Here is a 72089-nt window from a genome sequence, read left to right on the forward strand (position 1 = left end):
TATGACAATAATTATTTCTACATTTACAATAAACTACTAGGTGTCAGCTTTCAAATGAGATCATACTTGTGCTTTTAGTGCAAAGGGTTCATGAACTGTATCTAGGGATGGGCATGATTAATCGACGATCGATTATTGATCATTAAAAATTTCGTCGATCACGTTAATTTGTTATCGATTATCATTAAACTTATGCTGCTACGTTGCGTAGTGTGAGTGGAAAGTGAACGTGCTCCCCGGGCTGGTCAAGTTAGCGCGGAGGTACCTGTGCATCCGGCAACGTCAGTCCCCTCAGAGCGGGGGTTTTCAGCGGCTGGACTGAAGCCTTGTTTACACTCGACGCGTCCGCACGAGCGCGAAGGTGAGCGCGGCAAAAATGACGTCATTGCGGTATTCGGTGTTTCACAGGCGAGCGCGTCGAGTATAAACGCCTCGTCTGTTTGGGGAGGTGCGTGCGCAATCTGTGGAGACTCGCGCTGCAGAGCCAGTCGAAAGTGTAAACGAGGCTTGACGGTCAGGTTGCGGTCGCGTCTGACCTCAGATCATGTCATCAACATGCTTATCTTTCTCAACAAAAATCAGTAGACTGGTGTAGAAGTTGTATGTGAGTTACTAGTTATTTTTTATGAGGCTTTGTTAAGTAGCCTAGCCTAATTGATTGTTACAGTAGGTAGGCTAATCTCTGTCACCCTCTTTCTCGACTCCGTTCTTGGATAGTTTTGAGTTACATTTTGACAAAACCTGTCAGATCTAAGTATTATTATGTTTTTGGTTAAGTTATTGTTTAACATGATTTTTTTTATTATTTATTATTTTGGAACAAACGAGGGTCTCTGTTTAAGAACGCCAACTCGCAGCTGCAGGTTCCGTTGCTTTCGAGCACCGCAGCGCATATATATCTTCAAGTTTAGCCTAACCGAACGTCCAGTTTTACTGCCACAAGTTGATCATCTTGTAATAAAGATCTAATCGAGGAAAAACGCGCTGTATTTTTGTATTTTCATTGCATTTTTAATTTATAAAAAGTATATAATATAAAAATAAATAATGAATTTGAATATAAAAATATTAATGATTAATCGATAGTCGATCGTTAATTCTCCCGACGATCGACTAAGAAAATTTAATCGAATTCCCATCCCTAACTGTATCTGTTTAAGTTTGGGTATGCCATTTCTGGGGATTTTTCAAAAGTGGCCTTGAAGGTTAACAGGTTAAAGTGACAGAGAAATAATAATATATGTCAAACATCTCAGATCAAACTAGAGACCAACAGTGATATATAATGAACACATTATTTAGATTTTTAGAATAGCTGATCAGAGGTAAACCCACTGAGTCGAAACAAATGACTCGTAAAGATTTCGAATCTTCATGCAGTGTTTTGAAATCGCCCATCACTCCTTTGTTAATTTATTCTGTTCAGTCTGTGTAGGTCAGACGTCTGCGAGTGAAAGGGTGATTCTCTGAATTGGGTGCCTTTCAAGTCCCCCAAACTTACTTCAAAGATCTTCAATTGAAGGAAATCAAAATCTTAAAGCTGTCAATTAATAGAACCAGGTGCCTTTGCATTATAATGCAACACTATTGCTTTTTAAAAAATTTAATTTAAAGATAATGGGTTGCCTAAGTAGTAGACAACAAGCATGTTTGCATGTCCTCACTAACCATCATTACATTTTCATTGAATATCAAAACAAATAAAAAGTGCAATTAATACCAAAATGTAGCTGCTAATATAATCATATGTTGGTCTTTAAATAAAATATACACACATATATATATATATATATATATATATATATAATGCATTAATTAAATATGAAATTGCAATATTCATACACATCCTCCAGTTTGTTTTCAACCCGTCACGCCAAACTATTCACCCCCCTCTAAAAATAATGGATCGATCCCTGTGGCATCACATCCAGGAAGTGACATCACACAAGTCTCTTGAAGAACATGCTGCAAAGAAAGGCGTGACAGTATCTTTTCTTACCTATATTTCATGTTTTTCACTGTCAGATTAAGATTGTCAGGCTCAACATTTCAACTCTGTTGTATTACTAAATGATAGCAAACAATGGTTTAAGAATAATTAAATAATAGTTTTGCAAAACATTACAATTTTATGATGTCCTAAATGCCATGTGGTCCTGCTGTCTTAGCTAAGTATGGAGTTACAGCTACTGTTAGCCAAAAACTTCAACCCCATCACATTTTTTATTATAACAGGGTTAAATCGTTGTGACAGGGTTCAATGTTCAAACCCTCATTAGTAGATTACTCAATTGTAGACTTCTTGTTTTGTGATGTGAAATGTCAGAAATAATTGATAATGCTATTTTATGCTCAATATTTTCAGACATCCCAATGCCAAAAACAGCAGCAGACAGGCAGGCAAAGACCGTACAGAGCAAGAAGGGATGCAGACGCCGAGAGAAGGGTAAAATATCTCAGGAGGGAGCGTGAAAGGTGGAAAAGGGACACAAAGAAAAAAATAAGCAATCTGGGTGACAGAGCTAAACGACATAAGCGAAAGATGTGGAGGTATGCTAAAAAAAGACAGAAGAAGAGGGAAGCTTTGAGGAATATCAACACCCCTCCACAAAGTCCTGATAATCAAAATGCACAGCAACCTAGATCTGGGTCCTTGAGGTCAGTGTAAGGAGTTCATTTAGATTAGATGAAGTTGAGTTTAAGTTAGTGTGTGTTAGAAAGAGTAAGTGTATACTGTATCTGTAAGTGAATATAGGGATTTGTCCATGTGAGAAGAGTAAGTGTATACTGTATCTGTAAGTGTATATAGGGATTTGTCCATGTGAGATTTTAAATGTTGGCTGCAGTTTTGGTAATTATTTATTATAATAAATAATATTTTTTTTGTTTTTTGTTTCAGGCAACATTTGGAGGGAAAGAAACAATCCCGAAGAGCAAGATACAAACTGCACAAAGAGATAGCACATCTCCTACATGCACTCACAAAGGGTGAGGAAACTAAAAGAAAAGTACAAAAAGAGGCTCCAGCGATCAGCAAAACATAATGAATCTCAAAGATCCAAAGTCTGTGAACTGGTGAAGAACTGTCCTGTGAACAGCAGAATCAGAAAAACTTTACTACTTCATGAAGCACTCATTTCTGACATCAAGAGAAAATACCAGAATGCCAGAAATGAAAGAGATAAGCAAATCTTTGCCGAGGTTACTGTGGGAAAGATTGTCAAAAAGTATAGGCTGCAGAGATGATCAGAACAGGCATTGGGTTTTCAAAGAAACGCAGAAACCTTTTGAAGAGCAAAAGCCTGACCAGTTTTACCAGAAAGACTGTATGTAACCCTCGTTCCCTGAGTACAGGGAACGGAGACGTGTCGTCGGGGGAGTTCCCCTGACGAATTGGGATCACGCTAGGGAGACCAATTGCCTTCGAGTGAATTAAAACGAGCCAATGAAAATTGGCATGCAAGATTTGCATTCCGCTAGTGTTAATTTCGTCAGACGAGACGAGACTAAATATGTTCGTCAACGACCTTTTTTTCCATGACTAAGACGAGACGATGACGAGACTGCACCAATGTCCAAAAACGATGACTAAGACTAATGCATTATTGTTGACCAAAAAAAGACGAGACTAAAATGTTTTGCATAAAATAAAAAATAATATAAAATCTCTCTTCATTTTCGTCTACAATCGTCTCTACTTTTTCATCATGAGATATAATATTCAGCGGTTACTAGGGATGAGTCACGATTTTCGAATATTCTTAGTTGATTTTATTATAGAATATCGAATAGGTTGCGCAATTGTTGTATATAAAAAATCCCCATCTTTTCGGTTCTGATGCGGTGACACGTTCATGTAACCAGAGGGTGGCGATGCCAATAATGCATCTAAAAGCTGTAAATCAACTCTCAGACAACAGAAGATACACATTGTCTCACACCAGAGCATGTGCGCGGAGTGGTAATATTTCCTCCAGAGCGAGAGCGCATTTCTGAAGATTATGCGCAGCTCGCTCAGAACGCCCGCAGCTGGTTAGAAAATATGTGAAATAAGGGCTGTCCATGCACGACTTAAGTTTTTTTTTCTAGTCAACTAGTAGTAGCCTAGTTAATTTAAGCCATTAGTCTAATCACATACTTATGATTTAATTACTTAAATATATATATGGGAGAGAATGATAAACCATAATGAACGTTTTCGTTAGGTTATATATTGCCTATTCCGCATCTCAACGCACGCATAAAGCTTGCCACAAAAAACGCCAAAAGTAATGATTATGCATTAAACATTTGAATTGTTTATTAATAAACTAGTGTTTTCTGTCAGTGTCGACTGCAAAGATAACGTTGACGATGCTGACTCGCCATCTTCGCAGTAGTGAACGCGCCTATAGAGAGAAATGCACACTTCATAGGGATTAGCCTACATAAGCAGAGAGCAGCCCATTTCTTTTCGTTTTGAATTGTTTTGTTTAAAAGTACACATTTCAGGCTTTCTATAGATATTCTTCTCAGGTCTGTGAGGTAAGTATCTTATACGCTGAGTTTCGGCTCATTTATGAGACGCGCTCCAGTTCACGCGCCCGCGCCTTCGTGTCCGGATTATATTGTGTACTTTATTTGCTTCTCGTTTATTAATCCAGGCAATTTGTTGATGAACATTGATTAAAATGAAGATACAATTTATAAAAAACGAAATTCACTTTAAAGAAAGGCTTTCTACAAAACAAAACTTAATAAGTGGTCAAAATATGTGTCATTATAACTGACGGGAAGCACTGCGGACAAAAAATATCGGGGAAAATCTTCTACGCTGTAAATCAACCAGTTACCTAGCAGAAATGTGAATTGTTAAGCCTTGTAAAATCTAATTTGTTTGTTATTTCTCAAGACCAACCTAGAATGTAAATAGGCTGTATTTTAGGCCTACAGGACAGTAGGCCTATAATCTTTTCAGTTTTCCTGGGTACATACTTATTTTATATCTGCTCTGAACAGAAAAATGAGACACAAGGCATCCAAAAACAGTTTTAAAAACCTTTGTAACTTGTCAGTCGGAGTCTGTTGGGCCCCAGCTTTTGAATTGTGTTAGTTCAAAATAAAATACTTTTCAGAATAACTTCAGAAAACCAGACACGTTTAACAAAGTTGCATTCAACAAAAATCATTCAACAAGTGTATTTTGTCAGGTAATTATGACATTTAACCAATATTTGAGAAGCGTGAAAAACTATTTGACTGAAATGGTTATCAGAAATAATCTCAGAAATAATTTATTTAAATAAAAGACTAAAATGTTTTGACTAAAACTTGACTAAGATATATTGAGTTTTCTATTGACTAAAACTAGACTAAAATGACGAGACTTTTAGTCGACTAAAACTTGACTAACAAAAAAAGATATGTGAATGACTAAATATGACTAAAACTAACAAGGACATTTTGCACAAGACTAAGACTAAATTAAAAATAGGTGACAAAATTAACACTACATTCCGCGACCCGCCTACCAGTGCGGGTATAAAAGGCGGAAGTACACATTGCGCAATGCTTTTCGCTGAGGAGCCGAACGGTGTCCAGTCCTCCGCGAAGGTACAGCAACATGGCGAAGGGACGACATGTCTCCGTTCCCTGTACTCAGGGAACGAGGGTTACATACGTAACCGAGACGTTCCCTTTCGTTCTGGGAACTCCGACGTGTCGTCGGGGGAGTTCCCCTGACGAATTGGGATCCCTAATAACACGCCATGGTGCTGGCCCCTTCCAGCGCCCAGCTAAGCTACCCTGCAGCAGTTTCCAGAAATTTTGCGGGAGCTAGCTAGGGAATCACACTGCTGTTCCGCAAGACCCAATCAGTGGATATGGATAACACTGGGAAGCGTGCCCTAACCCGTAAAAAAAAAAGGGAAGGGAACGCTGCGGAAGCCCAGCCTACCTGAGGAAGGCCTGGAATACACATATGTACTAGCCCAGTGGGACAGTGAACATATGGCAGTCCCTGAGGTAGTCCCAATATGAAGGAAGTGGGAGCGTACTCAACAGGGACGACAGAATTTGTCTGTCAAGGGGAAGACACGGCCGAACTGCACGTGGTATCATGGGTCATCGTAGAGACCACTGGAAAACACCCAGTCTACTAGCAACTCCTAATAGAGGTAGCAGACCTGGCGCCGGGCGGTCCGCCACGCCTGGCACCGGAGGGGTGATGGAGGAACTCACGAGGCTCACCGATGTAGGGCACCAACGGAGAAAAAGACGCACGTATCTGGCCGAGGCACGGAGTGGCATAGCAAGCCAACACAACGAAGGGAGTGGTAGGAACATTGGGCACATATTCGAGCCGGGGTCTCAACACAACGTGAGAAAGGCCCGGCCCGAACTCTAGGCACGATTCGTCGACTGAAAAAGCCTGCAGATCCCCGACCCTCTTGAAAGAGGCCAATGCTAACAGGAGCACTGTCTTAATGGACAGGATATTAAGCTGTACTGTCAACAAAGGCTCAAAGGGGGACTTTGAAGAGCTTCATCCAGAGCTAAGTCCCAAGAGGGTACAGAGTGTAAAACACGAGGTGGATTTAACCTCCTAGCACCCTTAAGGAATCTGATGATCAGGTCGTGCTTCCCCAAGGACTTACCTTCTACCACATCGTGATGCGCGGCTATTGGAGCGACATACACTTTGAGGGTGGAGGGAGATAGCCTTCGCTCCAACCCATCTTGCAGGAAGGAAAGCACGGCTCTGATCGGGCAAGTTCGGGGGTCCTCCTGACAGGAGGAACACCAATCGACGAATAGGTTCCACTTCAACGCATAGAGGCGCCTCGTAGAGGGGGCTCTAGCGGAAGTGATGGTGTCTACCACTGCCTGTGGTAGATCACCTAGAACCTCCGCGTCCCGTCCAGGGACCAGACATGGAGTTTCCAGAGGTCTGGACGCAGGTGCCATAGAGTGCCCCGTCTCTGAGAAAGGAGGTCCTCCCTCAGAGGAATCGGCCAAGGAGGGGCTGTCGTGAGGAGCATGAGTTCCCTGAACCAAGTCCTGGTGGGCCAATACAGCGCCACTAGAAGGACCTGCTCCTCGTCCTCCCTGACCTTGGACAGGGACTGTGCAAGAAGGCTCACTGGGGGAAACGCATACTTGCGCAGGTCCCGGGGCCAGCTGTGAGCCAGGGCGTCCGTGCCGAGGGTACCCTCGGTCAGGGACTAAAACCACTGGCAATGGGTCGTGTCTGGAGAGGCAAACAGGTTTACCTGTGCAACTCCGAAGACACTCCAAATCAGCTGAACCGCCTGGGGATGAAGTCGCCATTCTCCAGGCAGGGGAGGCAGCCGTGAGCTTGTCTGCCACATGGTTGAGCTCCCCTGGGACATGAGTGGCACGAAGCGACCTCAGATGCTTCTGACTCCATAGGAGGAGGTGGGAGAGGTGTCGCAATATACGACGGGAGTGTAGACCACCTTGTCGGTTGATGTATGCAACGGTCGCAGTGTTGTCCCTACGGACCAGTACGTGCTTGTGTTTGAGAAGCCCCTTGAGGCGACACAAGGCTAAGCGTACTGCTTGCAACTCTAGCCAGTTGATGTGCCAATGAAGCTGGGGCCCCGTTCACAGACCCGAGAATGCATGCCCTTTGTACGTGGCCCCCCACCCCATGGCAGAAGCATCTGTAAAAACCAGAGCATGCCTGGAAACCTGGACTAAGGGCACTCCAGCCCGAAGAAATGCAGGATCCGACCATGGGGAGAAGGTTTGGCGACAGTGCGGGGTCACTTTGACCCGGAATGTGCCGCTCTGCCACGGCCACCTCGGGACTCGATCTTGAAGCCAGTGCTGAAGCTGTCTCATATGTAACAGGCCGAGCGGCGTTACTGTGGCTGCGGCTGCCATATGCCCCAGGAGCCTCTGAAACTGTTTCAGTGGAACCGCTGTCCTGCCTCGAAAGGACCTGAGGCAGGTGAGCACTGACTGGACGCGTTCCTCCGTGCAGCGCAGCCCAGTCGACCGAGTCCAGTTCCATACCGAGATAAGAGATCCTCTGCACGGGGCAGAGTTTGCTCTTGTCCCAGTTGACCTGAAGTCCCAACTGGCTGAGGTGCCGAAGCACCATGTCCCTGTGATCGCACAACACATCTCGCGAGCGAGCTAGAATGAGCCAGTCGTCGAGATAGTTGAGAATGCGAACGCCTTGTTCTCTCATGGGAACAATGGCCGCCTCCGCGACTTTCATGAAGACGTGGGGCGACAGGGCCAGCCCGAAGGGTAGGACTTTGTACTGACTTGCTCGACCCTCAAACGCAAACATTAGAAACGGTCTGTGTCGAGACGTGAAAGTACGCGTCCTTCAGGTCAATCGCTGCAAACCAATCCTGGGGACGGATGCATTCGAAAATGCGCTTCTGCGTGAGCATTTTGAACGGGAGTGTGTGCAGGGCCCGATTCAAAACTCGCAGGTCCGTAACCCACCACCTTTGTTGGGTACAATGAAGTAGGGGCTGTAAAACCCGGACCTCATCTCGGCAGGAGGGACCAGCTCGATCGCGTCCTTCGCCAACAGGACGCAGATCTTTCCGCAAAACAGGGGCATCCACTGACCGCACACGGATGAAGTGGACGCCCCTGAACTTGGGAGGCCGGCGTGCAAACTAAATTGTATTGGCCGAACCGAATGGTGCGGATGATCCATCGGGACGGACCCGGAAGCGTTTTTTTTATTATTATTATTGTTTTTTTGCCAGGCTTCCAGATACGGTCTCAACAAACCCACCCGAGCCACCGGCGTACCCGGGGAGGGGCAGCGAGGTGGAAGGCAGGGACCTGGCTCTGGTGGCATTGTAGCGACCAAGAGCGGGGTCTGGGCGTTTTAACTTGACACCAACCTGCTTCCACCTGTGGGCAGACGACAGAGAAGGTCCGTGGGCATTCTGCTGCGGGCTGCCCGGTGGCGAAGGGAGGTGGAGAGACGAAGAACGAGGCCCTGACTCCTCGTTTCCTGGTCTCTGCGCCTCCGGGCCCAGCTGCAGACCACTGCTATCTGCAAGCTGGGGAGAGGGGAATGGGAGTGGTGCAGCTCGTGGGCGGCACGCACTGCCATTCTGACCCTCTCGGACGGAGGAAACTGGTCTTATTATACTGCCAGTCTCGAACGTGAGGGGAAACGAGGGACGAGGCCCGGGGGCATCGAGTCCTGGTTTCCCCTCACCCAGCGAGAGACGAGAGTGACAAGGCCGTAGCCCTCACTGCCATCTGAGCGCTGGGGCCCGTGAACGACTCAGAGGAAGTGGACTGCTCAAACTTTGGGTACCGCTGATTACTGGATAACCAGCGGCGGAACAGAAACGAAATTCTCCACCCGGCCCTCCCCCGGGGGAAGGAGTGGTGATGACACGCACTCCCAAAGAACAGATTGTCACATACTCTGGGTCGCTCCTCTCAGGGTTGCTTCCCTTCCCTTTGCTGGGGGAAAACAAACTCAGAGCGGGCTGGTTTTGAGGTGCTTCTGGACCACCAGTGTGGACATCGTCTAACCGAGGGCCAGCGCTGTGACTAATCACGGTCAGTCACTAAGCACAGCTCAACCCCGAGTTAGAACTACGCACGTGCAGTGGTAGTGAGAGAGGAAAAACTTCTGCAGATTTAGGCATGTTTGGCTTGCCATATTGGCACCAAAATGCTTCCATACCGCCAAAATTCTTGACACAACTCCAGGCACTTTGGAACAGCCCAGGAAAGTGTGGCTGTTAAGTCTGAATCTTCAGCATGAGATTACACCATTATAGTAGGAACTCAGCATCATTTTCAGAGTATAACAGCCCTCTCTCCGATGTAGCGATCGACATCTGTCCTCCCTGGGGCCCCGAATGAAATGCTTGGTCCCTCATGAGAAGGACCAGAATCCCATCCGAAAGCCTCGACGGCACACGGAACGCTGAGCGGATCAAGCCTTTACGAGAAAGGGATCTTGACCGCGCATCTTGAGCACCGAATGACGCGCGCTGGGTTGCCGTGACAACCCGCGCTGTCAGCCGGTGCTCGACGGCACACGGCATGCTGAGCGGCTCAAGCCTTTACGAGAAAGGGGAGACGAACAACGTGCCGAGGTGGTCATGCACTCCTGAGAGAACATGAATCACCCACGAACGTAGTCTCACACACTGATTAGGCATGTGAAACAACGAACGTGGCCGTCAAATAAGGACAGGAAACGATCGCATCCAGAAACACATGAGTGAAACGTCATCCTGGAGAGGACGCGATCTTCACTCGTGTTGCTCTTTCAGGAAGAAAGTACTCTCTCTATCGTGCTGAAGCACACAGGGACCCAACGCGGCAACACAGCGGGGAAACTGCAAGCCCGCTGTGCGCACTCAACCGTTTACCAGCTGTGAAAACAGCTTTTGAATTAACAGCATATAGACGCAGCCGGCAGACAGGAAACCGCGCGGTCGCTGAAACCGCATCTCACCAACACAGAGAGATCCCCTCCCGAAACAGCAGACTCGTAGCCGTAAGAAAAATACAATCTTAAAGCTCACTCACACAGAGAGGACACAATTGGTCGGCTCCGAAGCTAAAAGCATTGCGCAATGTTTACTTCCGCCTTTTATACCCGCGCTGGTAGGCGGGTCGCGGAATGCAAATCTAGCATGCCAATTTTCATTGGCTCGTTTTAATTCACTCGAAGGCAATTGGTCTCCATAGCGTGATCCCAATTCGTCAGGGGAACTCCCCCGACGACACGTCGGAGTTCCCTGGACGAAAGGGAACATAAAGAGCTTCTTTACAGAGATGATGTCGGCATGGTAACTACAGGAAGAAAACAAACCATTTCTCGAAACAAAGTAAAGATGCAAAAAAGGTTTCTTGTAGACACAATGAGAAACCACAGAAAATTTCTAGCAGAGAATAATGTGAGGATCTTATACTCTTAATTTTGCCGCCTACGTCCCTTTTAGGTTGTGCACCCTTCTTTGTCTGATCGTGAGACATGCCAGTGCAAACTGCATGAAAATTTAAGCTTTCTAGCAGAAAAGCTTAATCATCTGAAGTTGATCGAGACCTCAGATCTTGAGAGATTTACTAAAACTGTGTCCTGTGATACCACTCGCAAGGATTGTACGTATGGGGAGTGTGAGAACTGTAAAGATAAAACAGTTCCCCTCTCCAGTATGTACGACAGTGTAAAAAAAGTGTCCTATACTCAGTGGGGGACAGAAGAGAAGGCACAAACGGATGATCAGGAGGGACCAAAAGTAAAGATATCTGTTAAGCAAATTGTTTAGGGAACCCAGGAGGTACTTGCTGAGCAGTTCCACACACCTGAGCAAGTTCAAGAAGCATTCATTCAATATTAGTCAACAGTATGCCTACTACTGTGAGCTGAGAAAGACCATGGCCACTGATGAATGTCTAATTCACATAGATTTTTCGGAGAACTTCACCTGCAAGTACAGTTCTGAAATCCAAGCAGTGCACTTTGGATCATCTCATCAACAGGCAACACTACATAAAGGGATTCTTTGTGTAGGCGCTAGCCAAGAACCAACCTGCTTCAACACAATATCTTCATCGAAGCACAAAAGCCCAGCAGCTATTTGGGAGATTCTGAACCCTGTATTGGATTATGTGCAGGCACACACCCAGAGGTTTCTCTGATACACTTTTTTAAGTGATGGGCCTTGTACCCAGTACAAGCAGAAGGGCAATTTTTTCCTTTTTAGTACTGAGCTGGAGAAAAGAGGCATTAAGGCAAGGACATGGATTTTTTTTTAGGCCAGCCATGGCAAAGGAGCACCAGATGGTGTTGGAGCAGCCTTGAAGAGGACTCCTGACATGCTAATAAGCATGGCTGGGACATCCAAGATGCACATGTGCTCTTCGAGGCCCTTTTGGAGACCAAAACATCGATCAAGTTGTTCTTTGTCAGTGGTGATACTGTTGAGCAGGCAATTGAGAGGATGTCATCAAACCTACCAGTAGTCCCAGCAACCATGAGAATACATCAGGTGGTAACTCTTGCTCCAGGAGCGATACTGTCTCTTGATGTCAGCTGTATGTGCTCGACCTAGAAGCAGTTACAATGCGAGTGTTGGAACACAAATCATTTCAGCTTTGTTAAGAAGGTGCCAGGTGCTGTGTCACAGAGGCAGACACGAATCCATTGGGAAGACCCAGAGGTGCTAGGGCAGTGGTGTGTGCTGCTCACATAAAGATTTGTTCCCAGGAATAATGCTTGCGATGGATGAAACGTTAAGTTTTGGCCTGCTCGTGAGGATGTGCTTTGGTATGTTTTTGATGATGTGCTTGAGCTCATCCCACCTCCTAAGCCAGTGACATCACGGCACATGGAAATTCAAAAAGATGTTTGGGCCAGGCTTTCTTAATAAAGAATGAATTAATGGACATCTTACAGTCCTGTTTTTAAAGTTCAATGTTAAGCAGTAAAAACAAGTTCTAATCAAAATGCGATCCCAGCAAGGTAGTTTTCCATAGCCTATGCTGTTTTTTATAATGGATTTTTTGGACCAAATGGAAAGATCGATTGATTCTTGTGTTTATGTTTAATGCTTTTGATTTAATGTTAAATACTTACTAAAATGTTTGTTTGTTTTTGCAAACTTTAATAAAAAACTGTTATTGAATGTGATATCATTAATTTTACAGGTAAGAAATCCATACTATATTGAAATAATGATCATCACTTCAACCCTTTTATCATTTTCAACCCCGTTATGCTGAGTTCAACCCCGTTATTTGATAGTTTTTATTAATATTTTCGTGATAAGAAGACAAATTAGGTAAATGTTTGTTTTGCTGTGTGTAGAATTTACAGGACAATCGGAAAAAACATATTTCAGTGTGCTAGATCACCTCTTATTTAACAAACGAACTGCATGCATGCTCTGCAAGTTAACTGGAGATATTTTATTTATTTGTATTGGTACATCTGTTATAGGTACCGGCCGGCACCATGTAAACGGCTTATTTGCTCTATCTGGAAACTGGAAACAGGAGAAATAAGTGAGACAGGGAAAACTCTGCGTCCGTTTATTTTATCTCGTTCAGCAGAAAGAGAGACAAGGATTTATTAAACATCCACAATTTAAATCCTTCTCTATGAAATAAACACAACTTCAAAATACAATTCAAGTTGTCTTTTCTTCATCTTTCAGCAAATACTGAGTTACAAGTTTTGTTTGATTGAATAAATCAAAATGACAATAACCACTGTTACCCTGTTTTCAGCTTAAAATAAAACATAGCTTATGTTACCACTTACAAATGGTTATTAAATGTATTTTCCATTTCACTAAAATAATTTCACAATGCTTGAGCTGGCAGATTTTAAATTTGTTTTTCTCTTACCACTTTTACATACAGGTCCTTCTCAAAAAATTAGCATATTGTGATAAAGTTCATTATTTTCCATAATGTAATGATAAAAATTTAACTTTCATATATTTTAGATTCATTGCACACCAACTGAAATATTTCAGGTCTTTTTGTTTTAATACTGATGATTTTGGCATATAGCTCAGGAAAACCCAAAATTCCTCTCTAAAAAAATTAGCATATCATGAAAAGGGTCTCTAAACGAGCTATTAACCTAATCATCTGAATCAACTAATTAACTCTAAACACCTGCAATAGATTCCTGAGGCTTTTAAAAACTCCCAGCCTGTTTCATTACTCAAAACCGCAATCATGGGTAAGACTGCCGACCGGACTGCTGTCCAGAAGGCCATCATTGACACCCTCAAGCAAGAGGGTAAGACACAGAAAGAAATTTCTGAACAAATAGGCTGTTCCCAGAGTGCTGTATCAAGGCACCTAAGTGGGAAGTCTGTGGGAAGGAAAAAGTGTGGCAAAAAACGCTGCACAACGAGAAGAGGTGACCGGACCCTGAGGAAGATTGTGGAGAAGGACCGATTCCAGACCTTGGGAGACCTGCGGAAGCAGTGGACAGGAAATGGGCTACAGGTGTCGCATTCCCCTGGTCAAGCCACAAGTCACAAAACATCGGGACTAATGGTGCGTTCTATTATTTATCCATGTCGGAGTTCTGACTAGGAAGACTGACGTTGCCTAGCAACACGCACCAACCCAACCCTTTCCTCGGATTTCCCAGCTCGGAAGACGGACAACAGTGAGAACACCGAGCAAGAATTCAGATCCAGAATCCAAGACGGCTGCGCCCTATGTGACTTGTAACTTGTTTTCATTGTTTTTGGACCACTTTGGTTGTTTAAATGACGATTTTAATCACTGCGTCCGTATCACTGCCTGTGGGTATGGGAATCGGTCGTGTTGTGAGTGCAATATTGAATGAAGCCTTGTTTCAAACGGGTGTTACTAACAGTACTAACTATTTCCTTCTGCGTCTTGTGTCCTCTTCCAGGAGTTCTTCCTCTGTGTTGTGTAGGTGAAGCACAGTGCTACCATAGCAACAGCTTTCCGGCTGGCGTCCATGTTTTTTCTCCGACTCGGACGCGCAAAACATACCAGAACGCTTGAAGTGTGGAAGTGACGTCATATCCGAGGGCCGAGTCGGTTCGTTGACAATAATAGAACGCACCATAATGTCCCGGTAAGTTGGAAATAGGAAGTCTCGTGAGAAGCACAAATTGATTCACGGCAATTCAACATAAACACACACGCCCCCTTCAATGTGTATGATGTATTACCCACTTCGGTAGACATAGCTCCACATGATAAAGTTGTCCAACTCCGATAATAACAAATGCACATGAGCAGTGGTAGAAAGGGGGAGGAGGGTGCCGCAAGTGAGTTTTTTTTACGACTATCAAGGCCTTTTGCAGCGCAAGCGCCGATCTCAACGGTGTCTAGCATGCCGTATTTCTGTGCAAAAGCTGGTGTAAGCATGGCAGGACAGAGTTCTGTCAGCGCAGACCACCAAGCTGCCCGGTCTTCCGCAAGGTGATGCCATCGGTCAGGGTTCATGTTAAAGACATTCAAGTCCCGCTTGACGACATCCTTAAAGCAGAGCTTGGGTCGGCCACGAGGGCGGTGTCCCACAGCTAACTCCCCATGGAAGATGGACTTTGGGAGACGTTCATCTGGCATACGACGTACATGGCCGATCCATCTGAGACGCCTCCTCCGGAACGCGGTGTACATGTCACTGCTGTTAGTGAGCTTCATCACGGTGGTATTCGGGACCCGATCCTGCCATGACATGCCAAGGATCTGTCGTAGCCAACGGAATGGAAAAGCATTAAGTTTGTGCTCCTGCCGCTGGTATGTTGGCCACGTTTCACTTGCATATAGCAGAACGGAGAGCACACAGGACTCATATACGTGCACCTTTACTTTGAGAGAAAGGTGGCTATTGTTCCAGAAGCGAGACTGAAGCCGCCCAAAGGTTGTTGAGGCACAACCGATCCTGGTATTCAGTTCAGCATCAAGACTGTCGTTTGCTTTCAAGGTTGAGCCGGGGTAGATTAATTTCACGACAGCCGACAGCACTGTGCCATTGATGGTGACATGAGGGGAAGCAGGAACGTTCTGAGCCATCACCATTGTCTTCTTAAAGGTATTGTAGGTAGAAATCCACAAAAATACTTTTTGTCAAAATTTGTTTAAACTGTCTTTATATATCAATGCATAATTAAAATGTAAGTACTCTGGAAAAGAAATTATAAAAATCGAGTGTCTGTAGTCCTCTCAGGACTGCAATAAAGACAGCTCATTATTCCATTAACTCCCACCCCCTCCCTTCTCGGCTCCTTCCAAAGCCACGCCCCCAAAACAAATGAACGCGCGATCCCGGCCATTCGCTCAGCTGGAAGAGTCGGACGCGTTTACCAGCTTTACCAGATGTAGTGACATCATGTCAGAATCACAAGTAATAAAATAACTAACTTTATCAGTATGAATATAAACAATTAACATGGCTGTTAGTACTCACTATCCAGCTCGCATATCGATACTGGTAAAGTTTAAAATATTTTACTAGCTCGTAACGGAATCAAACTCAATATAAGGCAAAGCTATAAATAGCTTCATTGATACACGTTTACCGTTACTATCAGTTACACTGTGATGAAGGTGAATTTGTAAGATTCATAACATAAGATTGTTTACAGATAAACTGAATTACATACACTCAAACACCTTCTCACAACTGCATTGCAGACCCAAGATAATATAACACACACACACAACATATATTGTATAGCACATACAGATACAACATAAAGACATATGTAAACATATGTAGAGCATATAACAACAAACCAAACGTGAAGAAACGGAGTAGGTAGAGTTCACGGTGAAAATAGGAACACAGTTTAGGCAGAGGGTAAAGCTAGGTATAAAAATAGATCCCCTAAACTTTTTAACCTAAAGTTAGATTTGGCGAAATTAAATAAAACAGCTTTCGACTGCAGATAGGCCTATTGCTTATTTATCGTCTCAACCCTGGCTCACTAACAGTAACGTTATACTAGTCGACACCAAAGTTACACTGTCATAGCTAAGCCAGTACCGTTAGTTATGCTACGTAACGTTAGGTAGCTAATATTAGGTAGTTAGGTGTGCTAGTGATACATGCTTCATGAAAAATAAATGCCATCAAAATGAAAACAGCAAGATTACCTGTCCGGCAGAAATAAAGCCATCATGGAGTCACTTTTCAGCCCCTTGAGATCACTCAGTAGTAGCCGACGCTGGAAAGCCACGCCGACTCTCTTATGATTTCTTTATTTATCCAAAGACTTTTTGTTCATAGCCTTTTCAAATACTGTCTTCCTTTTTTTAACTCGTTTGACTTCGCTGCCTCTATATGCAGGTAACGTTACTGAGAATTGTGACTGTTCTTTCTCTGCCATAATTGTTTGTTATTACTAGCTTCCGTTCCTTTTCAAACGGGTGCGCGCATTTGGGCTCCTCCTGTATCAGCAGAGGTGGTATCCATGGTAGCGAGGGAGAGTGACAGTCGCCCCAGCCAATCATTTCTTTCGTCCCGAATGGAATAATGAGCTGTGTTTATTACAGTCCTGAGAGAACTACAGACACTCGATTTTTATAATTTATTTTCCAGAGTACTTACATTTTAATTATGCATTGATATATAAAGACCGTTTGAAAAAAATTGGAAAAAAGTATTTTTGGGGATTTCTACCTACAATACCTTTAAGGCTTATGGTAAGTCCGAACTCTGTGCAGGGAGCGGCAAAAGAATTGCACATCTCCTGAATTTCTTGTTCAGTGTGAGCCACAAAGGCAGCGTCATCTGCATAAAGTAACTCACACACAAGGACAAGAAAATATGCGACAACAAAAGTGAAAATCAGCGAAGAAATGGCTAGAGTTGCCGAGTTCCACTTTAAAATGGCAGATGACATTGCAGAGAAGTTCCCTGAGGTCCAGAAAAATCCACCACTGTTTGACAAGTCAAGCCCCTTTTCAAGAAAATTGATATGAAAAACAATCATACACTCTGAATAACTGGTGAGAAGTATTACCTCAGGTATCCAGCGCTCATTTCGACAACATTGTCTTGCTTCCTTTGAAGTTGCGGTGAAAAAGACCAGTCTTGTTTTTATTCCACTATATAGACTACGTCAGCTAAATTCACTGTTAGATTATTAGATCATTGCACTGCTTCACTCAAAACATAGCATGCTGAGGACATCTGCTGGTTTCCTGGTATTCGTGTAAATGCAACAAGAACAGCAAAAACATGTCAATGACGTTGTACACACTTTGAAACCGCAGACCGCGAGGTTAGAATAAACATCGGTTATCGTTCGTTGGTGTGGATGAAAATATAATTATCGTTCTTGTTGTGAATGGGCCTTAATTGCTGCCGGACCACCTCCCAAGATGCCTTGCGTCTGCCTCCCAACCCCCAGTTCCACGCGTGGGGGACATTGTGTTTTGTTGCTAATGCAAGCGGTTTTACCCTATTCATAATTTTAAAAAGGTATAGGCTAATTTAGAATAAACAATCTAAATGTGTTGTATCTCAGCATAGTGTAGAACATTTATGCTGTGTAATATTACAGTTTTTTTCGATTGCTAAACGACAGTGAACTGGAGCTACATGTGCAAAACTCTAACTACAGTCTGCACTACCAACAGTCACCTGAGCCAAACAGTTCACATCACCTGCAAAACTCATTCCAAGCAGCACAACTCTTAACACATGCTCAACACAGGCTCAGTGCAGCCAAACACTACACAACCCTCACTGAGATAACACACACTGTCACTCAGAACACACTGAGAGGAAAAACACTACAGAACCCTCACTGAGATAACACACACTGTCACTCAGAACACACTGAGAGTAAAAACACTAGCATCAAACACCAATACAGAAAATACAAACTTTTCATCGTTACAGTTTAAACAATTTCAGTTATATTTTCTTCACAGAAAAGAGTGACATTCTTTCACATGATTTATTTAAAATTTTAGAACATAACAATTCTTTAAGGTAAATGAAAATTAGCAGTTTGCTTCAATAGTCTGTGGTAATTTACGGAATTGACCTATGGCTAAGCCACGCCCCCTCCACTCACTCGGACAAACAGTCAACATTCGGTGACAGGTGCTATATTTAGTTATGTTGAAGAGGAGTTAAAAGACTACATGTTTTGCTAAAAAAAAAAAAACAAAGTTCCCCAGTTGTTTAGGTAAAAAGTTGTCTAAAATGTTATGCTTTAATATGTAATTAATGGTTCATGATCAAATTAAATATGTATAGGTCTAAGTTGCATACGTTTCCAGGACAAGCCTTTTACCAGGGCTGCCAACTCTCACGCATTGGCCGTGAGACACACGCATTTGATTGGTTTCACACGCTCACACGCCACACCCCCGATTTCTCACGCTTAAGTGTCAACCCGGTCGGTCAAATGCCTGTAAGATGAGTTTATCTATTGATCTACCTGTTGAGCCACTCGTGATCGAGTTATGCTTTCGGGAGGGCTTTCAAGAGCGCCCCGCCCCGCCCTGTCTGTGGAATTTGCGACATTTTCTCACATGCGATCGATCGCTACTTCAGTTCACAACACTTCACAAGCCATCCCAGGCGCATTTTCCCTCGCATTTCCCCCCGGCTGCAGGTAAGTATTTATTTTTATATTTATTTATGTTTATTAAGTATATGCTTGAGTATTTATGCTCTTAAACTTTATAACGTTTGCTTATTCGTTTTATGTGAGTTCAGTTGTTATATTAAAGGCATTTTCGAGAGCTTTGTGAACATAATTGTGACCCTGCACAAAACCAGACTAACGTTGCACGTGTATGAACTTGATTTACCAAAAATCGCCTTTAAAGTTGTTCATTTTATGTTCGCGATTGTGCTGCATTCACTTACAAAAATAAATGTTTTATATATTTACGGTAGGAAATTTACTAAATATCTTCATCACATGTATAACTTGATTTACCAAAAATTGCCTTTACATTTGTTCATTTATGTTGGCAATTGTGCTGCATTCACTTACAAAAATAAATGTTTCATATATTTACAGTTGGAATTTTACAAAATATCTTCGTGGAACATGATCTTTACTTAATATCCTAATGATTTTTGGCATAAAAGAAAAATCTATAATTTTTACGCATATGATGTTGGCTATTTCCACAAATACCCGTGCGGCTCATGACTGGTTTTGTGGTCCAGGCCAGGGTCACATTTTAGTAAGGGCTATATACATGCTTTAAATGATACATTAGTGTATGTATTAAACATGATCATTTAAATTCCTGAAGGTTTCAAGTATGCCCCGCAATAAGGCAAGGCCAGGAGAAAAGAGGAGTAAAGACATTTTGTTTTTCTTACTGAAAGATCAGCCACAGCAAAAAAGAGCCACACAACAGACAGAAGAGCAACAGACAGGACAGACAGAACAGCGACAGACAGAACAAACCGAACGACAGACAGAACAGCAACAGACAGAACAAACCGAACGACAGACAGAACAGCAACAGACAGAACAAACCCTGCAACAGACAGAACAGCAACAGACAGAACAGCAACAGACAGAACAGCAACAGACAGAACAGCAACAGATAGATTTGCTTGTTGCCGATTCTGATTTAGAACAAAGACAGACAGAACGACAGGCAGAAAACCACCAACAGCAGCAGCCCGAGCAGAGGTCGAAGATTAGAGCCTTGTGTGGAGCTGCAACATATAGATGCACATTCAAGAATGAGTGGACCACAAAATGGCCATTCATCACTAAAGGTAGCCTCAGCACACATTACTGGTGTTCTGTATGTCGTGTGGAAAACACATGTTGCCACCAGGGTGTTACAGATATTTTGCGACATGTTAAGACCAAGGGCCACCAGGAAAAAGAAAGGGCCATTGAATCCACCACTAAAATTGACAGATTTTCAATGTCCGCTCCCTCAGTTGGTTGGATGTCAGACCAAGAGGCTAAGGTATGCTATGTGTCATGGATGGTCCTGTCAAGGTTCAAGAGTTTTGTGTAATATACTGTTCTGTCATGGTTTATAGTTTTGACTAATTTACCATCTTGTTTAGGTTTTGTATTTCTGTGTTCTATTTCACAGTCAGGTTTTCTTAGTTTTATCTCCATCTCCATCTTAATTGCCCATTGTGTTCACCTGTGCCCTGTTGGCTCTGGTGTCTATTTAAACTCACATTTTTTCTTACAGACAAGAAGGGCTGAGGTTAAAATGACAGCAACATTAGTTCAGCACAATGTGCCACTTGCGTTGACTGACCACCTGGGCCCTCTTCTAAAGGAGTGTTTCAAGGATTCCAAAACAGCCCAGGAGTACAAGTGTGCCAGAACCAAGAGTTCATGTATAGTTAACGAAGCACTGGCACCACATTTCATGAGTGAGTTGGTGGTACAAATGAGGGAAGGGCCATACACCCTCATTACAGATGGATCCAATGACACAGGTATTTCCCAAACTATTGGACATGATGATGTTTTTCTCCTTTTCCATAATAATCAGGCATGATATAGTTTTTTAAACATGTATATAAGAAGATGGAAGGCTTTAAATGCTTACATGCTGTCATTGCAGGAGTAGAGAAGATGAACCCCCTGACTGTCCGGATGTTTATGAAAGATAAGGTTGTCCACCGCTTCCTGGGGATGTGTACTACTAGCGGAACAAGGTGTGGGACAGCAGACATCATCTTCAGCAAGATAAATGCCACCTTAGCAGAAAAGGCTATCCCATGGCAAAACTGTGTTGGTCTGTCTGTGGACAATGCTGCTGTGAACATAGGTTCAAAGAATTCCATCGCCTCCAGAATCCTGAAAGAACACTCCAGTATTTACGTTCATGGTTGCCCATGTCATATAGTCCACAACACCGCTAAAAGAGCTGGGATGGGATTTTTGGATGTGAGTATAGGCCTAATTGTACTTTACATACAACTTTATTTTTGTCAACTAATTACATGCATTAACTGAATGTTTACGGTCTGATTCATATATTGCAGGTGTCCAAATTTGATCTGGAGGACTTGGTAGTTGATGTTGGCTACTGGTTCAAGGGTAGCACAAACCGAAAGGGGTACTTGACAGGTATGCACTTTTGACAGTACCAATTATAATATTGAAATGTTTTTGAATACATATGATTTATAATGAAATGTCTGTGACAGAATTTTGTGAGCTCCATGAGGCGGAATATATGGAGATCCTCATGCATGTCTCCGTTCGTTGGTTAAGTCTGGAATGCTGTCTGACCCGGATTCTGAGGCTATATGAACCTCTGGCCAGCTACTTCAAATCTGCTAGTATGATCCCTCATACTATTTTCATTATGCAGCTACTACAAGTATCACAGAATTGTTAACTGTACACTTGTGATATTGACAACCTTGTGATTTTTATTTTTTATTATTCAAGATGATAGTCAGGCGAGGTTCAGGAGACTTCAGAAGGCGTTCTCTGACCCCATGACGGAGGTGTACTTACTTTTCTTCCAGGCCACCCTACCAGTATTCACCTCATTCAACCTTCTGCTCCAGAGAGAACGGTCCTTAATATTTTTGTTACACGATGAGGTACAATGGGAGGGTGGGATATGCTTCTGCTGTTGTGTTTTTTGTTTTTTTTGCTGCTTCTGGAAGCTTATGCAAATTTCACCCACTGTTTTATACCTGTAAATGTCTGTGTTGTAGATGATGAACTTCATTCGCAAGTTGTGCGCCAAGTTCATGGTGCCTACAGCGCTGCAGGAAGACAAACAATTCTTGCTTTTTAAAGAAAGGGCAAACCATTTGCCAGGTCAGTGTTTGATCATTAACTATCATTATTTTTAATTCTTCTAATTTTACAAGTGATGAGATCAGACTACAGGGGAACCCCATGTCATGCTTTGCCTTGTACCTAGCCTTAGCCTGGTAAAGTTGTCCTAGTTTTTTGGGCTAACCAGAAGCTCAGTGTTAAAGGATCCATCCATTGATCCACATCTTCCATTAACACTGACCTTCTGGTTAGCCCAAAAACATTGGACTTCATGCCTAGTGTCATGCTGTTGTATGATCAGCATGACACAGCATTTCTGTTAACATGATTTGTTGTATCTGTGACAGGAAGAAAGCTGAATATTGGATTCACCACCAGGGTGAAGCTCAACAAGCTACTGGATGATGGAGACATCACGCCAGAGCAGATGGAGCAATTCCATGAAGCTGCCTTGGCATTTCTGACCTATGCTGTGGACTATGCTCTAAAAAAGCTGCCCCTACAAGAGCCACTGCTCAAGCACGCAAAGTTTGTTGATTTTCGGCAGAGGTTGGAATGCGGTGTAGAAGATGCCCTTTACTTTGTTGAGAGGTTAGGTTATTTTTTCAGCAATTTATGCTTTATCTGACATTAAATACCCTGAATTTAATACAAAGGCATTAACACCAGAATTTCGACTCTAAGAACACATGAGCCATTCCTAAGTGGCTTCTTTTTTTTAAAAAGATCTTATTTGCTCCTTTTGGTTGATGACCATATATATATATATATCGCTTTCTTTAGGTTTCCCAACCTGCTCCCCTACCATGGGCCTCAGGAGTATAACCAACTCAGTGACGAGTTCCTGGAATACCAGACTATGCCAATACCACACCTGCAGGTCCCAGAGGAAATTGAGATGGAGAGCTTCTGGGCTGAAATGGCTAGCCTAAAACATAAGGTAAGAATTATTCTTTACCAAAAACACAGTGGAAATAGTTTTTTTTTTGTTTTTTTGTAAAAGTATGCTGTAGGTTGATGTTAATCAATTTGTTCTATTTAGATAAAATCATGCCTCTATAGTGCTTTAAAATTATGTGTGTGTGTGTCTATAGGATATACTGTATATACAAAGGATCATATAGATGCATGCATTTTGTCTTAATAGACAGAATTAATTATGTATCAACCTATACTTATCTATCAACGGCAACAAAGAAATAAAACAAAAACAATACTACTTGAGAGCTTATTTCCACTGTGTTCTTGGCTCATTCTTCACAGGTGACAGGTGTAGGCCTGTTCCCGAGGCTTGCCACCATAGCAAAGATTGTCCTGGTGCTACCCCATTCAAATGCTGATGCAGAGAGAGTGTTTTCTGTGGTGGGACTCAACAAGACAAAGACCAGGAACAGCCTTGCCCTGGATGGCACCCTGTCATCAATAATGACAATAAAAATGGCTGGCCTGGAGCCCTGCTTCAAGTGGGAGCCCCCCCCAGCAATCATCAAGGCCTCTAAGAAGGCCACAGTTCAGTACAACAAGGCACACAGATCTTAAATACAATGTTCACACAGTGGTTAAACTTATTGTATTTAAGTTGTTATTAGCTGCATGTATAGTTTGTGAATGTTAAAATAACATGACCTTTATTCCAAAGTAAACAAGAGCCATGCTGTGTCTTTTGTTTTGCTGGTGGTATTTTTCTGCTGGACCTTGCGGTGGGGAAAGGCCTTGATTGAAGAATGAATTTCCCTCACTGCCTAATCTAATGAGGTTTGGTCTTTGGCCACCACCCCCCTGGTGTCCATAAATGGTTATTTCTATTTATTTAGTTTTGAAGGATTAGAATTTATGTAAATCAGTGGTTCTCATTCTTTAGAATTTCAGTGGTCCTAGTAGATCCCTTTGGTAGACCAATGTTAATTTAAGTTTGGGACCCTGGTTCCTACACTTAGAACCTGTGTGTTTGTGTGTTTTTTTTATTATAATTTATTTTATTTTTTGCTGTACGGTCATGATGCTGAATGAGCCAAACAAATTGCTTTGTATGCGGCAAAATTTTGGTTGGCCCACCAAATCTCACTCCAAGGTTTTTTGAAAAGTTGGCAGCCCTGCTACAGTACAGTATTGTAAAGACTATCGATACAGTATTTGTATTCAACATATAATTGTCAGATATAGTAACTTGACAAGTAAATTGATAATGTGTCTATAATTTGTTTAAAAAGATACTCCTTACATTTAACCTTTACTCACTTTCGTTGCTCATTGTGCTCAATGTCATGCAATAATAATGGAATTTCTATCGCTTCCAGCTCGTCTGCGATAAAGAAAGCAAACACCACGTGATCTGCTGACTGACGTAATTGCAGCAAACTACGGCAGCCACAACGTGTCCGGCTTTATATCTCCGTTTGCAGCTCCTCCCCGCCTGCACGCGGCTACTCTCGCCGATCGCTTACATCCAGCCGCAGCCGATGTCGAACACACCTAATATCAATATAGGCCTACGATACCTCGCAACTGAACTTTTAAATTTGAAAATTTCTTAATTTATTGAATTACTAAGATTAAAATGGATAATGATACCCACTTAACATTATATTTGAAAGGCATTTTAACATTCAATACGCCTTAATTGGAATTTATGAGATTATATTTTTATTTACACGTGGTTAAAATGTTTACTTGTAGTGGTAACCATGGAAATCTACAAAATATTATAGGCCTATTTGAACTCTGGTCACTGTAATGTGCATTTTCATAAGGGACAGCAAGTGACAGGCTGTTGCACCAATAAAATTAATTCTGACAGTGTATGATTTATATTAAAATTAGTTACAGAATAGAACATCAGTAGCCTATTAACCTTTAACATTCAATTTAAAACAATCTAATTTCACAAACTATGTAGGCTACACATTTTTTTTATTGTGAAATAGCTCAAACATATTTTTTTTCTGTTAAGCATTGTTCTGGGAAACGCAGCCCTGTTTGAATGCATTGTCGGCAGTGTGTGACTGTAAATGCTCTCTGTGATTGATTGGTTCTGACTTGTAGCATTTGCGTGTGTCAATTTATATAAGCAGGGAAGTGGTTCTACAATTATTCACTTAACAGGCTATTCATCCAATTCAATTCATATTGTACTCATTAGATTTCTTGTTTAATAAACAAAATCATAGGTAAAAATAATAAACTTTAGTATCGATATTTTTATTTGAGTATCGATACTTTCGATACTCGACGTCAGTATCGATATATCAATACTTCGCATCGATACGCACATCCCTATTGGATATCTGAGGTAATACTTCTAAAAAGGGGCTTGACTTGTCAAACAGTGGTGGATTTTTCTGGACCTCAGGGAACTTTTCTGCAATGTCGTCTGCACTTTTAAATGCGTGAGCCCTTAAATTAGAATAGATTCTGATTGGCTGTCAGTGTTTTATCGTTCAACAGCTGGGAAAAAAATCGTTCTGAAAGTGATCCCAATGATATCGTTTGATGTTATCGTTATAGCTATTTTGTGAACTCTGCTATTCTTTAAAATTGATAAAGATTTTTAGAACTATATATTTATCGTTATCATCCTGGGTGAGAACGGGCCTTTAGCCTTCTCCTCTTTAAGCCTGACACATCAGGACTGCTTCAGCTGTGGCCCAGGATCCAACGCTATCTTCAGGGAGACCTGGCAGTTAGGCCCCGTTAACTTTTGGTACGATTACGCCTGTCATTTACTCGGGCTTTTTTGACCCTGAAAACTGACTGAGAGTGCCCGTGAATTTACTCACAAAGGTCACGTGTACCTTGTAATACCTGAGTGACGAGGGAGCCCTCTGAAAAACTGCAAATGCATTTGGACTATGTGCTGATATATGTTTACAGTCCTAACATGAAGGATGTTTAAAGGCTCCCTTTTGTTATTTATGCTTGTTTTGTACTTACACTCCACGAACATGTAAACGAACAATGCTTAAATGCCGCTCTACAGAACGAAAGGGACTTTCAGCCACCCACCAGAGCAGACAACAAAACCGAGGGGAAATGGGTTTCTTTAGCCATCAGCCATTTAAGCAGCCTGCATTTAAAAAAAGCATATCCCATATCGCTTTATACATAATGAGTGTTTGACTATACTTATGTGACCGATGCATCTGTTTTTAACATGATGTATTGTTTATGTTTCTACTGCAATGTTCTAGTTTACAAATAGATTTGATTATTTGAAGTGAGTTGCGTTGAGTTTGATTAAATGCATAAAAGTGTACATGCTATAGAAAATACACAAACAATCACTACACAAACAGATTTTAATGTGCAGATATAAATATGAGTAGCGCAACACAAAGGAAACCAAAAATTTTCTTTTGTACGTTAGGCTACAAATGTGTGTAGTCACCAGTGAAGGTGAGGTGCTGTGTGCTGGTAGATTTTACTCCCCATAGGTCTTCTTGTGAGTGTGTGTGCATATGAATACTGGTTTTGGTGAGGACACGAATAAGTTTGGCATTCAAACCAGGCCTGACATCACGCAGGATTTAGGCCGACGTGAGCAAACTCGGACCCTCGACTCTGCTCGTTCTTCTACTGAGGCTCCTGAGAGGAAGAAAATCAATCAATCAATCACTTTCTTTATAAAGCACAATTAAACACAACTTCCGTTGACCAATGTGATGTACAGACTAAAAAAATTTAAATGAATAAAAGCAATAACAAGATAAAAGACAAGGACAAACAGGACAACTGCATCAACATTCATATTTCAGATCATATTAAGACAGATCAAATTAAAATGTTTTAAACCTAACTTTAAAAAAAGGAAGTCTTGGGGCAGCAATGGAAAATGCTCAATCTCCACTAGTCTTAAGCATTGATCTAGCCCACTAAACACAATGATGTCCAAAAGACGTCTTTTCAACGTCTTTGTCACAAAAGTGAGGAGGACTGAATGAAGAAGGTTCCACTGACTCCACTGAGGAGCAAGAATTAAAGTTTTTATGACATCTTTTTTTTTTACATATTCTGCACGTCTGATATAGACGTTCATGGACCCTCTTCATACAAGGTTAAAAACTAGTTCAAATGTGGCCATTATGTGGACATATTTTCAACATCATTTATAGTCTCATTTAGATATCATTTATACTGTTTCTAGACCAAAACACTCAGGATGCATTAAATTAAAACTCATGTTTATTTCAATGGAATTGCAAAGCAACTCAAAGTCAGTTTGTGTTTGTCCAAAAATCATGAACATAAAATACACGTGTAAATACCACATCTTTGGATCATGAGAGAAACCAGATCTGAAGGAAAGACTTTCTCGCTCAGACACTTGGATGTCTCAGTGGATTTCTTTTCAACGTCCGACTTTTGTGACAAAGATGTTGAAAAGACGTCTTTTGGACATCATTGTGTTTAGTGGGAGGAACCACGAAGAGACATTAGTTTGCAGACCGAAGAACTCTTGCAGGTTGAACCATTTAAAGACTTAAAAACTAATAGCAGATCTTTAAAATGAATCCTATAACGCACCGGCAGCCAGTGAAGTGACTGGAGGACAGGAGTTATATGTTCCTGTTTACAAACTCCTGTCAAAGCTATAGCAGCAGCATTCTGGACTGTCTGAAGGCGGTTTATGGATGATTAGCTGATAAAAGCTTGACTTCACAACTTGATTGACCTGTCTATCAAGCTTTAGAGCACTATCTAACACCAGACCCAAGTTTTTGACATGAGGCTTAACATAAGGTGCCAGAGCAGCAAGATTTACATTTGTTGTGTAAGACTGGAAGAACTGTAAGAGAGGGTTATCCTCTGAGAACAAAGGAAATTACCATTTGACTCCCCCTCATGCACCACTGAGACAAAGGTCTCACTTCCCTATCTAATCTACATTTCTCCCCCTCATTCTTCTTGCAGTGATTACCCAAACTCACACAAGAATCTAAATGGTTTAATGTAAATGAATATCATCGAGTTTTATACATGTTTAGTATTATTTGAAATGTCTCAGTGCGACTGTACAAATGTCTCATTCCCAAAGAAGTAAATCAAAAGGTAATAAAGTTCTTAAGAGTTTAGAAATATCTTGCACACTGGAGGGTGTGTCTTTGAGTTAACACCTTCTGACCATTTATCTGAATGCAAATTTCAACGGCTAGCAAATGGTTACCCACAGGTAAATTTCCACTGTGAACCCATGTTTAGATTTGAAATGAGGTCTGGGTATACAGGTCCTTCTCAAAAAATTAGCATATTGTGATAAACTGGCGCGGATTAATGCACAGGCTTACATAGGCTGCAGCCTAGGGGCCACACGTGTTCAGGGGGCCTCGGATTGACCAGACATTTTTTTTTTTATTACTTAAGCGCGAACCAGGCACGGCACGGCGCCGGGATTCCAGTTTGGATGGGCCAGATGCCCAGACCAATCGTGAACGTTAAATTAAAAACGTTATCTAATCACTGTTTAACCTAATAAAAATGACAGACTAATATACTGTTAAATTATCTGTGACTAATACTAACACAAAGAGCAGCCTAGGGGCCCCTGACAACCTTAATCCGCCCCTGGTGATAGAGTTCATTATTTTCCATAATGTAATGATAAAAAATTAAACTTTCATATTTTAGATTCATTGCACACCAACTGAAATATTTCAGGTCTTTTATTGTTTTAATACTGATGATTTTGGCATACAGCTCATGAAAACCCAAAATTCCTATCTCAAAAAATTTGCATATCATGAAAAGGTTCTCTAAACGAGCTATTAACCTAATCATCTGAATCAACTAATCAACTCTAAACACCTGCAAAAGATTCCTGAGGCTTTTAAAAACTCCCAGCCTGTTTCATTACTCAAAACCGCAATCATGGGTAAGACTGCCGACCTGACTGCTGTCCAGAAGTCCATCATTGACACCCTCAAGCAAGCGGGTAAGACACAGAAAGAAATTTCTGAACAAATAGGCTGTTCCCAGAGTGCTGTATCAAGGCACCTCAGTGGGAAGTCTGTGGGAAGGAAAAAGTGTGGCAAAAAACGCTGCACAACGAGAAGAGGTGACCGGACCCTGAGGAAGATTGTGGAGAAGGACCGATTCCAGACCTTGGGGGACCTGCGGAAGCAGTGGACTGAGTCTGGAGTAGAAACATCCAGAGCCACCGTGCACAGGCGTGTGCAGGAAATGGGCTACAGGTGCCGCATTCCCCAGGTCAAGCCACTTTTGAACCAGAAACAGCGGCAGAAGCACCTGACCTGGGCTACAGAGAAGCAGCACTGGACTGTTGCTCAGTGGTCCAAAGTACTTTTTCGGATGAAAGCAAATTTTGCATGTCATTCGGAAATCAAGGTGCCAGAGTCTGGAGGAAAACTGGGGAGAAGGAAATGCCAAAATGCCTGAAGTCCAGTGTCAAGTACCCACAGTCAGTGATGGTCTGGGGTGCCATGTCAGCTGCTGGTGTTGGTCCACTGTGTTTTATCAAGGGCAGGGTCAATGCAGCCAGCTATCAGGAGATTTTGGAGCACTTCATGCTTCCATCTGCTGAAAAGCTTTATGGAGATGAAGATTTCATTTTTCAGCACGACCTGGCACCTGCTCACAGTGCCAAAACCACTGGTAAATGGTTTACTGACCATGGTATTACTGTGCTCAATTGGCCTGCCAACTCTCCTGACCTGAACCCCATAGAGAATCGGTGGGATATTGTGAAGAGAAAGTTGAGAGACGCAAGACCCAACACTCTGGATGAGCTTAAGGCCGCTATCGAAGCATCCTGGGCCTCCATAACACCTCAGCAGTGCCACAGGCTGATTGCCTCCATGCCACGCCGCATTGAAGCAGTCATTTCTGCAAAAGGATTCCCGATCAAGTATTGAGTGTGTCAGTGCAGCAACCTGACTCACTAGCTTAGGACTTCAAAGTTCTTTTGTACTCAACACAAAACGTCAGCGAATAAAAGTCTTGAATCCAAAGTTCTTCGTTTGACTGTTTAATTATGAATTTCAAAACATAAAATAAAACAAAAACTCAGGATCTTAACTTTCCTTACAAATTAACTGTAGTTCCGTGTAGGTCAAAAGACTGTGTTGCTCCAAAGTCCAGTGGCTTCTGGCTGCTTCGCAGGATTCTATTTCTTTTCATATTAGATCTAACAACCAATCACATTACATTATACTAGATCACTGGTCAGCTGTTTACATTCAAATTTCTACATTCCATTTTTAACACAGGTTTTCTCAGGTTTTACAAAAAACTCAAAATATTATTATTTCCATTTAAATGGCTTCAACATATCCCGGTCCCTAATTGACTAGGCCTTAACATATCAATTATCAACTTAAACTTAAACTGAAGCCATTTATACTCCTAAATGTAACACTTTCTCAATTCCTTTTGGCAAAAATCTTCTTTTAAGTATTTTAAGTAAACATTAACTGGAAAGCATTAACAACTAAATACTTTTCACAGACTAATCAAACTGGTAATTTCTATTCAACATTCAATCTACTCTGGTAAGTATTTTTAGTTTATTCAAGTCTTTCTCTTCTATCTTCAGTCTTCTCCCTGCAATAAACAAAGTTTAGTTATGGGTCTTTGAATGATGCTGGTCTTCGTTCGAACTTCAGCACTTCGGACAACGCCTTTGGAGTCGGGCATCACCCTCATGATTCTGCCTAACACCCAGGAGTTTCTTGGCAGGAATGAATCTGCGACGAGGACGACATCTCCAACCTTGAAACTTCTCTTTAGGCCAAGCCATTTTTGCCGTTCTTGCAGAAGCGGTAGGTATTCGTGAGTCCACCTTCGCCAGAACAGATCCGCCATATATTGTATTTGTCTCCAGCGCCGGCGGGCGTAGACATCCTCCTTAGCGAACACACCAGGTGGAAAACTAGGCTGTGTTTTCAATGCGAGCAGATGATTTGGTGTCAGCGGCTCAAGGTCATTGGGGTGATCTGTGTTCGTGGTTAAGGGTCTCCCATTGATGATGCTTTCAACTTCGCATAGGAGAGTGTGTAGTCTTTCATCTTCTAAGAGCTGTTGTTTCACAACAGAACTCAGCACTTTTCTCACTGTGCGGATTTGACGCTCCCAGATACCACCATGGTGGGATGCAGCAGGCGGGTTGAAAATCCATTGCACACCCTTTCTCATCATGACTTCATTGATACGAGACTGATCCAGCTCTGCCAATGCCTCACGCAGCTCTCGTTCAGCGCCGACAAAGTTTGTGCCGTTGTCGGAACGAATGGTTGACACTTGGCCTCTTCTGGCTTGAAAACGCCGTATGGCATTAATACATGAGTCGGTGTCAAGAGAATGGGCTACATCTATATGCACTGCCCTGACAGTTAAACATGTGAAGAGCACACCATAACGCTTAACCTTTGCACGTCCTCTTCTGACCTCGAAAGGTCCAAAATAATCCACACCCGTGTTGGTGAAGGGTGGTTTATCAGGGAGCAGACGGTCTTGAGGCAGATCTGCCATTTTCTGCTCTCCTGCCTTTGCATGCAGTCTTCTGCAGAGGTTGCACTCTGAAATTACTTTTCTTGCTGCTGCATTGGCTCTTGGTATCCAATACCGTTGTCGCAATATGGCTAAGACGTGGTTCCTACCTCCATGTCCACACTCTTGATGGATGTGGTGGAGAATGAGGTGAGCTATTCTGTGCTGTTTATGCAGGATGGCAGGATGCTTGGCCTCCTCAGGCATCGCCGATCTGTTCAAACGTCCTCCTACTCTCAACACATCATCTTGCAAGTATGGATCCAGTTTGAAGATAGAACTGTTCTTTTTCACACAGGAGCCTCCCGGCTGCAAGGCTTGTATCTCCTCTGTGTAAGCTTGTCTCTGACTGTATTTAACCAGTTCCATTTCAGCTCTGGATCGATCTTCCACGGTAAGTATTCTTTTTTCCAGGTTCTTCTTGCACATCACCATTTGCTGTTCAACTATAGATCTGCATTTATCTGGATCATTCTCATTCTCCTGTATGTTCTGCTCAAACTCTTTTCTCTTCTCGCTCAGGTGCTGCAACATCCTTCTCAAGTGCAAAATCCAGGCTGCCGCCTTTTTCACCTTATACCAACTGGAATAATACTCAACGAGCTGGTTCAATGGATCTGTGCACTCGTTTGAGTTTGTGCATGACACTACAGCGGATGTCTTCACCTCAACATCGTCTTCAGTCAAGTAAGTACACTGTTCAGGTTGTTCCGGCCATTCAACTTCTTTTTGCAGGAAACTAGGTCCCTGAAACCAGCTTTTACTTTCCATGAAGCTCTGGATCTTCAAACCTCTTGAAGCCTGATCAGCTGGGTTTTGTGAGGTGTTGACATACTTCCACTGAGAAGATGTATTCGCTTCTCTGATGAAAGAGACACGGTTTGCCACAAATGTCTTGAAACGAAGGACATCATTTTCAATGTACTTTAGTACTGTTGTACTGTCTGTCCAGAAGACAGACTCAATTAGGGGAACTTCTAGTTCTTCTTTCAACATCCGATCGATTTTGACTGCAACAGTCGCTGCTGTCAACTCCATTCTCGGGATCGTGACCTGTTTGAGTGGAGCGACTCTGGACTTTCCCATCAAGACTGATACATGTTTCTCACCCCGATCATTTGTCAGCAAGAGATATGACACAACGCCATATCCATCTTGACTAGCGTCTGAGAAATTGTGGATTTGAGCAACATTTGTAGGCCCAAATGCAGGGGGTTTGAAACATCTGTTCAGACTGAGTTCTGAAAGCTTGTCTAAGTCTGTCAGCCACTTCATCCATGTCTGGCATGACTTTTCGTGGATCTCTTCGTCCCAACCATTCTTCTCTTGGCAGAGATCTCTTAAAATGAGCTTGACAGGTAGTAGGAGTGGTGCCAAAAAACCCATTGGGTCATACACCGAACTGACCACAGATAAAATGCCCCGTCTTGTGCATGGCTTGTCTGGCAGATGTATTTTGAATCTGAAGCAGTCAGAACTTGTGCACCACTGCATGCCTAATGCCCGTTCCACTGGTAACTCATCACGCTCCAAATCGAGATCTTTGACTTCAGCCGCTCGTTCGTGGTCAGGAATGGAGCCCAGCAGGGCTCGGCTGTTGCTGACCCACTTGGTCAAATGGAAACCACCACTGGCGCACAGCGTCATCAGCTCCCTGACAAGAGCAACGGCTTTGTCTTCTGTGCCTACCGACTTCAAGCAGTCATCCACATTGAAGTTCTTGAGGACTGTCTGTGTGGCTTCTGGTGTACTCTTTGATGCTGCATCCTCCGCTGTTCTTCTCAATGCATATGACGCACAACTAGGGGATGATGTAGCACCGAACAGATGCACACACATTCTGTACTCTTCTGGTTCCACATCCAGATTACCGCCTGACCACCAGAGAAAGCGTAACATATCTGCGTCCGTGTCTGGAATCCACACCTGGTAAAACATGGACTCGATATCTGCCATCATGGCAACAGGCTCCTGTCTGAATCTCAGCAACACTCCGATGAGGGTGTTAGTTAGATCAGGCCCTTGCAACAACTGGTCATTTAGCGACACACCTTGGTAAGTTGCTGCACAGTCAAAGACGACTCGGAGTTTCCTCTTTTTTGGATGGTACACCCCATGATGTGGAATGAACCATACTCTTCCATCACTGCGAATCAATTGTTCTTCTGGAATCTTTACTGCGTAGCCTTTTTCCAGTATGTTGTCCATAAAAGCCCTGTACTCTTGAAAGAAGTCAATATTCCTACTGAACTTCCTCTTCAGAGAGTTAAGCCTCTGTTCAGCAATACCACGGTTGCATGGCATCTTCACCTTGTCATCCTTCAAAGGCAACTTGATGCAGAAGTGACCATCCACAAGCTGGGCCGATGTTGTCACCGTATGCATGAACTGCTTGTCATGTTGAGACTGTTCTCGTCTGTCGTCACATCTTCTTTCTGGAAAATCTGCATTGTAATACTTCATCAGCATGTCTTCAACACTTATCACAGAAATACGGTTGACAAGGAAACTGTGTCTTTTGCCATCGTCTGATTCCTTCTCTTGGCATCTGCTGATTGGCCCATTGACAACCCAACCAAGAGCTGTCTTCACAGCGTATGGTCCTTCGTTCTGGCTATTAATGATCTCCCATGGCTCCATGGCTTTGTACGCGACTACGCGTTGACACCGATGAGCAGACCAACTTCTGCCTCTAGTTTTGGGAGATGGACTCGACTCAGGTAAGACCACTTTTCCAAATCTTTCTTCTGTGGGATGTTGGCCTTTTTTGCAGGTATATCTGGCTGAGTATACACATTGGGCAGCTGAATGTAATCTTGCTCCTCTAAGCCACACACCTCCAAATCTGTAAGTTCATAGCTACTAACTTTCTGTTCTTGCGCTATAGTGCGAAGCAGGAACTCTGTCTTTCTGCCTCGCATATTCAACTTCTTCGCCAAGTCTTCAGTGCAGAAAGTCGCTGTACTTCCTTGATCCAGAAAAGCATAGGTCTTGATTATCTTTGTGTCTTTCTTATGTTTTATCTGCACAGGTACGATGGGAAGAATACACTCACTGTTCCCGGCCCCAGTATGGCCACCTCTTTTGCACCCTGCAGACACGAGAGCACTTGTGACTTCACTTGTGCTTTGTGAGCTGTCATCTGCACTGTTGTTCTTTAATGTAGCATCCTCCCTAACAACGTGCAAGATAGCTGGGTGCTTGAGTGAACAATCTGGACAAGAGGCCCTTTTTTTACAGTCCTTGGACATATGACCTGCTGTCAGACACCCAAAACAAAGGCCATTCGTTTTCAAGAACTGAATCCTTTCTTTCAGAGGCTGTTCTCGAATCTTGTTGCACGCATTCAGTGCATGGTTCTTCTGGCAGTAAAGACATGGACTTTGAAAGACACTTGCTGACTTGACTGCAAAGGGTTTCTTCTCAGGTTGGCGTTTACTGACATTATTTTCAGTAGCAGACACATTTACAGCAAAGCTACTTCTTTTAGACTCACTTTTTCTAATGCTTGTTTGCTTTTTTGAATTGATCTGATTACTTGAAGTGGAGTCCAGGATATCTCCAAACAGCGGGTCATTGGCAACCTTTGCTTGGCGGTACACAAATTCCACTAAATCAGGAAACCTGGCTCTTTTTCTTGTTCTTTCTTGAATGTCATAAGCATAACTTCTCCATCTTACTTTCAGTTTGAATGGAAGTTTGGATAAAATGGACTTCATGTTGGTAGGATTGTTCATTTCATCCATGTAGTCTACATCATTTACTGTGTTACCACATCCAACCAAGAACAAAGCAAAAGCGTTCAATCCTTTTCTGTCCTCTGGCCTTATCTGAGGCCATTCCATAGCCTTCTTGATATAAGCTGTAGCGATGGTCATCTCATCTCCATAGTGACGATCAAGCAGTTCTCTGGCTTCTTTGTAAGCTCTGTCGGGTCTCATGTGCTCACAGCTCCGAATAAGATCAAGTTCTCTCCACTCGTGAACTGTTCGAGGTAGTACAGCCGGTCTTGATGACTGTCTGTTTTACTGTCGATAGCATGCTCGAATGCCCTTATGAAAGATCTGTAAGTCACAGGATCTCCTGTAAATGTGGATATGTCTCTTTGAGGCAGTTGAGACAAACTCTGTTGTTTAATGAGCATCTCTGTGACTTCGTTTTGACGCTGTAGTACTTCGTGCAGGCTATCGGCTTACATTATGCTTTTCCTGTCGTCGTATCAGGGGTTCAAATCTGGGTCCTGAAGGTGGCTCTAATAAATCATAATTAGATTCACGAGCATCTTCAAATTCTTCATACACCTTTAATTTGGCATCTGAAGCAGCAAGCTTAGTTTCAAGCTCCAATTGCTCTTTTCTAATTCTCAAGCGAATTTCTTCTTGTTCTATTGCTTCTCTCTTTTTCATTGCTGCAGCTCTTGCCAACAGCGCTTCACGCTCAGCTTTAATTCTCAGCATTGCAGAATTAGTACTGGAAGTGTGGCTTACCATGGAGTTAGCTTTGGATACACTATCTTGTGGCCTAATATCATCTTCCTCATCTTTTAAGACATCTGCAATCCATTTGTTTGTGTCTTCTATAAACAGCTTAAATTCCGACCATTTGTTCTCATAAGCATCTTGAACTGCTTTCTTATCATCTTCATCTATTAACTCACACAACTCTTCATTAATCCGTTCATACTGTCTTAAGCATCTTTCAAACTTTAGCAATGCTTCATCTTTAATGATATTAACATTGTGTTCATTTTCCTTCAATTTGCCTAAATCATTCTTCTGTTTGGTTATTTGTGCCAACTTTCCCTTGCGTTCTCCTTTCAGCCTTTGTAGTTTCTCCTCTACAGCCTTTTCTGTGGGCTTTGGCGCCCTCTTTTGGTCAAAACACGCAGCTGCGCTTTCATCTGCCATGTCATGTCACTTTAAAATCTTCACACAAAACTGTAACAATTTCTGGTATTGTCCACAGCCTCTACTCTTCTTATGTCTTCACAAACACTCGTAAAAAAGAGTCACTGTAGTGTAGGATTTCTTTAAATAAAGCTCTATGACTTTCAGAACGAAATATAAAGTGAACACTTACTGTCACTTTTGACAATGGTTAATATTAGCATCATCAGGAGGCTAATAGAGCCACGAAGAAAATATCAGACCTGTTTCAGGGTAAACTTCATTCAGCCGACGACTCACACTCTAGGTTAGGCTTCCTCTGGTTTTCTTTCTGTATTCTTGAGCTGCGACGTAGTTTTCTTCGGCCGTATTGGTCTATTGTATTTGCCGCTAACAAATTACCTCAGCTCAGCCCAGTCGATCCGCTTGCCGTCCTCACGCGAGTGTCTGCCTTCTTTAGCGATCGTCTCACGAGGCTCGTACTTCGGCTTCGTCGAGCAATCTTCTGAATTTACTCGATATTTTGACTATGTCGAGCAGTCTTTTGAATTTGATGTGAGTGCAGCAACCTGACTCACTAGCTTAGGACTTCAAAGTTCTTTTGTACTCAACACAAAACGTCAGCGAATAAAAGTCTTGAATCCAAAGTTCTTCGTTTGACTGTTTAATTATGAATTTCAAAACATAAAATAAAACAAAAACTCAGGATCTTAACTTTCCTTACAAATTAACTGTAGTTCCGTGTAGGTCAAAAGACTGTGTTGCTCCAAAGTCCAGTGGCTTCTGGCTGCTTCGCAGGATTCTATTTCTTTTCATATTAGATCTAACAACCAATCACATTACACTATACTAGATCACTGGTCAGCTGTTTACATTCAAATTTCTACATTCCATTTTTAACACAGGTTTTCTCAGGTTTTACAAAAAACTCAAAATATTATTATTTCCATTTAAATGGCTTCAACAGAGTGCATAACTGAACATAATTATTTGAAGGTTGACTTTTTTTGTATTAAAAACACTTCTTTTATTGGTCGGATGAAATATGCAAATTGTTTGAGATAGGAATTTTGGGTTTTCATGAGCTGTATGCCAAAATCATCAGTATTAAAACAATAAAAGACCTGAAATATTTCAGTTGGTGTGCAATGAATCTAAAATATGAAAGTTAAATTTTTATCATTACATTATGGTAAATAATGAACTTTATCACAATATGCTAATTTTTTGAGAAGGACCTGTATAATGAAACACAACGAGAGCTCATTGTCACAGTTCTGTCACCCTTGTCTGCGTTTTCTCTTGGTTTAGTGACAGAGCTGTGACACTCCCGGTTTGTCATGTGTTTGTGTTTAGTCTGGTCTTTTGTGAGCACATGGCTGTCATGTTATTTCCTTGTGCCATACTTTCCCGTCAACTGTCAAACCCCGCGGATCTTGTTATCTTGTTATTGTTTAATTTTCCCCACCTGCCTACCTTGTTACCCTTTTATGATTGTTCCCCTATTTAATCTCCCTGTGTTTGAGTCCTGTGCTGGTTTGTTGTCCATGTTTCCTGTTCCCGCCTGAGATCTCTCTTGTTTTCCCCACGGGGTAGTTTTTGTTTGGCATTTTATTTACTTAATAAACATCCTTATTTCCGCACTTGTATCCTCGCTTCACTTTTGACCATTCCGTGACAGTCATGGCCTTTCTGTATCTGCGATCAGCCCGTGAGGTCGAGAGCAGAGTCTCTCGGTCTCACGTATTTCTAATATCGGGTAAATATTGTTCCTCTTTGTTCTAGAGCATTTGATGTTTTGCATTGATTATCTCTGAATTGATTATGAAGTTGTAATGATACATTTACCTGACCTAAAATTATATTTGTATTATTCTAATTGACTTTGACATTATTTTCATTCAAGAGTTTAAATAGAATAGTAGAACATTCGCTCACATTTAATGATAAACGGATATCATTAAAACCTTTTTTATTTATGGAGTCAGATGAAATAACGAGTTAATACACAGGAGAAAATGTATTGAATTTAACCAAAAATATTTTTTTTTTTACTGAGAAAAGACAGTAACACGCAGAAACCTTCCGTGCTGGTCGGATGTCGGACTTTGGGCCGATCAAGCACGAGCTTTACAGTTGTGTAATGTACATTGGAAGGGGTGAACACCATAACCTCCATAACACCAAAGAAAATTCAGAGACATCCAAAAAACATTCTAAAAATAGTACCAAGAGGAAGCATGTATAAAGAAAATAACATAGGAGCTAGTGTGGAGCCTTGAGGAATTCCACACGTCAACTTTACAGAGGAAGATCGTTAATTACCAATCTTCACTGAAAAACTCGTGTTTGTCAGATAAGTCTGAAACCAATGTAAGGCTGAACCTCTGATGTGTGTTTTAAACGAGACCGCAGGACATTATAGTCTGCCGTGTCGAATGCAGCACTTAAGTCCGAAGTACCAATGCTACCGAGTCTCCAGAGTCAGTGGCTAAAAAAATGTCGTTCAGCACTTTTACAATAGCCGTTTCAGTGGAGTGAAATATTCTAAAGCCTGATTGAAATGTATCAAATTGTGTTGACAACCAAAACTTTTTAAAGCTGACACAGAACTACTTTGTCTAAAATTTGTAAGAATGGGAGGTTAGAAATAGGTTGGAGGAATCCAAGTTTGCCCTCTTAAGTCTGGTTTGCACTGAGGTATGTTTTAGATATACAGGAACAACTATAACTCAAGGCATTTATTTATAAATTTAAGAGCGTCGGACCCATTACATTAAACACTTTTTTAAATAATCATGCCTGGATAGTATCTAATGGTGAACCTAGGTTTTAGCTGCTTCAGTGTCATTAAAGACATTGAGATGGGTGTAAACTTAGTGAGCAAGCCTGTGTTATTTAACCGGCCCGCAGGATCACCAGCAGTCAATTTGATGTTATGTCAAATTCCAGATATCTTATCTGTGAAAAACTGGCAGAACCGCCCACACATAGCCACTGACTCAGCCCTGTAGATCACAACAGGGTTTAGCACAGTATTGATAGTGAAAAGGATATCTAATAAAGAGATCTTATAAGAGTAGAGAAATAATCTGATTTTGCCACTCAACTCATTTTGATACTTAAAAAGGGAGTCTTTAAGCATCTCATAGGAGATCTGTAGTTTGTCCTTTTTCCATTTCCTCTCAGCCCTTCTACATGCCTGTCATTTGCCGAGTGGTATTATTCACCCATGGCTTGGAGGTTGATTTTTGGTGATTAGTCTTCACTGGAGCGACATCATCTAAAATTGTACTGCAAAAATTATAAAGCAATTCGTCTGGGCTGAGCTCTGGTGAAGTAAGTTCAGGGTAGTGGGAAAGCTCCTTAAACGCTGCAGCGCCACATGGGCAGTTTTATGGGGATTTAAAGTATTTAGTGCTAGTGGCATATTGAAGATAATAGGATTGTGATCAGAAAAACTATGGTCACATATCTCAATGTAACCCAACAGTATCCCATGGGACAGAATACGATTGAGAGTGTGCCCCTTTATGTTTGTAGGTCTTGTAAACAGCTGCACTAAGTCAAAATCTTCTTAAATTATTAAAATCTTAAGTGAAAGAGTTTTAGGGGCAACATATGTGAATATTAAAATCTGCTGCCCACACTTAGAGCGAAGTTTGAATGAAGATGTAAATATGTGCTGCATGCACTCTTTCCTCTCTAAAACCAGATAAACACACAACAAAATTGAGAAAACAGCAAGCATTTTTTAAAATAAAGCAAAGCATCTGATCATAATAGCAAAATGGATATGTTTGCACAAGCTCTGCATTTCGGCACTCTAGTAAAGTCGACACGTTTGTTTAGGCTTAAATTAGATTGCTTAAAATCAGGCAAAGTACAAAGCAGCTGTGTTCATGTTTTCACTCGCGGACGTCTGACCTCCACAGACTGAACAGGATAAATTAACCAGAAAAGGAGTGATGGGCGATTTCAAAACACTGCATGAAGCTTCGAGACCTTTACGAGTCGTTTGTTTCGACTCAGTGGTTCAGAGTGTGTATCAAAAGGCTTGTTCGACTTACAGCGGCGCTCCACAGACTGCATTCTAGCTTTTACATCAAAGTACCGCAAGAGTGATTAAAGAGCTGTGTGACGTAGATCTATTGCCTTGTCCAAAAACCCACACTTGTGGTCTTGCTCACTTGAGAGTGCGTGCACGTGACAGGAAGTAAGTGCGAAAGACTGTCCCATGTCTTAAAAATACCAAAGTGCAGTGCCCTGCATTCACACTAAACCGACACTATCTAAGCGTATGCCATCATGCATTATGTTCGGGAACTCATGTGCCCTGAAATCGCGAGATGAGACATTCCACTGTAATTTAAATTAATTAGATCCATATAATTTGGTAGTAAAACCATAAAATGTTGCACATTTAAAGGTGGGGTATGTGATTTGGAAAGCGACCGGCAGATTTTAAAAATACATAATTCAAATGGTCCTACCTTCTTTCCTCCAACGCTGGCCCTGACTCCACCCATTCGAAGAACATGGACGCGCAATCATGCACGAGCGAAAACTCAGATGCGCGAGAGATTGTAATGACGATTTACTACTAATCATGGAACCTGCTTTACTGACGAGATGCGCATGCGTCACGAGCTTTGAGTATGCGCACGAAGGGGGTCACGCGCGCTGGGGGGAGGGGGGTGTGGTACAACCGTTTGATTGACGAACTTACTGTCCAATGATTCTAGGTGGTCTTGGAAATGATTGGCTGGAGTTTTTCGAGTCCTGCCCGTTCCACAGATGATTAAATTGCTTAATTTTCATTTCAGTGCTTCTAACTCAGTGGCTGCAAGTGGGTTAGGAATAGGATTTCAAGTTATTTTGAAAAAATGGACAAAAAAGAGACCCCACCTTTAATTGGTGCAAAGATGAATATGGTATGTGTAGGCCTACTGTATTTTGTACAACATTTGCAACTGTTTATATCACTTAATTAGAAGCATCACAATTTTAAATTTGTCTTCTACTGAACAGACATGTAGAAGTTTATTTAAAAATGCAAAGTATTGAAAATATATTAAATAAAATCTTTGTAAAGACTGTAGCCTAAGTGTATCCCATCAGTAATCAAAACTAGTGATGGGACGGTTGATACAGGGGCTCTAAAGCGCCGACCCAGTTTTTCCGATGCTTGTATTGAAATGACAATACCACGTGATTGATGACTAGTAGACATGAAAGAGTTAACTTAATAGGCTTGTTCGACTTGAACTGGCGATGCACAGACCAATCGGTTTATGACATCAAAGTACCGCGAGAGCGATTAGAGAGCAGAGAGCTCCATAATAGGCTTGTTTGAGATGAGCAAAATCTGCGCAGAACCGATCACCGGTGATCAGCGCGTAATGCATGCCGGTTAGAAATAGCAAATAGGTAGGCCTATGTTCGACATTGGCTGCGGCTGGATTGAACCTTAATCAATCGGCGAAAGTTGCTGCGTGCAGGCGGAGAGGAGCTGCATGGGGAAATGAAGCCTCATGAAGCTATGAGGCTTTCCCCTGACTGTTCCGGGAAAAGCTTCAAAGCTTCAAAGAGTGTCGAGAACAGCGCCATCTAGTGCTTATTTAAAATAAAGCAGCCAGAAGCCTTTATAAGAAGCTCTGTCAGATGAAGCAACCACAATACACTCCATAGTTTCAATGTTATGTGTACAAATAAAAGCCTTACATGTTTGTGTTTGATTTGTGCATTAAAGGGTAACTAAACCCCTGGTCAGAGCCTGACTCCACCCACTGGCAATATTTGAAAAATGCTGGAAAAGTAGGCAGAGCCCAGCGGAGGGGGGCGTGCACCTGAGACGCATCTCTTTGTATGGAACATGCGTACGTCACCAACCCCCCCTTACGTCACGAACCACCCAAACATCCAATAGGAAAATTCAACTGCAGTAGCCACCGTTCAACCTGAAGAGGGCAGCACTCAGACGTTTTTACACCATATATTGTAGAATTAAAACACTTTATACACAAATGTCAAAAAAGTTACTCGAATCAATGAACAGTACTAATAAAGCCCCATACTTACAGATCATTAACTAAAAAAAGTTGGTTTAGTTACCCTTTAAATAAATTCCTTTACCCATTAAAGTGTGACAATAAAATATAAAATGAGCTTATATGATTCAATAAGATCTAATGTAGGCCTATCTCTCTCTTTACACACACACACACACACACACACACACACACACACACACACACACACACACACACACACACACACACACACACACACACACACACACACACACACACACACACACACACACACACACACACACACACACACACACACACACACACACACACAGACAGTGAATAAGGAGTCCAGTTCAAGTTCATTTTATTTATATAGCACATTTTATAACAGCCACTGACTGACCAAAGTGCTTTACAGAACTACAAAATTAAAAGGCAATAATACTATGCATAACAGCAGCACAAGTACAGCAAAGCTAAGAACATGAGTAGCAAAAACATTGTCTGACTTAAATTAAATAGGAAAACAGAAATGGCAAAAACAGTATCAGACTCATCAAGGTCCAAAATGTGACCCTGAATGTGAGTGGAATCATTTATCCACTGGACTAGGTTAAAAGATTCAATGAGGCTGAGGAAATCCTTTGATATTGTGTTTGATTGACAGAGACGTGGATATTAAAATCACCCACCAATAAAAAACGGTCGTAGGTTGTGGTGATATTACCAATGAATTCTGTAAATTGCTGAATGAAGTCCTGGAGTGAGTGTGGAGGACGGTAGATTACCCCTAATAAAATAGGGCCATTCCAGTCTAAATGAAGTATCTGAGCTTCAAAGTTAGGAAATGCACTGACAGGAACCGACCGGCATCACACAGAGAATGAGATTCAGTCTGTTTGCTTAAAAACGTGCGCTATATCCTGATATCTCCATAAAAGAGCAACGAATGTTCAGGAGTGACTGTCGGTCATAGACCAGACGTGTGCAGCAATTTGAAGCCCAGATAAACTTCCATAAACATATCCATAAATATACACGACAGAGACAGACGGCCAGACGAACACACAGGCGCCATCTTGCCTCCCCAGGACATTGTGTGATAGGATCATCTGTTATGTGCTTATGACACTTGGCAGTGATAGTGCTTATGTAACTGTATGAATGACAGAAAGGTGATCAAGTTATTAATTATTTTTATTAAGAAATAAAAGCTGTTTCAAAGTGTTGAGGCTGAGTCTACTTCTCCTCTTTGACAGTACTTCCCCAGCCTTAGAGAACACTTGTTCACATGGTACAGAGGAGGCCGGGGTACAAAGAAACTGCAATGCCAATGTATATAGATGGGGGTAGACATGTTTCTGCATTATCCAGTATTCAAGTGGATCTTCAGCTCTTTGTATGTTTGTCTCTGTAAGGTATTTCTCCACTTCTATGATCGCATTAGAAGTGGCATTTGAGCTTTGTTTGTGCTGGTCTACAGCACTGTCCAACAGAAGACAAAGGTTTCCACCTCAGAAGTGTGAGGAGAAAAACAATTGATCGGGAGTGACTGTACATGTACATTGACTGAATATAAGACACTTCAACGGTCAACAATTATAAAATACAACAATTAAAAATAAAATAATAATAAATTAATACTTGAGCTTGGTGTGGGCTGTTGGGTTGATGACGGTGCTTCTGTTGACTGAGTGCTTGATGATGTGGATGGTCTTTCATCTTCGGCCCTGATGACATTAACACGTTCTGCTTTTAGCCGTTTGACAGCCTGTTGTTTTAGTTTGGTTAAGGAAACCCAACTTTTTAAACCTTGGGTTTAGCAGAGTTGCCATGGTCTGAAAAGGAGTAGCATGGATGATGTGCTGTTTCCATTCACAAGCTCTTTGTCACACACCAAGCATCTCACCTTCTGAAAAAAGGTATATGAAAGTAAGAAATGACATACAACAATAAAATAAGTACAATTTTAAATAATAAATAAATATTAATAAATAAATAAATAAATATTTTTTAGAAATGCATACAAAGCTCAAAATCTTCCCAGATAGGAGAAGTCTTCCTTTTTTTGGCTGTTGCCATTGCTCTAAATACAAACCCTTCACCAAACACCAACACCCTATCCCCTCTCCCCTAAACCCACCCTAACCCCAAATAACAATAATAATACCTAAAAAACACCAAACGTGCAAAGATTTTACAAAAACAAAAAGACAAAAAAAAGAATAAGTAGTTTTGGTTATTTAAATGTAATGTATTGATTAACTTTCAAAGTACATTCTCCTCACAAACCCATCAACCAGACTGAGCCAACAACAAGGACTCGTTAAAGGGATAGTTCACCCAAAAATGAAAATTCTGTCAGTATTTACTCACCCTCATGTTGTTCCAACCCCGTAAGACCTTCGTTCATCTTCGGAACACAAATTAAGATATTTTTGATGAAATCTGAGAGCTGGATCACTCCTCCATACTAGTCAATAGGCTTCTTGAGGGATTGAACTTGCAGGCCCCGGAAAGTTATTACAGACATCGTTAAAATAGTCCAAGTGACTACAGTGGCTCAATCTTAAGTTTATCAAGCAACGAGAATACTTTTTGTGCACAAAAAAACAAAAATAACGACTTTATTTCAACTATTCATTTCCTTCTCTGTGGGCCTCAAGTCAGTTCACTAGTGTAACAGCGCAGCGCTTCTGTGTTGTACGTCACACGCATCACACACATGACCAGCGTCGGCCAATAGTGAGCCTACGTGTGACGTAACTCTACGCAATCACACTACGTTAACTGACTCGAGGCCCACAGAGAAGGAAACGAATAGTTGAAATAAAGTCGTTATTTTTGTTTGTTTTTGTGCACAAAAGTATTCTCGTTGTTTGATAAACTAAAGATTGAGCCACTGTAGTCACTTGGACTATTTTAACGATGTCTGTAATAACTTTCCGGGGCCTGCAAGTTCAATCCCTCAAGAAGCCTATGGACTAGTATGGAGGAGTGATCCAGCTCTCAGATTTCATCAAAAATATCTTAATTTGTGTTCCGAAGATGAACGAAGGTCTTACGGGGTTGGAACAACATGAGGGAGAGTAAATACTGACAGAATTTAAATTTTTGGGTGAACTATCCCTTTAAGTAAGATCTGGGGTTCGAGCCTACTGACACTCAAAGCGAAACGCGCACGTGATTGGACAGAAAGTGAGGCTTCATTTGTCATCGATCACGTGACTCTGGGAAACCAATACACACTCCAATACGAGGCTTCAATAGAAATTGCGTCGCATGTGAGATACACACATCGAAGCTTCAGTGTCATGCGTAACATGCTGCAAAGTATCCAGCGCTCATTTCGACAACATTGTCTTGCTTTCTTTGAGGTTGCAGTAAAAAAGACCAGGCGTTGTTGTTATTCTACTATATTGACTACTTCAGCTAAATTTACTGTTAGATTATAAGATCATTGCACTATAGGTTCACTCAAAGCTGAGGACAGCTGCTGGTTAAAGCCGTGTAAATGTAACAAGAACAGCAAAAACATGTCAATGACGTTGTACACACTTTGAAACCACAGAGCGCGAGGTTAGAATAAACATAGGTTATCGTTCATTGGTGTGGATGCAAATATAGTTATCGTTCTTGGATGTGAACAGGCCTTAATTGTTGCCGGACCACCTCCCAAGATGCCTTGCGTTTGCCTCCCAACCCCCAGTTCCACGAGGCTCAAAAGTGCGGCTCAGTCAAATCAGACAGTTAGCTGACAGTAAAGGAAAAGTAAGAGTAAGATATTGAGGACACACACTGATAGTTCATTGGCTTCATACTGATAGGCAAGCACGTCGATATTATTATTATTATTATTTTATAATTTTTTACTCCACCCCCCAGAAATTACTTTTTTTTGGATGATATTCTTGTCTCCTCGCCAGTGTACCGCAGCAATGTGTTTTTTTCAAAGTTTCTCGTCAATGTGTAATGGCTGTAGATTAAAGGGTAAATGGTCATTTTCTGTTCAGTTCAGAGTGTTCAGATTATCAGCTGTTGGTACTTTCATTTCAAGGTAAAGCAGTTTTGTCTTGAGAGGAAGTCAGAGTGTGAGGTTAACAAAAGCAGGACAGGAAAAAGCTCTCCACCTACGAACTAAAACACACATCTATCCAATGGCCACATACAACTATTTGTCAGATCAAACCACATTTCTGTAGAAAGGCGACCTCAGCAGGTTTCAGTTTGACTGAATGATGAGCTGCTGGTGTGTAACCTCAACAAGACTGGCAATGAGAAATGGTATAGTTTAAACTTGTTTTTTTATTTGTACTTTTTGCCATTTAGAACAACTGAGAATTATTACAATTTTAAAATAAAAATGTACTGTGAAATTTTAGGAAGATTTATACAATATTTCATTCCTACTTTGCATATTTAAAATGCCTTTCAAACATATTCAATGTTAAATTATATTTAAAAAAAAGCCAATTAAGAACAGTTAAAGTCTCAGAAGAACATATGTAGATAACTATACATAGCGCGCGCACGTGTGTGTGTGTGTGTGTGTGTGTGTGTGTGTGTGTGTGTGTGTGTGTGTGTGAACTGGGAGGGTCTTCAAACACTGACGGGGAGGAATCACACCAGATCTTCTGGGTTTGTTTAAATCAGCGGATAGTCTTTTTAGGTCAGACTATTCACTGAACCGTTAAAGAAAATGTTTCACAAGTTTGTTTTGTTCTGTTTGTGCTGGTGGCGTCTGATTGGTAAGTTATAACAGCATTTTTATGGCTTAATGTCGTATAATGTTACAGATCCAGGTCTGTGTTTGTGATCACAGGGTCTCACAGGAATACAATGAAAATTATTAAAGTGAATTTCAATTTCTTAAACTTAATTTTAAAGTTATTTAAGATTGTTGCATTTTTCTCAGAATATCTTAATTTTAAAGATTATTACAGAAACATTCATTTATTTATTTCGCAGATGGTATAACATACAAATGGAAATCTGTGTAAAATATTAGCAGTAATCATGAACAACAAAAAAAGTCTTGCAATTCTTTAGTTCACATCAACACATTACAAATTACAACTGATTTTAGGCTTTGTAAAACGACAAGAGCATTAATGTGACAAACATGTTCTTCAGGTGTGTTCACTGAGTCAGTGTCAGTGATGGAGGGAGATTCAGTCACTTTACACACAGATGTTACTAAAATACATGAAAACGATGACATTCTGTGGAAATTTGGAAATGAAAACTTTCTGATAGCTCAAATCAGTGGAGCTGCTGGAGTCTCTCCCACATATGATGATGTTCCTGATGGGAGATTCAGAGACAGACTGAAACTGGATCATCAAACTGGATCTCTGACCATCACAAACACCACAACTGAACATACTGGAGTTTATCAACTACTGATTAGGGGAGCGAAACTGATACCAAAAACATTTAATGTTTCTATCTATGGTGAGTTGAGAGGTTATTAAGTTAATGATTAAACATGACAATCTGTTGTTATTAATTTTACAATCCACATTTCTCTTTATTCTCATGTTTTCCAGCTCGTCTGCCTGTTCCTGTCATCATCAGTAACTCTTCACACTGTTCTTCATCATTATCACACCAGAATTGTTCATTGGTGTGTTCATCAGTGGTGAATGTGAGTGATGTGACTCTCTCCTGGTACGCAGGAATCAGTGTATTGTCCAGCATCAGTGTGTGTGATCTCAGCATCAGTCTCTCTCTACCTCTGGAGGTGGAATATCAGGATAAAAACACCTACAGCTGTGTGCTGAACAATCCCATCAGCAACCAGACCACACATCTGGACATCAACAAACTCTGTCACACATGTGCAGGTACCACAGCACTGCTGATATTATTGACTCTCAGACAGCCTCCAAATTAGCTCCATCATTTTCTGTTTTCCTTAATTATGATCATTTTCATCTTGTTGAAAATCCTATTTTATCATTGTTTTTTTTATTTAGAAGGCCACGACCACTGTTGCGGTTCTACTGAAGCTGTGATCCGATTGGCTCTCTCTGCTCTGGTGGGCGTGGCTACTGTGGCTTTTCTGCTTTATGACATCAGATCTACAAGAGGAGACAAGAAACTGATTGGCCCATCATAAATATTGTGACATATCGTGAAGTTTTAGTCTGCAAAGTTGAACAGATATATGCAAGGGTTTAAAGGATTAGTTCACTTTAAAAAAACGTTTGCTGATAATTTAGCTACTCACCCCCATGTCAACCAAGATGGGTCTCATGTCAACGATCGGTCATTTCAAAAATAAATAAAAAAGTTGTTGAACAAATCTTTTTTCGAGTCATTTCGTTCATTCAACGAACGAAATGAATGAAATTACTCGAAAAAAGATTCGTTCATTTTGATGAACGAGTTCGAACAGGAGTCACGAGTGCGCATCACAGAACAGATCAAGGCGAGCATTTGTGCTTATAAAACTTAAACTTTTTAATTTATTTTTTAAATGACTTATCGTTTCACTAGATAAGATCCTTATGCATCGTCTGGTATCGTTTAAAGCCATTTGAAGCTGCGCTGAAACTGTCATTTGGTCCTTGAAACGTTTGTGTCCTAGTGAAGTCCATTATATGGAGAAAAAGCCTGGAATGTTTTCATCAAAAACCTTAATTTCTTTTCGAATGAAGAAAGAAAGACATGGACATCTTGGATGACATGGGGCTGAGTAAATTATCAGCAAAAGTTTTTTTAAAAGTGAATTAATCCTTTAAATGAAAATAGTTATAAATAAAATTAACAAGAGGTTTATACTTAGGTGCAAATTGATTTATCAAGTTTATTAAAAAATATATATTGGATTTTATGTAAAAAATAAATCACACTGTTTGAGGAATTAAATATGAAACACAAGTATATAATTTATTATGTAGGAGAAAGAATCACTGGCTTTGCCAGCTTCTGCAACTTTCATTTTCATTATTGATACTTTGCACCAGATTCCCAGGATTTTGTTCTCTCAAAAACACGGGATAAACACAGTGCATTTTGCACACGTTTTATGTGATATTCCTGAATGTTTCATTTGGGTTATATTGTATTTAGTTTAATCACATTAATTTTATAATAGATTATTGTTTATGGTTTATATAGCCTATTTTAAGTTGTATTTATATATCAGAGGCCTGTATCATGATGGTAGTTGAACAAACTCCGGGTTACAGGATTAGTTTCGAGAAAACCAAACCAATCCAACCAGATCTTGTTGGTACCATGATGCTGATCATCAACTTTCTCTGTCAACTCAGGCTTTGATGAGTTTAGGAGTTTAGGTGTGACATCAGTAGTGATCAGCCAATCACATGCTGAGTTTAGGTGTGACATCAGTAGCGATCAGCCAATCACACGCTGAGAAAGAGTGAAACTGAGATATAAAGCAGTGATTCACTTCTCTCTTGTGCAGAATATTACAAGATGGAAAATTATTAAGAATTTAAACAAATTTACACAGCAGGAAGAAAATAGCTGTCTATGAAAGAGGAAAACTAAAAGAAAAAGTCTTGCTATATCAGTGCAAGTAAAATGTTGTGAGTTTATACAGTTGATAAATAGCGTTATCTATTGATTCTAAAGTGTATTTATATTATCTTCATATATTTATTCCTTTAAACTGTGCGTAAAAATAATTGATAAACTAAAATTGTACATGTGTGATCGACTAATAATTACAAAAATAATATCTAAATCATACAAAATTATTCTAAATAAGCATTACTAAAAGCAAGAAGATTTTTTCTTTTAAAATCATTTGCTATGTAGTGACCTTTCATTTGGAGTGGAAACTAAACTGAAACATATCGAGTTAGCTAAACCTAAACCGGTTACTGATGTTTAAGTCGCTTCAACAGAAACACCATCAACTAATAACCGGAGCGCTCCGGTTTGTCTTATGAATCGAGGGTTTCCATCTTCCTTATTATCACAAAGCATTGGTCAAATAATTCTAGCAAGAAGACTAAATGCTGCATATGTGATTTAAATGCAAATCAAGTAGTAAATTTTTTTATTGTACCATGGCAAATAAGCACCACCTGGAGGACTTTTTATACGCTTAAACTATCAAATAATTAAATCATGTAATTTGGGATGTTTAAATGATCACATTACTATTTTCTGTGCTTTCAGTAACAGATGATTTAATATTCCATAACTTTCCATAAAAAGGTAAGTGCTTATCATTAATCATTGTGACATGCAAAGGATGTTAAAGAGGAACAATCTAAGGGCGAAGCTGCTGGAGACCTTCTATCGCTCTGCTGACATTCTGTATTTCAGTATGGTACTGTAGCTGTACTGAGGCATAGAGAAAGGGAATACAGCGGATTATTAACACCGCGCAGAGGATCATCGGTTGCCCTCTTCCCTCCCTGAAGGACCTTTACAACTCCCGCTGCCTCAGTCATGGCCTAATGGTAACAGAGTTGGACTGGTGACCCAAAGGTTGCTGGTTCGATTCCAGTATCGGCAGGAATATGACTGAGGTGTCCTTGAGCAAGGCACCTAACCCCCAATCGCTCCCCGGGTGCCACTCAAGGCTGCCCGCTGCTCCGGGTGTGTGTGGGTTACCATACTTGGCCATCGCGTGTCACTTTCACTTTCACTTTAAAAAATAAATAAATGAGTAAACACTGTTACTGAGTTCCTGACACGGGTCAGACCCGCTGTCACCTCTCACATAGCAAATACAATAATAACCATAGATGCAAAACTATGATTCCCTATTCAATTTATAATAAAAGAGAGTACTGGATTGTAAACCTACACATTCATAATAGTTTTACAGCTCAAAAACACAAGCTCACTTTCCCATTAGAGGTTTTTCCAATGAAAATTGTTGAGGTTGATTAACCCTGATGTGCTGGGATCTGCTCAGATCAGATGACGTGTTTAGTTGTTCTGTAAGAAAACAATGAATCACAGAAGATAAAGACAGAGAAATTAACAGACAGTCATTTAAAAGTTATAAAACTCAGGAAATAAGCATGTGTCATCAATTCGTGAACAAGACTCTGTTTGAAATGTTCGTTGGAAAAGTCTGAATTGTCTGCAAGGACACACACTACACTAGTACAGCATCTTCACTCAAAAGCTCTTGGATATTTTTTCTCCCTGTCTGCTTTGGAAAATAATTACAAACACAATAAAATATTTCTGCACAATACAAGCAATGTTTTCCTCTCACTAATAGTATCTGTAGGTGATACTTGCCCTTTCTTGGAAGATTCTGTGGCGATTGTAAATCGCAACCGCAGCTGCAGGAAACAGCAGAACAGCGATAACTATTCCTGCTTGAACACCAGCAAACAGACCTGAACCTGGATCAGCTGAAGACAGACCGTCAGTGAATCTGTCAGATTGATCTAGAACAAACACAGATATCAGCAGGTCTGAGAGAGTACATGTGAATCTCATTCAGTTTAAAGTAGATCACAGTTTCATACAGTGATGTCAGAAGTAGTGTTGCTCAGTATCAAGTCATCAAGATATTTAAATAAAAATTATATTTTAGGCCTACCATCTTTTTTACATTAATCTGTAAGTGTTTATCCTTTCAAATGCCCACATTACTCACCAGTGACAGAAACACTGAAGTTCTTAATGATGCTGAATCTGCTGTTGGTGATCAGTAGTTTATATTCTCCAGTATGTTCAGTTCTGGTGTTCATGATGATCAGAGATCCAGTCTGATGATCCAGCTTCAGTCTGTCACTGAATCTCTCTTCACACTGAACATCTGTACAGATCTGACTCTGATCTCCAGTGATTTCAGCGATGAGAATGTCTTTAAAATACCATTTCATCATAACATTTGATTTTATTACACTAGGATCTAAAGTAACAGTTTCCCCCTCCGTCACTGTCTTTCTCCTCATTGTATCTCGTTCAGCAAAAACACCTGAAACACAAATCAACAGATAATTGGAGGATCTTTTTGAGAAAGAGACTCTTTAACAAGAACAAACTATGAAATGATTGTGTATGTTAATTTCCTAGATCTTGAGAAAATCTGTAGAAATAACATAAAACAATAAAATATATTCAAATGAATTGTAAGAAATGTCTCTTTATTCATAAAAACTTTTTTTTCAACTGAAATTTCTGGATTAAAAATATTTTAAATTACTGAATTATATTTTCATTAAGCACTTACTAAAAAAATCTAAAATATTTTATTGTGATCATATGACACAAATTGACAAATTATTTTACATTTTCTTGACTGTCAGTCTGAAAGCAATATTTTTCCATATTTTGTGCTAATAAACACAATGCATGCACTTAATTTAAATCAAATCCCCATCAGTTTGAACCTTGGAACTAATAAACAATGTATGAAATAACAGGAATTTAAACAGATGAAAAGAAAAGGTGGTCAGAAATGCTACAATGAGAAAATGACCAGAAAATTAATTGGCTCACCAATGGACAGACAAATCAGTTTAAAATAATTTTGTACTTTTTATTTTTATTAAAAAAATATTTATTTATTTTCTATTTTAAATAGAAAAGGCAACTCTGCATAATAAACACATTAATGATGTGATTTAAATGCATGTAACCTGAATTGAAACATTCATAAATGACTCACCTTGAACAAATACATTGAAGTATGTGTCACTTTTGATGTTCATAGATTGATGATAATCTCCATCATCTGTGTTTGTGGTGTTTGTGACGGTGAGATCGCCTGTGTGATGATCCAGCTTCAGTCGGTCTCTGAATCTCTTAGTAACTTCTTTACACCGAACATCTGTACAAATCTTACACTGGTCTCCACTGATTTTAGCTATTTGAATTCCATGAAAATACCACACAATTCTGTCATGTGTGCTTATGGTATTAGTATGTAGAGTGAATGAATCTCCCTCCATCACTGACACGGACACTATGTCAACATTAGATGCACCTGAAGAAGAGATAAACAAGTTCATTATAATTCACTTGTTGGATAGTAGGACTAGGAATGTTCTGTGAGATTTTTTCTTTCTTTCTACATTGTGAGTAGAGAAATATGTCTGGATTCTTAAATGTAACGTAAACAAACAGCAGAAGAACATCATTAATTTACTAATTTACTCCTCAGACAAACATACATGCGTAGGGATTGGGGCTAAAGATAGAAAGTTTCTGTAATAGGCTCCTTCTGTCTAGTCTTAAGTTAAAGGTGCAGTCCGTAGCTTTTTTGGGTTAAAAATTATCCAAAATAAATTTGAGCAAAGGCAAGGCAAGGCAAGTTTATTTATATAGCACATTTCATACACAATGGTAATTCAAAGTGCTTTACATAGAAGAAATTAAAATAATCAAAAGAAATCAGAATAATTAAAACAGTTTAGAATAAAAGATAAAATACAGAAATCAGAATAATTAAAACATAAAATAAAATACAGTACAAACAGTCGGACGAACAGTGGCACAGTGCTCATTCAGTAAATGCACAGTTAAACAGAAGTGTTTTGAGTCTGGATTTGAATGTGACTACTGTAGGAGCACATCTGATCTCTTCTGGAAGCTGGTTCCAGCTGCGGCTGGCATAGTAGCTAAAAGCAGACTCACCATGCTTAGAGTGAACCCTTGGTATTTCTAGCTGATGTGATCCTAATGATCTGAGTGATCTGTTGGGTTTATATTCACTGAGCATATCTGCAATGTATTGAGGTCCTAGGCCATTGAATGATTTATATACCAGTAATAATACTTTAAAATCAATCCTAAATGTAACTGGCAGCCAGTGTAAAGACCTGAGGACTGGTGTGATGTGTTCATATTTTCTGGTTCTGCTCAGAATCCTAGCAGCAGCGTTCTGTATGAGCTGCAACTGTCTTATGGTCTTTTTGGGAAGGCCAGTGAGAAGTCCATTACAATAATCCACCCTACTGGTGATGAAAGCATGCACAAGTTTTTCTAAGTCTTGACTGGAAACAAAGCATCTAATTCTTGCAATATTTTTCAGGTGATAATATGCTGATTTAGTTATTGCTTTGACATGACTACTGAAACTAAGGTCTGACTCCAGAGACACACCCAGATTCCTGACTTGATTTTTTTTTCAAATACAGCAGCCAGTGTTCAAAACTACTTTCCTTAGCTCGATTCAAAATGGTAAGCTTGTAATAAGGTTTTTAATTCCAGTGGTACTGGTGGATTTCCGCGGGAAACTTGAGCATGTCTATGCGTCATTACGTCACGTCTGTACACATAAAGGAGTCTCGGCTAGTAGGCGATGAGTGTGAGGATGTTGGAGGTGGAGATTTATAGCCTTTTCCCACAGCACTTGATATAATTAAACTTATCAATTTGATGGCGGATCCAGAAAGGTTCAAACGACAATCACCAGTGACAACTGAAGATTCATCCGCTGTAGAATGCAAAAAACTTTGGACTTCGGAGTGGCTACAGAAAAAAAGAGACTGCAACCGGCCCATGCAAAAACAAGGATAAATATCTGAAGGGCATTAAATGTAGTCACGCAACGCTGATGTTGTAAACATTAACAATTTGAGAACAAAGTATAATTTGCATGGTTTGACGTGATTTGATAAGCGATCGTTAGATCTAATCAGCGTGATTTACTGCAATGATTTTTTTCCCTTAGTCGATCAGAACAAAAGTGGATGTTACTTACTTGTTCAGAGGACATTTTCCGGTGAAATTTTTGGTCATATTTCCAAAAAGTATAATCTGTGATTCTGAATGCCAGTGTACACGCCGTCGATGACAGCCGCGATTCTCCTCAAAACGTGTTCATCCGCGCTGTGCCATGCCGAGGCACAAACCACGTAAGGTTGATAATCCGCAAATAACTGCAATTGCAGATTTCGAACAGAGATGGCGACAAAGAGCAAAAACTGCAGGTTTAATTTATTTTGTGTCTTTCCTAGAATGGGCAGTTTGTGACTTTGAGAGATAAACAACAAAGTAGCACTGGAATTACAAAACATTCAGTGGCACATACCAATCAAATACAGACGTGACACAAATAACACGTTTGAAAAAATATTACTGACTTTCATTGATATTTCAAATATCACAAAATTAGGCTATTTATTCAGGATTTTGTGACACAATTGTCACAAAATCTGTCAGTCACTGGAGGTGTCTCAACATATGGCGACATGTTCTGCGACTCGGTGTCAGTGTGTCGTGATAATGTCAATGACATGTGCCACTATCCACTGGCCAGGGGCGTAGCACCAAAGGTTAGGCCCCAGTCACAGAGCCAATGAGTGCAGCAGGCGCAATGATATGACACAGAGCCTGAAAATAGGCTACCTTCCGTCAACTGCGCTGCATCATATCATTGCGCCTGCTGCACTCATGGTACGGCGGTAAAGTTTCTTGATTATTACGCAGGAATGAGAGTATAGTTCCTAGCCATATCAGCCTAGAAAATCTCAACTTTACATTTTACATGGGTCTTAGTACACGATGTAACTACAGAAGCGTCAAGTTTTAAATAGGAAAAATCTCGAAACACTTTGGTCATTTTCTTTTTTTTGAGAAATGCTAATGGTCTTGTCCACTTCAATGATGTATGCTAAGCTATGCTAAAAGTGGTACCGCTAGAACCGGAGATCAGCTAAATGGGTTCAAAAATGGAAAAACTCAACAGTTTAACTCTGGGGGAGTTGTAAAGTGAGCCTATCTCCAAAAAAAGTGGAGTATCCCTTTAACATTCAATTTAAAACAATGTAATTGCACAAATTTGCACAATGCTACAATTTGTTTATTGTGAAATAGCTCAAACATATATTTTTCTGTCTTCTGTTAAGCATTGCTTGAATCACTGATATATATAATGACAATATAAAGATTAGTGGATTGAATGCATTGCTGGCAGTGTGTGAACACTCTCTGTGATTGATTGGTTCTGACTTGTGGCATTTGCGTGTTCAGTTCAGATAAGCAGGGAAGCGGTTCTACTACACAATTATTCACATAGGTTATTTATCCAATTCATATTGTACGCATTAGATTTCTTGTCAAATAAACAAGATCACTGGTAAAAAAAAAAAACTGTAGTATCGATATTTTTATTTGAGTATCGATACTTTCGATTCTCGATGTCAGTATCGATATATCGATACTTTGTATCGATCCGCCCATCACTAACACACACATCTGCAGCAACAGCGGCCTCGGCCTCCCAGCAGTGTTTTTCTTGGCTTGTGTTGAGGTGAGTGGCGATGAACAAAAGATTAAACTACCAGTGCCTCGAATTTACTGCTGATTAGCCAAAGACAAATATAGTTAAACTGTGTCTTACCAGCATGCATGCCTCATGAGCTACTAGGTAATGTAATAAGTTAGCTACAGCAGTTTAGCTAAGGCAAATATATCATGGCCATACAGTGCTACTGTACTAAATGGGGACCCTACAGGTGAATACAGTGTGTGTGCGTGTCTAATAACATCACAATCGATAAACTGATGTGCAAATTAGGCGTTAACTAGTTAAAATGCGCACATTTGCATCTAATTGACAGGGCAATGCAGGTAAATAGGAATAAACAAAATAACTAAAGCATATCACCACAGAACGTCCCCAGTTAATGATTTACATACATCAAGAGTCTTTCCCCCTGAAATTTAAAGGGGGGGGGGGGGGAGAAACAACCCACGAGTAGCGGCACAAACAGCCTTCTTCAGGATATGTTTTTCAAGCAAACAATTTCCTCTTTTATAGATGCTAATTAGAAACACCTGATTGACAAATTACATGCACAAATAGAGAAGGCCCAGTAGGAGGTTACATTGCACACAAAAAAAACATTTTTCTGATATGTCTTCTGTTTTTTTTGTTTGTTTTTTTTGTGTGCAATGTAACCCCCTAGTGGGCCTTCTCTGTATGTGCATGTAATTTGTCAATCAGGTGTTTCTAATTAGCATCTATAAAAGAGGAAATTGTTTGCTTGAAAAACATATCCTGAAGAAGGCTGTTTGTGCCGCTACTCGTGGGTTGTTCCCCCCCCCCATGTCTTTTAAATTTTCTATCATGAAATACCCAGTCAAATAAAGGCTTTTTATCAATTCCTGAGAAGAGTGCCTTGGATTTTCTTCTACTACATGTTATTGAATTCCCGATCCCAAAGAGCACCTTCAAAACACTTTTTTTGAACTCCTTGAGCACCCTGGACATTTTTTTCCTTATCCTATAATATTAATGTATTTGATTAAAACATTCAGGTAATTCAGTATTCTGATGTTTGGTTGTCTGAAGCTAAAAAGTTAGCTAAAAGTTAATTAATTTTCTAAAAGGGAAGTCTGAGTTGTTTTATATATACTTTTTTGTTTAAAAAAAGTAAAAAAAAATACGTAATTATGAGAAGTGCCCTTTTTTTCACTTGAGCCCCTGCCCCTAAAATGTCTGTGCACGTCCCTAATAGCGACATGTGCCATTGGCTTCTGTGCGTCGGATGTCATGTCACTTAATGTTAATACCGCTACTGGAGAAACAAAGAAAATGTAGAATGGAGAAACAAAATAAGTGTTGCTTTTTATTAAGTAAAGTTTTGATTAGCTTGGTAGAAAAGGCAAAGTCTAATCCTTTTATTTCATAGGAATCTGTAATTATTTGTCAGAGTTTTGTCGTCAAAGTGCAGGACATCATTTGGGTGTTCACAAAGTCTTTCCACCATCAAACAATCGCTGTTCTTCATGTTGTATCATAAATGTGATGCCATTCTCAGACAGGGCTATTATTGTGTGATTTTTACAGTTGGCTTCAAATCATTTTGAAGTTAGAACACTGGAGTCAACTAGAGTTAGGATGCTTCTGTAATACCCTTTTCTGTAGTTTAAGATTATGCACTTAAGAAATGTCATTTTGTAGCTTTTGACCTAAATGAGGTCCTAACTGAAATTCCCATGGTTACCAAACAGATAAGATATGATTCTAAAGTTAGGATATTTTTGTAATGCACCCAGATCTCAATTTAAGACTCAAGATAGAAAGTGTACAGCCCTGATAAAAATCCCTTCACAGAACTGGAAAAGTATAGCCTATACTTTACCTTTGTCCACCAGATTAGGACTTTATATATTTCATGTTTTCATTAAGTGTTATACTGGTTTTATTAATCAAATTCCCTCAGATTTTCGTTTCAACTTTCATTCGACAAAGACTGGTCTGAGCAGGTTTTCCAGCAGGTAAAACGTGTCTAATGACTTAGTTATCTTGGTTTTCATTGTTGACAGGAAGATGAAATGTAAAGAATATAATAATTATAAAATGAAAATAAGCGTCTTACCATGCACGAGGAATGCGAACACAAAAACCAAAGACTTATTTTTCACCATATTCCCTCCGTTGAATGTTGAGGCGATTATATCAAAGCTTCCTCGTTCCCACTTCGCTCATCCTCCCTGTGGTGAGTGCGAACCAATCAAACACAGCCACCTTGAGAGCAGGGATGCACAGGTGTATCCTGAAGATATGGTGCCATCAGCTCTTTAATTGCTTTTGAGGTAATAAACCAAAAAGTCTGTGCAGCGCTTTAAGTAGTGATGGGAAACCGAGGCTTTCTGAAGCATCTGAGGCTTTCATTAAATTGTGCCGATAAAGGTTCATTACTAGAAGGTTTCAATACACTGTGCATTAGCGACATCTGGTGGTCAGACTTGTTTTCTCCACCATATCTAACAAATCACCGCAGAGCAGAAAGTATGGAATGCCAAAGCTGACTTAATTAAAAATAAATACATACATAAATAAATATGCGAATAAATGTAAAAAAGCAAAAATACATAAATAAATACATAAATAAATATGCAAAGAAATGTAAAAAAGTGCAAATAAATGAGTATTTATACTTTTATTTCCTTATTTATGTATAATTGTATTTTTTCACACATTTATTAATTTTTTTATTTCCACTTTTATTTATTTCCACATTAATTTATGTATATATGTTTTTATGTCTACATTTATTTATTTTCACATTTATTTATTTGTACATTTATTTCCACATTTATTTATTTCTGCATTTCTTTGTCCGTATGCTAATGAGGGGGGCGTGTTTTACCTCAGACATCAGCAATCGAGCTTAGAGTGGCAGTGCTGAAGCTTTGAGGCCACATTTTAAGTCATGTCACGCTAACTGTATGTAGGGTAGGCTATATAGGGTTAACATACATAGCACACATGAACAGAAACTACTCGGTTACTATCGTAACCTCAGCTCCCTGAGAGACGGAACGATTATTGCGTAGCTATATGCAATGGGGAAACTCCTTTTCCTCGATTTACTGAAGCCTATATGTAAAACGCATTTGCAGCTGCACAGCTAGCACACTGAGCGTCTGGCACGCTTATAGGCTGTGCTGCAGCAACTGCACATCCAATGGCGCGGGCGACTCTGACGTGCGACCAATGAGCTAGCCCAACGTCAGAGCCCACCGAGGGGGCGTGGCCTAGCCTATATAGACCCCCGAATTAGCCATTATAGCAGGTTTATACAACTGAAGTGACAACTTCACCAGTTACTATAGTGTGGCCGGCTACGCAATACTCGTTCCCTCTCTCAGGGAACTGAGGTTACGATAGTAACCGAGTAGTTCCCTTTCGAACGGTCACTTCGTATTGCGTAGCTATACGCAGTTAACCTGGCCCTAGCCAGATGAATTTCGCTCCGCCTAGCTTCACTCACATCCATCTGGAACCTCTTCCATTGAGAGTGATTTCTCCAACCAACTTTATGGTTTAGCCAATCAGGACGCAGGGCGGGAGTTTCATAGATGTGACGTAGTGGAGAAGCGACCGTGAGACTGTTTTGATTCAGACAACAATGGCGGCTCGCATCGAGGAAGCAAGCGTTAACATTGATGCTGCTATTTCATCCGTGTTGTCCAATCTACCTAATATTGTTTCATTAAAAGAACATCAAAGAACGGCTCTTAAGGCTTTTGATGGTGGAAACGATGTTTTCACCCTTCTCCCGACCGGATTTGGCAAGAGCTTGATCTACCAAATGGCTCCTCTGGTAGTTAAGGAAATGGGACTAGTGCAGCACCCCATCGTTATCATCGTGTCCCCGCTGATTGCTCTCATAGAGGATCAGATCAGAGAGGCTGGAAAATTGGGTGTTACAGGTATGCAGCTGGGAGGAAGAAACGAAAACGACATCCTCGACGGACGTTGCCAGTTGGTATTTGGAAGTCCCGAGTCGTAGCTCAACGAGAAATGGCGGAGCATGCTTGCTTCAGAGGTGTACCTGAAACTTGGTGGGGATCGTAGTCGATGAGGTTCACGTCACGTATAAATGGTAAGTTAAAAATCCTACTGTTGTCACTGAACAACCTATCGTTACTCACTGAGCACTTTTCTCCCAAACATAACCAATACTCCATAACCGACGGAGTCGGTTCCCTGTTCCGTTTATGTGCGACAGGCGCCTTTGCACTCACTGATGTTTCTGATGATTGTTCAGAAAGCGGTTCCTCTTCTGCTTTTTGCCATCCTCTAAAATTTGCCAGAGCATCTTCGAGTCTGCCGATCAAGCGAACGCACCGACTGCATATCCGACATGATCTTACCTGAACTTGTAACAATGTTAAACCGAGTTCTGTAAGTCGTTCGTCTATACTTTTTTGGTTGGCTTCTTTGTTAAAAATAAGTTTGCTGTGCACAATGTTGCCTTTTATCCGCACATTTTCATGGCACAGACTGCATTGATCATTTACCGACATTGCGCTGATTGCACTGCTGCTATATCCAAGATGTCGGCTGTTCTGTTTTGTTTTTTCCTGCGTCGCTCTCATCAGCGTCACGGGTTGGCTTCGGTGTGAGTGGTTGAAATAGCACGTCGATAAAGATGACAGACAAGTGGCTTATCCAATCATATGCAAGGATTTTTGATAAGGCCCAGCCTTCTGAAACGCCATTTCAATGGATCGGTTCCAGATGGATGAGTAAAGCTAGGCGGAGCGAAATTCATCTGGCTAGAGCCAGGTTAATACGCAGTGGGGACGCCATGCAAAACGCCGCACCCTAAGTAACTGGTTGCCCTGCAACTCAGGACCCCTGAGCATACCCGGATTAACATAGTTTTGTGCCCTAGGGTGACCACAGTTTAAGTGCCCCCCTCCTCACACTTAATGTGTGAACAATTGAAATTCAGTATTTCTATGAAGACAATAGATGTACAAGAACTTACAGCTAAAGTAAAGGCTCACCACAAATACTGCAGGGAATTCAATAAATCCGTGACAAGAATAGCGCGCGTAGACGTCTGTGGGATGGAGACGGAGACAAATCACAACCTGCTATGTGCGTCTGAGCAATGAGCGATCTATCGACTATCGTTAGTCGTTACCTAGCAGCGAATGCAAACAAAATGAAAGTGAAACGAAAATACGCAACTCATATAGGCCTATGATTAGGACCGTGGAGCAGCAACAGCGCCCGAACCACTGACAGTAAAATAAAGCCCAGAACTTGCCAGTCGCGGGCCGATCTCGGTCACGATCCAGTTAAGAAATCAGTTGAGATACAGTTAAGAAATCAACTGAATTCGCCTCAGAATTTTAACATCATTCATAATCATCACTACGAGATCCAGCGAGAAACATTCCAATTCCGCGCAGAGTTCTACTCAAACAGCGCTGACATGAAACAAGAAGAAACACTTCGCTGCATATGTTAGCTTCAGGGCCTGTGCTAGTTAACATTACTTCTGCTCCTGCCGCCGGTTTCTGAATAAAAAAGCTCGCGATTGCGGGTACATTATGAATAGTGGCAATGTGCCGTGATTGTTTTTCTTTTTTAAAATTTCTCTTAGCGCAACCGCTTAACTGACGCCTGTCCCTGTGGAATGGACCAAGATCGGGGGAGGGGTAGGGGGGCACTTACCAAATCGCAATTATATTTCTTTATTTTTAAATGCATAAATATGTATGTATTAAATATATATGTATCAAATATATTACTATATAATGAATACATATACATTTATAAAATATGACAAATATATTAAAGGTATAGTATTTGTTTTAATGATTTGGTGCCCCCCATTGGCTGGTGCCCCGGGGCACTCGCCCAATGTCACATATGGATAATCCGGCCCTGCCCCTGAGCTAACAGAACAAGCCAGAACCCAACAAATATATTTATATACATAACAGACCAGACACTGTCGGCCCTGAAAAATATATATATGAGTCAGTACAACTGACAGAATATAGCCTACTAACAAAACTAGACACTGTCGGGATTATTAGAACAATTTTATAACCGGCCTAAGCGGGTTTTATAAGTATATGTATATGATTATGCACATGAATCTTTTTAGACAAGACCAGACACCGTCGGGTCTTAATCATACCGAAAGTTAGGGCTGGGCGATATATCGCACGATATTGTTATGCGCATCTCGTCAGTAAAGCCGGTTCATTGATTAGTAGTAAATCACCTTCACCTGCTTTCAGATGGAGCGGCATTTACTACAAAGAGCCGTAGTTAACTGACAAGCTGGGCCATATCGCATCAATATCGCGGACGTATCGCCAGCGATAATAAATGCGATATGGCTCAGCTTGTCAGTTAACTACGGCTCTTTGTACACAGCAAAAACTCCAGTTTTAAATTAACACTCCTGTGAGTGTATATGAGTCCACACTCAAGAGTGTTAAAGTTAATGAGATAATTAAGTGATTAATTTAGTGATGATTGAGCATTATTGAAGACACCTGAAGAATCACTGAAGGAGAAAATCTCAAATTGTAAGCCACCGTTATAGCGATCATTGTTTGCTTTAGTTGGGCTCTTGACCCTTATATTATTAACTTTAAATTATGTTTGTCTGCTTTATCTGAGTTATAACTGCCAGATGAACAAAGAAAAAAAGTGATCTGATGGTGTTGGTTATATTATGACAATCATCATTTGAACTTTATGTTTTTGATCTATGTTGTTTGTTACAGCATAACTGTGATTCTGCATAAATATCCAGAATTTTAGCTATAATATAAAGGATATCTTAAAAGTTGTTTTCTAAAAAAAAAAAAATCATTCTTTTAGGCACACACAGACTTCAAGATTCAGTCTATGCATCTCAACAATGGTGACGAGCAGAATATTCAATTAGGAAAAGTATATTACATAGAAAATTCAGATCATAATTTATTCATATCGCAATGCATGATGAGTTGTGATTGGTGGCAGCCACTGCAACATGCTTTATTATTGTCACCATTGTTGAGATTCATAGGCTGATTATTGATGTCTGTGTTTCAAAATAAAATTATTTGAAAATGTTTTGATCAGAACAATGATTATTAAATATTGTGGATTGTAAGAAACATACCTATACTCATATATGCTCTAAAATCAAAGTTGTTGCCAGTAAGTTAAACCAAACAATCTCAATAAGATTCATTTTCAGTTCACAGTATGATTATGCCAGAACATAACCAACACTTTCAAATCACACTTTTCTTTGTTCATTTGACTGTTATAATTAAATAACAGCAGACAAACAAATTTAAAGTGAATGTATAAAGGTTAAGAGCCCAACTAAAGCAAACACTTATCGCCATAACGGTTGCTTACAATTTGTGATTTTCGCCTTCAATGATTCTGCTTGTTAACATCAGGTGTCTTCAATAATGCTCAAACATCACTAAATTAATCACTTAATTATCTCATTAACTTTAACACTCTTGAGTGTTAATTTAACACTGGAGTTTGTGCTGTAGAGTAAATGCCGCTCCATCTGAAAGCAGGTGAAGGCGATTTACTACTAATCAAGGAACCGGCTTTACTGACGAGATGCGCATAACAATATCGTGCGATATATCGCCCAGTCCTACCGAAAGTGCCTTTGCCTGCAGGGAAGGCACCTCCATATTATAGAACTTTATAAATGTGGAAGGCGAGGACCAGCCGGCCACCTCACAAATATCTTGAATGGGAAAACCAGATGACCAAACCCATGACGAGGCCATGCCTCTAGTCGAGTGGGCCTTGACACCTATAGGGCAAACATGACCAACTGATGTATAGGCCATAGAAATGGCATCCACTATCCATCTAGACAGTCTTTGCTTCGTGACTGGATCACCCTTAGATCGGCCACCAAAGCAGACAAACAGCTGTTCTGACTGTCTAAAAGACGCAGAATGCTCCAGATAGATTCTCAGCACCCTGACAGGGCAGAGAAGATTAAACTCCCCATCCTCAGCCGAAGGGGGAAGGGCTGAGAGAGTAATAACTTGTGCTCTAAACGGCGCCTAAAACCTAAAACCCCACCACTTCAAAGCATACAGGCGCCAAGTAGACGGGGGAGGGCCCATAAATCGGGTCGGGGATGCCATATCGTTCCGTTGGCCTGTGTGAGGAGATCCTTCCTCATTGGAGCAGGCCAGGGGATCGTGTCTGACAACTGAACCAGCTCCGGAAACCACGGTCTGGATTTCCAGAGAGGAGCCACCAGAAGGACTGGGCATCCGCTCTCCCTGACCGGAGGGAAAAGCATAAAGGGGGCGGCTGGGCCAGGGATGAGCCAGCGCATCCCTGTTCTTTGAGAAGAACACCCTGCAGTGGGTGTTTGCTCTCGAGGCGAAAAGGTCGACTTCGGCCTCGCCAAACATCTACCATATTAGACTGACCGTCTGAGGGTTCAGGGACCACTCGCTTAGGGGAGCGTTGCCCCGTGAGAGCATATCCGCGCCCAGATTTTGGACGCCCGGGATGTGCGCTGCTCTCAGAGAGCTCAGACTGGCTTGTGCCCATAGGAGGAGTTCCCTCGCCATAGCATGCAGGTTGCCTGACCTGATGCCACCCTGGCGATATATGTAGGCCACCACTGACATGTTGTCCGTACGGACTAGGACGTGGTGACCTCTGAGGTTTGACAGAAAAGCTTTCAGGGCCAAACCAACTGCTTTCATTTCCAGACAATTGATATGTAAGCTCTGCTCCGTGCTCGACCAGATGCCGGAGGCAGGCTTGCCCTCGTGCAGCGCTCCCCAACCTAGGTTGGACGCGTCTGTAAAAACCACCTTCCTCCTGGAAACTACCCCCATGGTCACCCCCATGTGGTACCAGTCCTGAGCCTGCCAGGGAATCAGTGTTCTTAAACACCCGTGATTCACCATAATGCGCAGGCTGTTTGAATGCCATGCATGGGTTGGCACTCGGCGTTTCAGCCAGTGCTGCAGCGGGCGCATGCGCAGTAATCCCAAGTGGAGTACTGACGATGCAGCTGCCATTAGACCAAGCAGTTTCTGAAATTTCTTCAGAGGCGCGCACTCGCGCGCCCTGAACGCAGCCGCCAGTGTCTGTATAGAGAGCGTGCGCTCTTGAGTGAGCCACGCTTTCATTGTCACAGAGTCTAAAACCGTGCCCAGAAAGACAACAGTCTGGCTGGGGGGCAGTTTGCTCTTGGTCACATTGATTGTGAGCCCCAGGTATTTTAGATAGCTGAGAATCAAATCCCTGTGAACTACCAGTTCGTCTCTCGACTGCGCCAGCACCAGCCAGTCGTCGAGATAATTCAGCACGCGCACTCCCTTACTTTTCAGTGGGGAGAGCGCTGCATCCATACATTTTGTGAATGTGCGGGGTGCCAGGGACAGACCGAATGGCAGAACGGTGTATTGATATGCCCTCCCCTCGAAGGCGAATCTCAAGAATGGCCTGTGACGAGGGTCGATCTGAATATGAAAATATGCATCTTTCATATCCATTGTAACAAACCAATCGCCCGGGTGAACTTGCACGAGAATTTGTTTGCGTGTTAACATTTTGAAAGGCCGTCTCGTGAGAGCCTTGTTAAAATGTCTCAGATCTAGTATGGGTCTGAGTCCGCCGTCTTTCTTTGGAATTAGAAAATGGCGACTGTAAAACCCCGAATACATTAGCGTGGGAGGGACTGACTCTATCGCTCCTTTTGCTAATAAATTCTGAACTTCGGTGCGTAGCACGTGACCCACGCTGCTTCTCACCGACGTTTCGATAACCGCCTGGAATTTCGGGGGTCTGCGAGCGAAACGGAGGTTATAAACTTTATAGTGTTGGGTTATAAACTTTATAGTGTTTATAACCCAACTCGACACACCGGGGATGGCTTGCCAGGCCATGGCCCGTGTGGCTAGGGCATAACACACTGAATGGGATGGGTCGCCTAACATAGGGGGACCTAATACCCTTATAATGTGATTTGTGCACATACTGAGTGTTTGACTGACTATACAGGCTTTTGCCCGGGGGGAAGTCAGTGTTACAACAGGGAGGGGGCCACCTATTGAAGGGGGACCGTGAACCCGTGTGTTGTGATTGTGAGACATGCTCTTTTTGTGCTTTATTTGGGTCGCCCTGAAAACGGCGTTTGTTTGCAAAGACGCGCTCACTGCTGCGGGCCTGTTTACAATAATAAAATCCCCAGCCACCTGAACTGAACAGGGAGCTGTGGGAAGTTTTGCTGTTTTTTTCGAGGGTGGTCCGGCTAGCGCGAGATGCCGTGAACCGGTGCTTCACCGGTTTGGCTGGATGAGGCGAAGGCGGTGGCTTGGGCTTGCTGGTTGTGGAGCTCGAGCGTTTTGGTCTCGAAAGGACTCCGGGTCCGGGCCAGCCTCGTCCATGGACTGGAGGAGTTTGGCCTGGTACACCTGCAACACGGCCATCGTGTGCAGGGCCGATGCAGCCTGACCGGAGGCGGAATACGCGCGTCCAGCGAGGGCTGAGGTGTTTCGGCAGGGTTTGTTGGGATGAGAGGCTCTAGCTCGCCAGCTAGCTGCAGTGCTCGGGCAAAGATGAGGCGCTGGTCTCATACAAACAGGACCGGTGATGTCGTCCGAGTAGGAGGAAGTGAAGCACGCGGGGATGCGGCCGGCAGGCGTTCACCAACTTCCATACCCTCCGGTTGCCGTTGGCTGCGACGCTTCTTCTTCCTTGGAATAGACAGCGTGGCTGAAGCGGCATCGCCGTCTCGAGAGAGAGCTAGCCGATTGCGCAGCACGGAGATAGGCATGCTTTCGCAGGCCGCACATCCGCCGGCAGAGAGTGCATTCTCCGCATGGTCGATCCCCAGGCAGGAAATGCAGCTCGAGTGTTGGTCTGCCTCGTGCAGACGGCCTCCGCACGGAGTGCAGGCTGAACGAGGCATCTGAAATCAAACACAAAGCTTTCGAACAAAGGATATAGGCTGTCGCCGGATAGCCACAGGTGAGACGGCGTCAGGAGACAACGGCGTGCAGGCGAAGTCTGCTGAAGAGAAGCTCGCTCAGGCTGAAAAGGCTTGGCCTACGGCGAATAACAGTAGAAAGCTCAGGGACATATGTACTGTCGCTGAAGGAGTAAAAATCTGCTATAATGGCTAATTCGGTGATATGTAGGCTAGGCCACGCCCACTCGGTGGGCTCTGACGTTGGGCTAGCTCATTGGTCGCACATCAGAGTCGCCCGCGCCATTGGATGTGCAGTTGCTGCAGCACAGCCTATGAGCGTGCCAGACGCTCAGTGTGCTAGCTGTGCAGCTGCAAATGCGTTTTACATATAGGCTTCAGTAAATCGAGGAAAAGGAGTTTCCCCACTGCGTATACCTACGCAATACGAAGTGACCGTTCGAAAGGGAACTTTACTTCAACGGGTCTGATAACTTTCTACCTATTTAATAAGGTTTGGGTAGATTTAAAATCAATTTATAGGGGGAAATATCACCACATCCATGGGCACGACAGGTGCTGTTTGAATGGGCATGATGATGCTTCTGTCCTCCACTGCATGGGGTGAGATGCGTGGCTCACTATAGCTGCGTTTACATGAGCCCCTTTTGTTTGATTTAAGAATAATTCCAAATTGATGACTTGTGATTAATCAGTATCTAAGAGCAGCATCTATGAAATATGGGTTGTGTTTTAAGCATTTGAATTGTCACCTGTTATGCATACGAAATTATGAAACGCGAATGTAAACCGTGTATTGAGTCGTGTTTCAAACTCATTGATCAATATGCTTGCGTAGGAGTCAGTGAAATGTGCGCTGGTTTCTCTCCTTGTTCTGCGCTGGTGTGTCTCATCGACAATAAACGCAAGCTCTTATCAGCCCTATCCACCCCGTTTACATTGTTGTTAATAGTGGATACTTTCATGCGCTTCCATGTCCAAGTGTCTGCTATCAGACCCGTTGAAGTGCAGTTTCTGTTCATGTGTGCTATGTGTGTTAACCCTATATAGCCTACCCTACATACAGTTAGGGTGATATACATGACTTAAAATGTGATATTGTCCGCACACCTCTTGCGTTTCGTTTGGTCACACACCACAAGGTGTCACTGTGGCCTCAAAGCTTCAGCACTGCCACTCTGAGCTCGATTGCTGAGGTAAAACGCGCCCCCCTCATTAGCATAGGGAGAAAGAAATGTAGAAATAAATAAATGTAGAAATAAATAAATGTGGAAATAAATAAATGTAGAAATAAATAAATATGAAAATAAATAAATGTAGACATAAAAACATTTATATAAATGAATGTGGAAATAAATAAAAGTGGAAATAAATAAATGAATAAATGTATAAATAAAAAAATAAATAAATGTGTGAAAAATACAATTATACATAAATAAGGAAATAAAAGTATAAATAATCATTTATTTGTACTTTTTTACATTTCTTTGTATATTTATTTATGTATTTATTTATGTATTTTAGCTTTTTTCCATTTATTTGTATATTTATTTATGTATTTATTTATTTTTAATTAAGTCAGCTTTGGCATTCCATAAGAAAGAGCACGTGACTAAAGCTTCGGAAGTCCGTGACATACAAGTGAGGGATCTAACCGAACCTGACAGTGCTTTTACAGTGCTTAAAAAGCAAATTAAAATGTGCATAGATGTGATGTCAAAATCTAAAAAAAAAAACAAAGCAATTAAAACAACTGCAATATGTTTATCTTTATTTAACATTTTGCTATAAAAAGTATGTATGCTTATTCAACAATACATAGCCTATGTAGGTACTCTCTCTGTTCTTTTTTCCCTTTTCTTTCTTTTTTTAACTTTCTATTGTAGGCTATTGTTAAGCATGTGCTCTTCTGATGTAATTAGGGTGACCATCATCAAACAAACCAAATGTGGGACGATTATAAGTTTGTGTGGGACAATGTGGGACATGTTAACAACACTAAAACATAACCTTAAACTGTTATATAATGTTTATCTAACTTAATAAAAACATTTGTATTCTGCCTTTCAGCTGATAAAAAAATTGTTGTTCTTTAGTCCCTTCCAGAAACGCCATTACATCACAATGTCACATAACATGTCTTTATTTTACATGACATTTAAATTCAACACCACTGAGCCCAAAGGCAGCAGTATCATGCAGATAACTATTTTTGAAACAGTTCTGACCAAGTCCAACTAAAATCCAACAAAATGAATAATGAAAAAATAAAATATAAAACAACATGAAGTTAGATCATTGACAGTCTTATATATTAATATATTAAACCAAAAACTTTAATATTTTTTTAGAAAGGATGTGAATTAAAACAACGACAGCAGGCAACACGTTGATAATTTCTGTTAAATTTTAATTTACCGAATTATCCATTTGTTTTCTGACAGGGAACCGGAACACATGGGAATCACCGCTCCACATTTTGATTGACAGCGTCACAACCTACTAGTGACGCGTTTACTCCTGTCCTTTCAACCATTGGATAGGATTTTAAAAACTGCTGTTGTATTTGTACTTCTCACGAAGTTGTACCTATGAAAATACTGTTAAACAATAAAAGAGACAGAAATGAGTGTCGGCGTGTAAGTTTACTTCTGAGATCATAAAACTTTAGCATCTGTAAGCATTTCTTGAGTTACATACAAAAATACACTGTTAAATATAGGCGAAAAACTACGCAGCAAAAAGAATAAATAAAATACTTAAAGGCAAAAGAACGCATGCACGTTTTCTTAACATGATAATTAAAAACCAACAGACTGATGGAAATGCGGGACATTTTCTCAATATGCGACATGCGAGACAAGGGGTGAAAATGCTGTGCGGTACAACTGCTTTATTGGAAATAAAGCATTAAAAAAATACAAGAGTGGGATCAATACAGTTCTATCTAATCTCATCTAAATTAATTTGTGCCAATTAGACCAAAACTCGTGTCGTGTGTAGCCTGGTCACGGATTCACATATTGATCAATAATATAAAATATAGAAGTATATGATCTTTATAGTAATTATAATAGAATTTTTTTGTGTGGAAGTGTAGTGTTAAATCATTTAAATAATGCGTCCTCGATAATCCTTTCCCTTTTTCTGCATCAGATGAGGTCACAAGTGCTGAAAAGTGGAGCCAAAGAGTCTCGATCGCCCCCCAGTGGCTGGTCCCAGTATAGGTCATAAACCCCTCCCTCCCCATAAAGTCTAATGAACGCGATGGAAACTAAACAATTAAAGTAACACTATGTCGTTTTTCAACCTTCATAATATATTTCGAAGCCCCTTGTGATGGTACATCGACTTACAATAGGTTAAATGACACGTCTGCCATAGCCTGACCTGGTCTGTATCACTTTTACTGGCACTATATAACTTCGGGTTTCGGGTAGTAACCGGAGCACAAAAAGAACTACAAAATTCGACTGCTTTACGGCATACATCGTTTTTCTTCGTTAGTGATGTCTTTCATAAAATCATGCATCATACTCTACCTTGTCTGTGACCATTGTTGATTCCAAAGCCGGTGCTGGATAAACCGCGAGCGTGTGCGTGCGACAGTTGATTGCGGTTGGCTAAATTATTAACGACAGCGGTAATGGACAGCGGGTTTTTAAAAAAGCGGGTTTTCATCACGCTGATTTAAGTTTAAGTGTTAATTTTTTTAAATAAGTTTGATCTTAGTGCGTTATTTGATGCTATAAAAACAGGAATGGGACGTCTTTATTGACAACAGTGATTGACAGCTTCTCTGAGCGAAGTAGTCACTGAGGCACCAACATACTTTTTTTTGGATTTTTGGGAGGAGATTGGAGCTTCAACTTTTATTTCTACATGTCCAACTGTTTATTTCACACAAAAAAACTTTGTACTAACCGTTTCTGCAGGAGTGAGGACAGGACCTTAATATCGCAGCTTTACTTCCTGCTCATTACTGCGCAGACTCGGGTCCAGCGTTCACCACTGCGCAGACTCGGGTCCCGCGTTCACCACTGCGCAGACTCAGGTCCAGCATTCACCACTGCGCAGACTCAGGTCCAGTGTTCACTACTGCGCAGACTCAGGTCCAGCATTCACCACTGTGCAGATTCGGGTCCAGCGTTCACCACTGCGCAGACTCGGGTCCAGCGTTCATTACTGCGCAGACTCGGGTCCAGCCTCGGGTCCAGTGCTCACCATTGCGCAGACTCAGGTCTAGCATTCACTACTGCACAAACTCAGGTCCAGCGTTCACTAATGCGCAGACTC

At 41.2% G+C, this 72089-nt stretch overlaps 3 protein-coding genes across 3 annotated transcripts; 2 read left to right on the forward strand and 1 right to left on the reverse strand.

Moving 5' to 3' along the window:
* The first annotated feature begins 19012 nt into the window (after positions 1 to 19012).
* On the forward strand, positions 19013 to 23863 carry LOC143735043 (uncharacterized). The gene is made up of 10 exons (XM_077225257.1): positions 19013 to 19091; positions 20662 to 20914; positions 21043 to 21368; positions 21467 to 21551; positions 21632 to 21766; positions 21879 to 22036; positions 22154 to 22259; positions 22568 to 22811; positions 23004 to 23160; positions 23484 to 23863. The coding sequence occupies exons 2-10, from the start codon at positions 20683 to 20685 to the stop codon at positions 23757 to 23759; spliced, it is 1719 nt and encodes a 572-aa protein (XP_077081372.1). The 5' UTR covers positions 19013 to 19091; positions 20662 to 20682; the 3' UTR covers positions 23760 to 23863.
* A 23412-nt stretch (positions 23864 to 47275) lies between these two features.
* On the forward strand, positions 47276 to 49519 carry LOC143735291 (SLAM family member 5-like). Its single transcript, XM_077225423.1, has 4 exons — positions 47276 to 47387; positions 47773 to 48093; positions 48189 to 48485; positions 48618 to 49519. The coding sequence occupies exons 1-4, from the start codon at positions 47339 to 47341 to the stop codon at positions 48758 to 48760; spliced, it is 810 nt and encodes a 269-aa protein (XP_077081538.1). The 5' UTR covers positions 47276 to 47338; the 3' UTR covers positions 48761 to 49519.
* On the reverse strand, positions 49419 to 59048 carry LOC143735279 (uncharacterized). The gene is made up of 5 exons (XM_077225407.1): positions 58923 to 59048; positions 53261 to 53578; positions 52244 to 52567; positions 51880 to 52031; positions 49419 to 51567 (listed from the first exon to the last, which is right to left on the reverse strand). The coding sequence occupies exons 1-5, from the start codon at positions 58969 to 58971 to the stop codon at positions 51559 to 51561; spliced, it is 852 nt and encodes a 283-aa protein (XP_077081522.1). The 5' UTR covers positions 58972 to 59048; the 3' UTR covers positions 49419 to 51558.
* Between the last annotated feature and the right edge of the window lie 13041 nt (positions 59049 to 72089).

The sequence above is a fragment of the Siphateles boraxobius genome, unplaced genomic scaffold (assembly GCF_051911475.1).
Source record: "Siphateles boraxobius isolate OS27281-9 unplaced genomic scaffold, OSU_SipBor_1 13, whole genome shotgun sequence".
Classification (NCBI taxonomy): domain Eukaryota; kingdom Metazoa; phylum Chordata; class Actinopteri; order Cypriniformes; family Leuciscidae; genus Siphateles; species Siphateles boraxobius.

Excerpts from the sequence above, each read along its gene's own strand:
- LOC143735043 (XM_077225257.1), top strand. The coding sequence starts at position 20,683 with ATGACAGCAACATTAGTTCAGCACAATGTGCCACTTGCGTTGACTGAC. Across the intron at positions 21,552-21,631 it reads CCGAAAGGGGTACTTGACAG|AATTTTGTGAGCTCCATGAG; the intron begins GTATGCACTTTT and ends TGTCTGTGACAG. Across the intron at positions 22,812-23,003 it reads GCCCTTTACTTTGTTGAGAG|GTTTCCCAACCTGCTCCCCT; the intron begins GTTAGGTTATTT and ends CGCTTTCTTTAG.
- LOC143735291 (XM_077225423.1), top strand. The coding sequence starts at position 47,339 with ATGTTTCACAAGTTTGTTTTGTTCTGTTTGTGCTGGTGGCGTCTGATT. Across the intron at positions 48,094-48,188 it reads ATTTAATGTTTCTATCTATG|CTCGTCTGCCTGTTCCTGTC; the intron begins GTGAGTTGAGAG and ends CATGTTTTCCAG. Across the intron at positions 48,486-48,617 it reads ACTCTGTCACACATGTGCAG|AAGGCCACGACCACTGTTGC; the intron begins GTACCACAGCAC and ends TTTTTTATTTAG.
- LOC143735279 (XM_077225407.1), bottom strand. The coding sequence starts at position 58,971 with ATGGTGAAAAATAAGTCTTTGGTTTTTGTGTTCGCATTCCTCGTGCAT. Across the intron at positions 53,579-58,922 it reads GTTCGCATTCCTCGTGCATG|GTGCATCTAATGTTGACATA; the intron begins GTAAGACGCTTA and ends TCTCTTCTTCAG. Across the intron at positions 52,568-53,260 it reads CTTCAATGTATTTGTTCAAG|GTGTTTTTGCTGAACGAGAT; the intron begins GTGAGTCATTTA and ends TTTGTGTTTCAG.